At 46.0% G+C, this 60,948-nt stretch overlaps 2 protein-coding genes across 2 annotated transcripts; both read right to left on the reverse strand.

Moving 5' to 3' along the window:
- Positions 1-30,897: 30,897 nt before the first annotated feature.
- olfm3a (olfactomedin 3a) lies at positions 30,898-58,548 on the reverse strand (the record flags this gene model as incomplete). Its single annotated transcript, XM_084443107.1, has 6 exons — positions 30,898-31,575; positions 31,956-32,062; positions 33,766-33,985; positions 44,006-44,161; positions 48,754-48,897; positions 58,480-58,548. The coding sequence occupies 6 exons, from the start codon at positions 58,546-58,548 to the stop codon at positions 30,898-30,900; spliced, it is 1,374 nt and encodes a 457-aa protein (XP_084299233.1).
- Positions 54,423-54,793, reverse strand: LOC311313345 (uncharacterized protein; the record flags this gene model as incomplete). Its single annotated transcript, XM_084443469.1, has 2 exons — positions 54,423-54,515; positions 54,743-54,793. 2 exons carry the CDS (start codon positions 54,791-54,793, stop codon positions 54,423-54,425), a joined length of 144 nt encoding a protein of 47 aa, XP_084299595.1.
- Positions 58,549-60,948: the final 2,400 nt, after the last annotated feature.

Here is a 60,948-nt window from a genome sequence, read left to right on the forward strand (position 1 = left end):
CTGAACTCACCCTACTAGCAAGTGCTGCAGCCATCTATTTTAGGAGATGCATGGGGCCATTTTGTGGAAGGGTGCATAAAAGAGTCACTTGTGGAGGACTACGAGTTTATATTTTCATTCTTATGTTTTCATTGCATTCTTTTACTGCCTCTCTTATTACTTTAATAAGCATTCCCTTCCAATGCCTTCTACTGAAAAAGGCTGAAGATGAACTCTGCACCACCCAAGTTTAGTGCTTGAGATTGCTCCAAATTACAGCACTCATTTCTCAAACAATGTATCACACAATGACAGTTCTTCAACCACAATCTACCACAAAGCTCACAGCGACTATCATCTCAGCTATATAGCATTGCATCTCTGTTTGCTTATTTTTTCAGCCATGATTTCTGGCTTACAGAAGTGCTTGATGATATTGCACCTGACCTTCCTAGCCCACCTCATCAACACATCTCTTGCATCAGGAGGCTTTCCCACTGCTTTCAAGACTGCCAGAGTCACCTCCTCCTGAAGAGACCATGTCATAGAATTTACAACTGGCCTCAAGACTTTTCAGATCTCAGCCTTTGTTCTTAAAACCTATTGATTACACCAGAGTTCACTGTTTTATGCAGAACAGGGAGACCACACCAGACCAGAGGACTCTCCTCTTGCTCTCCTGTTTTGTCTATGCTGTCTCTCTCATCTGTGGATTCACAGGTCTCTCCTCCCATGTCTATCAAAGACATTGCCGACCTGCAAGACTCTGCTCCCCGTATGAAATCCACACTAAGGGAAGGCGACCATTCCGGATGCCAGAGAGGGCTTCCTGCATCATCTCAAACCAGGCCATTGGGTCCTGATCTGCGACCTGGGGCCGTACCAGATTCAATGCACCACGCAGACGGCTGCCAGAGTAGCTGAGAGAACTTTGTGGGTCCATGAGAGCCGTTGCGTCCCAGACCAGGGAGCAGACGAGCAGCCTGAGAAGAAGAGGCCAGAAGACATGGAAGAGAAGTAGAAGTAGAAGGGTGAACCTACCCGTCAAAGATGGAACAATCAGGACCATGGCATTCAGGCCTGTGTGGAATAGCTGTCAAAGTAGCTGAGAGGATTTTGTGGGTCCATGCCAGCCATTGTCGGCGAGTCCAAGCAGCAGAGGACGGTCCATGCAGCCGAACCAGAGATCTCAAGGGCAAAGCAATGGGCCGCCACACTGTCCTCTCCTCTGATGAGCAATCGGAGAGTGACCTTGCCGGTCACCTCCTTCTCGTGGTCGTTGTTATGACAACGTGAACAAGCTCAACAGCAATGACTGCACCACATACACACGCACACACTGGAACCTACATTGAACATTCAGAGACGCAAACATGGAAGCTGCGATCCAGAAGAGGAAATGACATTCGATTGTTCACAACAGGAGTGAATGAACTTTGAAGTTATCTTGAAGAAACATCATATTTGTTTTAGAAGAGTGAAACATGAGCTGATAAATGAGTTTGGAGGGTTATTTCTTTGGGTTTTTCCTCTAAATTGACCAAGAGGTTTTTTGCCTTTTTACACTGGTAACCATGTAATCTTTTTACCTTGTTTCTGTCAAACTTTAAATCAAGGTTTTTGGTGAATGGTTGTCCCCTTTTAGACTAGTAATCATGTCATCTTTTTTTACCTTGTTTCCTGTCAAATTTCTGAAACAAGGGAGTTTTGGTGTGTGATTTGCATGTGGAAAGAAAATAATCAAATTTTTGTTCACAATAAAATTCCTTTTTACTCTGCTCCACCTAGTGGAGAGATTGCTTCCTTTCCACATGTTTAGCGTAGAGTTGAGTTTTACAATTTTGTGTTTGGAATTGATCTTTGGTTATGCTTATTTTATATTTGATGTATATATTTTTATGTACAAACGGGGGAGATTGTCATAGAATTTACAACTGGCCTCTTTTTCTTTGTTCTTAAAACCTATTGATCCAGTCCCCTGTCTTTTGCTATTCCAAACACCTTTAAACCTTTGTCCTCTCTCTCTTTTGTAATTCCAAACACCTCCTGAACCTCTGTCTTCCCCACTTCTTTGTAAGGACAGACACCCCTGTCGTGATATCCTCACCATGACGGGAAGGCCTCACACCTCAGACTTCCCGTCCTGGCCTAGACCATTGTTCCCACTGTTTGATGTCCGTCACCTTATTATGACGTGTATAGATGGGTTAGCCAATCACATCCTGGAAGCGCCGTACCTGTGTTTTGCTTGAATATAAGGCAGCGCAAGATCAGGGGGCGGCACTTCTTTGGATCAACCACTCATGTGCGTTGTCCGGAAGTCCTTGCGCTCGTATGTTTTCTCAATAAACCAGACTTAACCTGTTTGAGCGAATCTTGGTAAATCCTTTTTGACTAGATCAGTTAAAATCCATCACAACCATCACTTGACCCCTTTGACGGCAAAAACTACAGACCGTTTTCCCTTCTATCCTTTTTATCCAAAACACTTGAATGTGCTGTCTCCACCAAAACAACCTCCTGGACCCCCACCGGTCCAGGGTCAAGGTGGGGTCACTCGACAGAGCAGTAACAGAGTCGCTTCACACTCTCCCCTCTGTCCTGATGCTCTTGGATCTGTCAGCAGAGTTTGACACGCTAGACTAGCCTACCAGATCCTCCTCTCCACCCTCGGGGGGGGAGGGGGGGGACAGGCATCTCAGGCTCCACACTCTCCCTGTTTGCATCCTACCTGATGGGTCGTTCCTACCAGGTGACATGGAGAGGATCCGTGCGGGAACCCGTGCAGACCCTGGAAAGACACCGCCCTGGGCGGCGGTTGCCCATGTCGCCTATGCCTAAAATCCGCTATTGGATCTGAGTCACCTAAGTTTTCTAGTCAGAGTTGTCCCTCCCATGTGTGATGCCCTCCCATTACAGCCTGGGGGCAACTCTCTGCCAGAGGGAAATGGGATTTGATTAAACGCCGCCGTCCCTGACAGAAAAAGTGTCAATGCAGCTAGATTCTCCATGGTTTATTCAGCAAGCTGCGTGCTCAAAGCACTGACACTGTGTAGTTTTTTTTGCATGAGAAGATGAAAGGCCAATTGTATCACGCCGAGATCGAGAGTTTATCGGACTGGGCCCTTGTAGCCTACTTGACACCCTGTCAGTGTGTTTGACACTCATCTCGCTGGCAGGATAATGGCCGTGAATATTAAAAACTGTGGATCAGAGCAAAAGTGTTCCATAAAACGAAAGGGAAGACCCGGCTGCTCAGAGGAAGGTTCTGTTGAAACAAATGTTGCTCAAAAGCCTAAAGGTGTCTGCACATGGCCCCGACAAACGCCACCCAACTCCCAACACCCAGCATTCTAAAGTTGGCAGTTGTTGTTAGACAGTTGGAAGTTTAAAATTCAGCTGCAAAATCCATCCAACTGACACCAACAAACATGGCACACCAATCCAACGTTGGTGTTGGTTGTGGCAATATGAAGGCACTTTAAGACGTGCCGGCTAAAAACCTTGGTTCTGGTGTGAGAAATGGTGAGCCTTGCATATCCCAGGGATCTTTGGAGATCGTCACACACACTGTAGACTAGGCTACTGTGTACAACCAGTCAGGGTTGAGGTTGGATGGGATGCTGGTGTGTCATTGCGGCGTCCTTGTGAAGTCTACGCCAGTTTGAAATATCCAGCTGGGACTGCACCATACTCCGATGTGCTGAGCTGCTTGGTGCTTTGTTCTATCCATGCCTTATTGCAGGCAGGAATCATCTGCTATTTTATTTTCACACAGCACCTCACCTCACTATCTCTGCATGTGTGTGTGTGTGTGTGTGTGTGTGTGTGTGTGTTTGTGTGTTTGAGTGAGAGACAGTGTTACCATGGCAGTGCGTTATAACTTTAATCTCCTTCACTGTTTTGTGCAACCCTGAGGACCGCCAAATGAGAGAACATATGAGACATAGTGAACATAGCTAAAAGGTAGAGGCTGCCTTACAAAAGAGAATAACATCCGTTTCTTCCCCCTTCATTTTTTCAAGATGCAAGCAAGCACTCTCCTCTCCAGATAGCAACAGGCTGGTCTTTGTGTGCTTTGTAATCCAAGTCAGTGGACCGTGTTGTTGAATAGTGCACTCACATGTAGGCTATGTTCACCACATGCCCAATGGCCTCGTACAGTAACTTGGGGTAAATGTATTCATTTACTATGCTTTCAGAGGAAATTAATTGCTGTGAGATGAACACAACTCGTTTGTTCTAGCCTGAAGACTCCCTTTACTAATAAAACAATGGGCAGCAGTGTGTTGATTGATTCCAGTAGGCTACAGAGTGAAGTAGCAATGTGCTTATTTCAATGTCCCTATTTTACAACTGAGCTTATTGTATCAAGGGTGGTAATTTAATTGAGTTGTAACTTGAAATAGGTATTATTTTCCTGGAGGGGAATGTAATTACGTACATTTGAGGGTTTTTGGTAATGAAATGTAATATACGGATACTTTAATCAAACACAAACAAATATGATCACACGCACACGCGCACACACACACAAACACACACACAAAACTGTTGGTCAAAGATACATGTAAGCTTGAGCAAACAATGTCGATAATGAACTTTTTCCATCTTAGCTCTTCCCCTCGGTCCAGACTGTGGCCCCTAAAAATGTCACGGCGAAGTAAACATCCTTCTTTCCTTTTTAGCAGGTTGCCTTCACCAAAGGCGGAGTACTGTAGCTCTGCAAACCCTCTGAGCTAAAGTATTCAAGTCATATTGAGCACACCCTCAGCTTTCTCAGTTGCACAGTCAGGGCCTGACGGAGAGTAGCCTAATTATATTAGTCGGAGGACGCTGGATTGAGCAAACATGATTACAGCTCCAGATTCGTAGATAAGCGGCCTGAAGTCATCTCCGCGCTTCAGGCCGGGGGGCATATTGGCATACTGTATAAATAGTTGTGCAATTTCCCTGAGCATCTGTGTTAATTTAGTTAGGATTATATGGTGTGATCCAAATATTTTGGATAATGGACACATATTAAAGCTCTCTCGCTTTCTCCCTCCCTCCCTCTCTCTTCATCTCTCCGTCTCTCCTTCTCTCTCTCTCTCTCTCTCTCTCTCTCTCTCTCTCGCACACACACACACACACACACACACACACACACACACACACACACATACACACACACGACTTGGCAAACTCTAATTCCAGCCAGACTTTCAGCGGGTTTTTTTTTTTAGTGACTTTTTCAAGAGCCCATTACTGCCTTCGAGCAATTACTAAAGGCGGGATTATGGAGTAGTGTTCTGGAAAGGCAAGATGGGCAGGCTGGCATTCAGACACACACGCGCGCACACACACACACACACACACACAACGCACACGCGTGCGCACACACACACACACACACACACACACACACGCACACAACGCACACACGCGCACACACACACACACGCACGCACACAACGCACACGCACACCTGCACTCAGATGCCATTTTATCTTTCCTTTCTCTCATCCAGAGACAGATTACGGACCGGGCCGATGGGGCCGGTGCCCTGGGCGTTCGCGAAGCCCATCAACAATCTTTTTTTTTAATTGTATGCCCATTCTATAGGGCCCTCTGACTACCAGGGCCCCTGGCCCTCTATAGAGCCCTCTGACTACTAGAACCCCCATCCCTTCAACTACCCGGCCTATTATAGTCAGAGGGCCTGACACGGTGGCCCTGGTAGTAAGAGGATCCAGTAGAGGGCCAGGTGCCCTGGTAGTCAGAGGGCTTTATAGGAGGGCTGGGGGCCCTGGTAGTCAGAGGGCTTTATAGGAGGGCTGGGGGCCCTGGTAGTCAGAAGGCTTTATAGGAGGGCTGGTGGCCCTGGTAGTCAGAGGGCTTTATAGGAGGGCTGGGGGCCCTGGTAGTCAGAAGGCTTTATAGGAGGGCTGGGGGCCCTGGTAGTCAGAGGATCCAGTAGAGGGCCAGGTGCCCTGGTAGTCAGAGGGCTTTATAGGAGGGCTGGGGGCCCTGGTAGTCAGAAGGCTTTATAGGAGGGCTGGTGGCCCTGGTAGTCAGAAGGCTTTATAGGAGGTCTGGCGGCCCTGATAGTCAGAGGGCTTTATAGGAGGTCTGGGGGTGTTGGTAGTCAGAGGGCTCTAGTGCCCCTAGTCCTCCTAAAAAGCCCTCTCTCAGTTGTGCATAATGTCTCCAAGCTGTCTACAGCGTTGACGGCAACTAAATTCAGGGAATGCGCTGCGCACGGAACATAATGGATCAGTGGATTTTTTGTTTAAGATGTGCTTGGACCCCATTGTACTTTCCAGACATGTTACTCACATTATCGTATGACTAGCCCCTACAGTTGGACAGGTCCAGCCCCAGACTGTCCACCACAGCAATAAGGTGTTCAGCTAAGAATGGATCAAACTTTGCCAATAGCTCTAGGATGCCCAGAAAATGTCCATTGTGAGATGACCCCAGTAGCTCATCATCCCCCCTGAAAGCAAGCCCTCTCTCGCCTAAAAATTGTATCATGGCCACAACTCTTCTTAAAACCTCCCTCCAGTACTGCCTGTCTCCATCAATTTGTTTGGAGTCAATTGTTGCTGTGCCTCTGGAGCGCTGGTGTAAGGCCAGCATACAAGCGCTATGTTCCACGTTTCTTTTGTTGATGGATTTTTCCAATCACAAAATCCATCAACAAAAGTATTGTGCTTGTTGGAAAAAGGTTTGCATGTAAAACAATAAACGCAGCCTGTTGACGGGGAGTAGAGCAGCCACTGTCTAGACACAGTTGAGTCTGTCCGTTCGGTAAAGAACAGCTGAGAAATTAATTAGTAAAACTTCTACTGTTACCCCCAATAGCTCTATCCCTGACCGAGGCTGGGTACTTGGCACTTTGGTTTTGGAATGGAGCTGCTACTCTTGCAACAAGAATGGACTTGGCTTGGTCACTGATAGTATTTTGCCATAATGCAGGGTCGGTGATTGTGTGGCACCACAAATTGGGGTCCTCCTCCTTCTTGGATTAGCCTATGATGTGTTTGCTTGATGAAGACCTGGAGTTGGGCCTACTTGTAACTCAGATAGGCCATGACTGGCACATTCACTGCAAGGTTATGCCTTTTAATTTTGGTGACATATTATTTGTAATTTTGGCCAGAGAAGCAGCATATTTGCTTGATTTTATTTTAACACTGTCTGGCGCTGTCCATACTGCAACTTTCTGTCTGTTGTATAGCTAGTGCTAATTGTTTTAGCTTGGCTTAGCCAGCCTGAGCGCAGTTGTTCGGCGATATGACAATATCAAGTTTGAATTGTCAGTTGTAGGAGACCTGATTGCCTTGTTACCATTATGTCAAGCCAAGAGGCAACGCTTATTCAGTATCTTGCCAGCGAACAAAAATATTGTAAAACAGTAAAGCGCATCCTCCTTTTTGTCTAGGTATTGTATAATAGGCAATTACACGCAAATATTAATACCAAATATGCTGTAAATATATAATGTAAGTCCTGCATGAAACAATGTCTACAGGTGCTTTCTGGACGCAAAGGCTGCATACTGAAGCTGATTTATTATTTATGTTTACGTGACACAAGCAGTTGATTTTCTTGCAGTCACAGGGCTGTTACCTTCTTGTGTTGTGTAGCGATAGTGTTGTTACTTAAATAAAAAGAAATAAAGAAGTGCAATGATTGTGATGCCGTAGCCTAAATCCTGGTGGGAAATAATAATAATAATTTTAAAGAAAAATGCTGTGACCATAGCGGGGGCGGGGGGCTGTCGCGGGGAGGAGGGAATGGGGGGCCCTCCACGGACGCCTGGCCCAGCAGACCACACACCTCATAATCCGTCCATGCTCACATCCCATCCTCTTCTCGTCTCCGCCCGTCTCAGTAGTCGATAGCTGGAATAAGATGACGTGGAATAGCTGGAATGGGGTGACGTAGGATAGCTGGAATGGGGTGACGTGGGATAGCTGTGGAGTGACGTGGGATAGCTGTGGGGTGACATAGGATAGCTGGACTGGGTTGACATGGGATAGCTGGAGGTCCAGCCCAGGGGCTGCCTGGTAAAGAGAGGACCAATAGAGGATTCAAGATTCACGTTTTTTTTTATTAAACAAACGCTCCTCCATGCGCACGTGATAGGCATTCGATAGTCGTGAGAGTCAGTCTGTCGAGTATGGGTGTGTTCGAAATGGCATACTAACATACTATTCATACTATGCATGACGTCAATTTGAGTATGTAGTGCGTTCCCACTACATAGTATGTGAAATTTGTGTATGTGAGAAATGCCCGGATGTATACTAGATTCGCCAGAATACCTGAGTATGGTGCGTGAGGTCTTCTCCGCTGCCGTCATGGGTGGTGCGCTGTGATTGGATGGCAAAAGTAATTCTATATTATAGTAATTATAGTGATGCTTTAAAAGATTGTAATTTAAGAAGATTCTCACTTTCTCTCATCACCTTGCTAAACTAATTGCCTAGTCAGCTCCACCTCTGGTAAAACTGCCACATCATACATTGAAAAGATCAAGCTGTTTTTACCACAGTACTATAATGGCCGAAATCAAAAAAGGGAGTGACTTAAGCCGTTTCATTATTCTGTCTCCTGAAACACTTGAAAATAATATGACTTAGGCAATTATTTTAGAGAGCTAGATAAGTTGGAACAAGTTTGTTTTTTAAATCCTGTTCTTTTTGCTAAGTAAGTAAGTAAAGTAAGTAAGTAAAACTTTATTTATAGAGCGCTCTTCTCAGCACGAGTGCACAGTGCTTTACAGTGGAGAATTAAACATTCAGTTCACATAGGCAAAAATCATGACAACATGGGGGTGGTCAATAGTTGGGATACAGATCGCCAAAAGCCTGTGAACAGTTGGGTCTTCAAGAGTTTTTTAAAAGAGTTCTCAGAAGTTGAGGGTCTCAGGTCCTGGGGTAGGGCATTCCAGAGCCTAGGGGCTGTCACCCCAAAGGCTCGGTCACCCTTAGTCTTTAGCCTGGTCCGAGGCACCACCAGGAGCCCCTGGTCGGACGACCTCAGGGACTGGCTGGAGGAGTAGGGGTTGATGAGGTCGCAGATGTAGGTGGGGGCTCTGGAGAGCTCTGTAAGTGGAGAGCTCTGTAAGTGAACACCAGGACCTTGAAGTGGATCCTGAGGTGCACAGGGAGCCAGTGCAGGGAGGCCAGGATGGGGGTGATGTGGCACAATTTTTTGGCCCTGGTGAGCAACCTGGCCGCGGCATTCTGGACCAGTTGCAACTGGTCCACAGATGCTTTGTTTAAGCAGGTGAACAAAGAGTTGCAATAGTCCAACCTGGAGGATATAAAAGCATGGACAGACATTTCCAGCTCACCATGAGCAACAATGGACCGAAGTTTTGCGATATTCCTCAGATGGAAAAAGCAGGTGCAAGTTAACGACTTAACATGTTTGTCTAGATGCATAGACTGATCAAAAATCACACCAAGGTTCCTCAGGTTGAGGGGACCCCATGTGATCTGCCACCCTAGTGGCAACACTGTCTGACGCCAAGATCAAGACATCGGTCTTAGCCACATTCAGTTGAAGGTAGTTGCTCGCTGTCCACTCCTTAATGGCAGCTAGACACTCATGCAGTACAAGTGCTAAGACAACATATAGTAAGATAGTTACTTTCACTGCATAGCTAGCTAAAGATTTGGCCCCCAAATCATTTTATAACTTGTTTAGCTATTTGTTCCGACGTTTCTGTAGAGCCCCGCAGTAAAAGGTGATGAAAATGTCTGTTTTCAGAGAAATGTTGTGGTTTAACCTGATCCTGTTAGCTGTTTCTAATTATGATGTTGACCCAAGTGTGGCTGTCGGCCACAGTTTCTGTAAGAAACTGCGTCTCCCTTCGCATAGACAAACATCCCATATGAGATAAAGATGACATTCCATGGTTGGTACATTCTGTGGACAACAGCAATAGTTGTGGTTAGAGATAAAGACCTGGGCGCCGAGGCGGCGTAGGTTATCTTGACCACACAAGGCCATAAGCTGCAGGAGAGACCAGACCAGTCCAGACCAGTCTGATCGGTGGAGGGCGGGTGGGGGGGGTTGTAACGCCCCCGAACCATAAGAACCTTGCTCGAGCTCAGATGATTTGATTTGGGACAGACAGCCATACAGACAGGCCAGCTGAACATTAGACTAGATGCCATCGTCTTTTGTATGCTATAACCTTCTGTAATTAAACAGCTTTTGATTGTCGCTAAAATCCCGTGTTGGAGAGATTCATTTGGAATACACTTGGAAAAGGGACACTGGACTGTGTGGTATTGTGAGAGACTGGGTGCTGTCTTTTATCGAAATCAAAACACAATGCAGAACTGAATAAGGACAATAATAAAGTACAACGAAAGTCAACAATTGGTGCCGTGACAACCCGGATCGGACATCGAACCCTGACAAGCCCAAGAACGGTTGTGCAGCCAGCTCCGCAACCCGGGGGAAGCATTGCAAGCAGCTGTGACCTGATCGACCCCAGACATAAAATCAGACTGGGTGAGTGGGTTCGATATCCCGATCATGAAAACGAATCAGTAAATCTCAGTATACCACACATAGTCTCTTAACACATAAAATAACCAGTGCTGGATGTGAATGTATGTAGCTACATGTCCTATGTTTGTAATGCCAAGGTATCTGCCAAGGTACCGGCATTGTTTTGTCTTGGGAAGTAGGCCACTGCTCCACTTCTCTATATGTATGTTTTGTGGCATCTGGGGGCCATAGTATTCCCTAGAGTAGGCCCGTGTGAGACCGGGAGGTTGACATCTGGGGACCATAGTTTTCCCTAGAGAAGACCTATGTACATGTATATACAGTAGGACCCCACTTATCCAAACCCAACGGGACCGAAGGTCGTTCGTATCTCTGAAATGTCCGGATGACTGAAACATATGTTAAAATGCACCAAATTCAATAAGTGGTATGTATACTTGTTTCATATAGAATCATAATAGACCGATAAATACCTTTAATTACTTGTGAAAATGCATCAAAATTGCAATCAAATAGCCAACTAAACTCATACAACCTAGCCTATAATAGGCCTACAGTAGCCTAGAATAAAATAAACAAATTTCCACTTGAGTGCATGCTTTGATCAAATACAGTACTTTATTCTCAAATGAGGCCTACGCTGCATCGATAGGCTACTGTATTCGCAGAACAAAATGGTATAGCTGAAAAACAACCCAACATTAGAACAATTAGAGCAAATGATAATCAATAAATAAATAAATGAAATGACAGACAAGTTGTCGTGTCTTAGGCTATTGCAGCCTAAAGGAAAGTCTCTAAAACAACGATGTAGGCTAACAGCTATAGGCTGTAGGCTATTATTTAACAAATACAGTAGGCCTAGTAGGCTAATCTACATGCTTACAACACGTCTGTGTTCCTGAAGTCCATTAACTGGGAACGAAAAATGACTTGATACTCCTCTGCTTCAGGTTGCTGACGCGCTTTCTGGCTACCAAGGCTACACTCTAACTAAAGCAATCACCACCAAGGTTAGGAGAGTAGAGGAGAAAGCCAGAGCTCCACAGATCCCATTCAGAGCTAGGGATGACAAACGAGAGCGCTGTCATTTTTGTGGGAGCAGAGGCCATTGGAGAAAGAACTGTAAGCTGAGGCCATTGGAGAAAGAACTGTAAGCTGAGGCCATTGGAGAAAGAACTGTAAGCAGAGGCCATTGGAGAAAGAACTGTAAGCAGAGGCCATTGGAGAAAGAACTGTAAGCTGAGGCCATTGGAGAAAGAACTGTAAGCAGAGGCCATTGGAGAAAGAACTGTAAGCAGAGGCCATTGGAGAACAGCTGTTCCAACTTCATACACGGCTCCCCATTATCAGTAGCTGCCACCGCTCCACGTCCTAGGCCACCCTGTTACAAAAGCCAGAAGGCCTACATGTAACAACCACCTTGAGCGGACGCCAACACATAGAGTTCCTCCTTGATACGGGGGGTGGGGGGGGGGGGGCTCCTCATCGCTGTCTGGAGGGAACAGACATCAAAATGAGAGAGCGAAAGCAAGGCATGCATGGTGCAGGGGGGGCTATTTGGGTGAGAAAAAAAACAGGCCATTCCTGCTGGAATTGGGACCTGTGTCTCTCCCGACCTCTGTGTGGGTGGGACCGGTAGGATAACCCCTACTGGGTCTTGATATTTTGACAAAAATCAATTCATCCCTTCATTTCCAACAAGGGAAAGTCAAATGGAATTTGAGTCGGGTAAACAAACCTGACCTTGCAGAGTTGCCAATCTGGGCAAAAGACAAAAATGATTATGGGCTTCTGAAAATGGAATCGGTCACCTTCACAGGCAGGCCTCCTCCATGTACTCGTCAGTATCCACTCTTCTCATACGCGGTCGAGGGGACAAGCCCCTCCTCAAAATCTTTGAGGAGGGAGAGGGTTTCTGAACAAAACTCACAGGGCCTCCAACAGCCCAGCATGGCCTGTGTTGAAACCTTCAGGTGAATGTGAACTACAGAGTGGCCAATGGGTATGTGGATAAGATAGCGCCCCTGGTGGCAGACCCGTCCACCATTTTCAGTGCCCTGAAACCTGAACACCAGCGGTTTTCAGTCATCGACATGATGCAAGGCGGTCGTGACACCTGACACAGATTAAGATGAGTACGTCTCAAAGTAAACGTACCCTCATAGATTGGATAATTTGTAGAGCCAAACACTCCAGACTAACAACATTGTGACATCATAGCTTCAGGCCTAGCACCCCAAATTTCCTGTATCCTACTGACATTATGAAAATGATTTTTTTTTAAAGCACACAGCAACAGGATTTATATTGTTAAATAATTTTTGCCTAGTATATATCAGTATCATACGGAAGAGCATTAGGGCCAACAGCGGAATTTTTTTTTTTTTAAGCTTCTGAGTTTAAAGTCAGAAATTCAGACTTTTTTCTCAGAAGTTATTTCTGACTTTTTTCTCAGAAATTCTGACTTTAAAGTCAGAAATTCTGAGTTTTTTCAATTTTTGGCATGACACATTTCTACGCAAGGATGCTTCAACGTCACCTTGCGTAGACGTTGCACCATTGACTAATCACCATCAGGTAGGTGACAGTCTCACATTACGGCCAGGGTTAGGATGCACGGTGAATGGAGCAGGCACTGTCAATATCCAATATTACACGTTAGATTCATGAGAACAAATGCACGGGACAACTCTTTGATGTGTGGAATGTAACAGCTGGAATGATTAATTTAGTCCGAAAAATGAGACAACTCCAGAATGTGTGCAGAATGCCAAGCGGTGCCTGTGAATATATTGAGTCAGATTTCATTATTAATGATATTACTCTCCTCTTTGTTGTTAGGGAGCGATGAGGCCCAGCTACAAGGTGTCTGAACTCATCAAATAACCTAATCTACATGGTCATACTTTTCTAATCAGATAGAACAATCACATTATTGCTTGGCTTACAGTATGTCACGGTGTACTACAGAGCTCCATACAGCAGCAGCAGAACATAGCCTTTTTTTCATTGTAATATCATTATCTTCAATGACAAAACTATGTGGAAGAATATTTTTGGAAAATGTTCAGAAGAATACAACAAAAGCCACTGTCTCTAACTAGGAGGGGTTGCCTGTGCCAATGTAACCCATACGTTAAGCATGCCCTGGGTGGGATTCGAACCCCCGTCTCCTGCGGGACAGACACCGTTTTAACCAGCTACACCGATGAAAAGCCAGCTCTTCATCGTCTCGGGTGGATGGTATTTATACTGAGGGAATGAGTTTAACGAACCACTTGCTACCTACTCAGGACTCACGAGGACTGTTTCACTCGGTTACACCACTACGGGCTGTACAATAACCTTAGCTACAGCTTTAGCAGCCAACACTGACCTCGGGTGACTCGCTATCGACTGTCCCTTTGGCTGACAACCTGCTGGTTCTCCATAGACCTCTGGACTACAATGCCGTCAACACACTCTGACATCACCATCGAGGTTGGCCCCCTGCCAGTGGCTTACCAGCAAGCCCTCCAGACAATGTTGTTACACCGCAGAAGAAAAACTAACCAATGGAGAGGCTCTTTAATCTAATGGATGTTTATCCTCATCCATATGTGTCTCCATCTATTTATCTATCTATCTATCTATCTATCTATCTATCTATCTATCTATCTATCTATCTATCTATCTATCTATCTATCTATCTATCTATCTGTCTATCTGTCTGTCTGTCTGTCTGTCTGTCTGTCTGTCTGTCTGTATACATGTATGTATGTCAAATGTCTTCTTAAACTATGCCCTATGTTGTTCTGTTATAAACCTAAAGATCCAAATCTGTACAGGCTAAGCCGTCTCTTTGAGACATTTTCATTTCGGACAGGCTGTCTCTACTGTGTATTCAAAGTGATTTGTAGCTGCTCTGTCATTTTCATTAATTCCTCCATCTTGCACTGCACAATTGGAAATCCTCTCACCTGTCCCTAGCCCCATACACTGGCTTGACACAGGCCACATTCATCTTCCAGTCATATCGCCTACACACACTCAAGGAAACTCAAGAAGGCGGACAATGGTCATTATTCACAAAATGAAGAACAGGCCAGAGGGAGCAACCCCAGCGATTAAAGCTAATTTTGAAAATCATTCAGAATATTTGACATAACAGAGAATGTTTAATTCAAGGTTTGGCCCAGCTCTCCAAAGCTTATTTCAGCTTAGACAGGATGTTTCAGTTCCCAGTGCCTGCTTATCTTTCTATTCCAGTAAAAACATCACTTGATATGTGGAGTCTACGCTAAAGGTGCCATGAGAAAGGTAGAGTTATCAAGGAGTATTCAAATAGTAATATGGAACAGGCTTCACAGACAGGAAAATAACTACTGTAAGTCCCGTGATTGGTATGGAAATCAGAAACGAGTTTTCAGACAACTTTCCATCCCAAAATGAAACGCCAGCCTAGTTGCTGATGTAGGTTTGAATTATTTTTGCTCAGGTTGGTCAGTGTGATTGAATTGCTGAGCAGGTATTCATTACACAGGTGCAGAAGGGTTGGAGGAGATGAAACAGAGAGGCAGGTTACCATGTCTGATTGGACGGTTTTGGCTGAATAGAACCAGACAGTTGTCTGTCAGCAAACTGAGTCCACAGAAAACATAGACACTACCAGAAATGGTGCTTGGAGAGCTCAAACCTCCGGTCATGAATGCATTTTGTGGCTCTGTATGCGCACATGCGTGCGAACAAGACATGTTTGGTATTGTTGCATTGGTTGGGTCGAGAGCTTTGTGCCCTGTGTCTCTGTGACCTTCTCATTTGGCGGTATGGCAGTTTCAATTCCCCCCATTGACAATGAATGGATGGAAGGATTTTTTCTCCCCTGAGCCTAAGTCAAAAAAATGAATGGAAATGAATGGCCGGACGTGTTCGGGCAGCCTGTGGACCCACTCTGTGCTACATCCCTTCACCGAGTTATGAAAATCGGTTTGGTAGTTTTGCGTAATCCTGACCCGTGGACCAGCCCCGTGATTCGCATCCTCTCCAAAATGTAATAGGTTTCAGTCTGAGATGGACCATGCTACACCCCTCCACCAAGTTTTGTGAAAATCGGTCTGGTAGTTTTTGCGTAATCCTTTTAGGACATACGTACTGTACAAACACACACCACCGAAAACATTACCTCTTATGCTGTTGCTAGGGCAGAGGTAATAACTGATATGGTCTTTCATAACAGATTACTCTTGTCTGGAGTGACACTAAACATTTCTCATTTCCCCATCATGCTGTTGTACCACTCAGAACTAAATTAAATTATTACACTTACGTCAAAGAAATACAAAACCCAAATTTGAAACCGACCCAATTTGGATCTAATATATTTGATCTTCGGAATGCTAACATAATCGGTTGACTCATTCCTAGACCTTTCTCTCTCTCTCTCTCTCTCTCCCAGTCTCTCTATCTCCCTCCCTCTCTCTCTCTCTCTCTCTCTCTCCCAGTCTCTCTATCTCCCTCCCTCTCTCTCTCTCTCTCTCCCAGTCTCTCTCTCTCTCTCTCCCAGTCTATCTCTCTCTCTCTCTCTCTGTCTCTCTCCTTCTCTCTGAGGCCTGTGCAAACTCTTCTTACATCCCATGAGATACAGTATATGCTCTAGTCTCAAAGGGTTTTAGACCTGGTGTAACCTACACTTACTGCTCTGTAGGCAGGCCCTGTCAAGCTTAATAAGCCTGTTACAAACGGATCTCCAGGCAAGCTGCGGGAATACGTGTTATGACTGGGTTGGATTTGGACCCAAACGCACGACACAGGAGGCAGAGAAAAAATGCAAAGCCCAAAGGGCGGTTTAATAATAAATGAATAAGTCCAGCAGGCAAGGTCAAAAACGATAAACAGGCAGGGGTCAGGCGATCAACAAACAATGTCCAATATCCGTAATCCGTAATCAAAGTCCATATCCAGAAGGGGGGTCAGGGAATCCGTGTTTCAGTCCAGGGGTGGTGATAGCAGGCAAGCCGAGCACTGCACACTGGGTCACAGGTATTCTATGGGAAGATCTGGCGATGAGCATGGAGAAAACCAGGGTTCTTGTAGGCAGGCGATGATGATGATTGGGACCCGGTGCGCAGCACTCAGCCGTAAGCGCGTTCACTAATCACCACGATTGCCTTCACCTGTGGCGTTGGAGCGCGCGCCGTGCGTGTGCTGAGGTGCTGGGCGTCTCAGGATTACTCTCCGGGGATGAGGAGCGCGAATGCGCCCCATCTCCGGAGTCAGGAGGCGGGAATTCGGGAGACCCCGAACGCCGCGGGGTAGAGCCGGACCGACGCACGTTGCGTCGGGCCACCGGCAAGCTCGGAGGAGCGGAGGGGAATGCGCGCGGAGGTGCCGCCGTAACAGGACCCCCCCCCAAGCGGGAGCCACCTGGCGACCGACCGGGGGCATCAGGATGGGCCCGGTAGAAGTCGCGGAGGAGAACAGGGGTCATGATCTGGGACCGAGGAACCCAGCTCCGTTCCTCTGGGCCATACCCCACCCAGTCGACCAGGTATTGGAACCCGCGGCACCGGCGGAGATGAGCCTGGACTGACGGCACCGACGCCTCGGCCTCCTGGAGCAGGAAGAGGGGTGGCTGGTACCCCAGGGAGCACTCGAAGGGTGACTTGCCGGTGGAATTGCTGACCATGGCGTTCAGTGAGTACTCGACCCAGGGCAGGTCCTGACTCCAGGAGGATGTGTGAAGGGAGGACATGCACCGGAGGGCTGACTCCAGGCTCTGGTTGGCTCTCTCCGCCTGGCCGTTGGTCTGTGGATGGTAACCAGAAGAGAGACTGACCGTGGCCCCAATCCCCGCACAGAATGCCCTCCATACCTGAGACGTGAACTGGGGTCCACGGTCAGACACCACATCCTGGGGCAGACCGTAGAGCCGAAAGACGTGCTCAGTCAGCAGCTCCGCCTTCTCCATCGAGGTGGGGAGCTTGGGTAGGGCCACGAGGCGCACAGACTTCGAAAACCGGTCCACAATGGTCAGGATGGTGGTGTTTCCCCGGGAGGGAGGGAGACCGGTCACGAAGTCCAGTGCGATGTGTGACCACGGACGACTGGGCACAGGAAGGGGTCGCAACAGGCCAGCCAGCGGGTGGTGGGATGCCTTGCTGCGGACGCAGGTGGTGCAGGCGGAGACGAACTCTCTGACGTCCGCTACCATGGTGGGCCACCAGAACCGCCGGCGTAGGAATGACAGCATACGGTGGGAACCCGGGTGGCAGGCAAACCGGCTCGCATGTCCCCACTGGAGTACTCGGGTCCGGACGGCAGCCGGGACGAACAGCCGGTTAGGCGGACCAGTCCGGGGGTCGGGTTGGGTGCGCTGGGCCCTCCTGACCACTGCCTCGACGTTCATGGTGACCACTCCGATCACCCGGGAGGCGGGAAGAATAGTGTCCGGAGTGGTTAGATCCTCCCCTGCCGCATAAAGCCGAGACAGTGCGTCAGCCTTGGTGTTCTTGGACCCCGGACGGTAAGTGATGTGGAAATTAAACCGTCCGAGGTACAGGGCCCAGCGCGCCTGACGGGAGGTCAGCCGCCTGGCCGACCTGAGTTGGTCAGGTTCTTGTGGTCCGACCAGACGGTGACGGGGTGCTCTGCGCCCTCTAGCCAGTGCCGCCACTCCTGGAAGGCCTCCACAACAGCCAGCAGCTCCCTGTTGCCGATGTCGTAGTTCTCCTCTGCAGGTGTGAAGCGGCGGGAGAAGAAGGTGCAGGGATGCATCTTCTGGTCGGCCGCAGACTGTTGTGAGAGAACCCCGCCGAGACCCGTGTCTGAAGCGTCCACCTCCACGGTGAAGGGCCTCGAGGGGTCGGGATGAAGCAGGACCGGCGCGGAGGTGAACCGCCTCTTGAGGTCGGTGAAGGCGGCACTGGCTGCAGGTGTCCAGGTAAAAGGACGCAGAGAGGAGGTGAGGGCAGTGAGGGGAGCGGCCACCCGGCTGTAGTCCCGTATGAATCGCCGGTAGAAGTTGGCGAAGCCAAGGAAGGACTGCAGCTGCTTACGGGTGGTGGGTTGGCTCCACTCGACGACAGCCTGGATCTTCTTGGGATCAGGCCGAGTTTGTCCACCTTCCACAATAAGTCCCAGGAACTCCACAGAGGGAGTGTGGAAGGTGCACTTCTCGGCCTTGATGAAGAGGCGGTTCTCCAGGAGACGCTGGATGACAAGGCGGACGTGCTGGACGTGTTCCTCAGCGCTCCTGGAGAACACCAGGATGTCGTCGAGGTAGAGCACAACAAAGATACAGATGTGAGAACATAAGAATGTAACTTGACCCGCGGTATTCTAACAGGCGCTTTACGACATTCCGCACCACCGCTCGCATGCCAATAGGGGCGCAGTAATACTACTCATTGACCCATTGCTGTAGCTCATCTCGCACATTAGATGAGCCTACCGTTCTCAAACTCCTTGTTCTCTGTCTGGTTGTAATTTAATTATTACGAACAAAGCCTATCTATTTATAGTTTCTATCTCTGTAACTGTCGCCGGGTCTATATCTGTTAACTGTCGGGACAAGTAGAAGTTTAATACATTAGGCTGAGTGTTCTCATATGGAACATGGCATCAGGACGAGTAAGATGGCTAACGGAGATGACCAGAGATGTGTTTGAAATGGTTCACTCACTCCCTCCCTATTACCATGGATGTATTGAGTGCGACTCATAGTGAACTACATGGGGAATGATTTAACAGTTTTGGGACACATGGAATGTAACTGCGTAAGATATTCATCACTCAAACAAGCAGACGCGCCGATCACTGATGGCAGCAGGTTGAAATATCAGGTAGTATTCAGGTTCCATGTTTAGTTGAATGATAAATCCCATATAAATGGTTGGAATTCTAATGATGTGCAAGTGTGATTTTGTCAACTTTAGTGCTGTCTGCTAATAGCAGCCTGTGAAGCTGCACGATAAGACCGTGATAGCAAGTTAGCTCACGACAGCAGCTTCCATAATATTAACGGTAGCTGTCGGTGGCTAAAAAGCAGATAGCTAACTTTACAACGTTGATTCCTGTAGCTATTTTGATTTTGATGCTATTAGTTCAACTTCTGTTTCTCGGGCAGGAACGGAGACGAACTCGCATTAGCAGCAAAGCAGCTAGAGGAATGATCTTAACATTAGCTAACTGCTTTAGCTACTGCTAGCTACCGTCTTCTTCACTTCTCCTTCGGTAAAACATGACACCGTTGTGTTGTGGTATTGTGGAGGGCTTAGGCAGAAGCAGGAAGAGAAACCACTTTTGCCCCATATAAGTAAAATAATGGTCTCATAAGCATTTTCGATTGTAAAATTGTGTTCACTTGTTTTTGTTTGCAAACATATGCAATTTTCTTAGCATTCCCAGCTTTGTATGTAGTTTTAATGTGAAAGATACATCTTGAATGCAGTCAAGACAAATTATTTTGCCTCATAACTTTTGTCAAACCCCCTGGTTCCAGTCAATTGGATTATAGGCTATAGGCTACTTTCGTTTACAATGACGTTACCTTATGAACACAAATAGCTTAACCTATAGGCCTACATAAAAACAATAGCCTAAAACCATGTTTATTTACAATGTATTTTCTTTCATTGATAGCATGCCAAGAGTTAGGGTGAGGAACGACGCGCGGTCTCTTTAGCCCTGAGACCATCAGGCAGGCAGCTCAGGAGGCTTTATATATTATTATGATATTATGTCTAATAATACATTCGTTGAAAGTACACAGGCTGATCTACTATACGGAATTGGACCGAGGAGTGTTCTCATATGGAACTATGCTGCACACGCCCGCCCGCGACAAGAGCTGAATTGTAGTCAGCTTTCCCCGCTGCGCGCAGGACGCGTGCGTCCCCCGCTGATCCGAGCGAGAACGCAGGCGGAATGTCGCTCCCTGTCTGAAACGGCCTTGACTCCTGGAATCCCAAGGTCTTTCATATTGAAATTCTCTTGATGGTCTGGGGATGCGAGACGTGTTAAGGGAGTGCATCAGTCGTGAGCCTTGACAGTAGGCTACCAGCCTGCGCTGCGCTCAGAACAAAGTTGGATGAATGGATGGACTTATTGGAATCCTGGAAAATGTTGATTGCGCTCTAAAATCATGAAAGCATGAATGTAAAAATGCAGCAACAGAAGTAGTCTAGATGAGATGGTGGTTTAAATGAATGGCAACACATAAATTGAGACATAAATTGAGACTGGTGATAATGCTGATAATCTACAGTAGGGCCTATCTCTGGCTGAGTTCATGGTTACAGCCATTCATCTCTTACACATGGGCCTATACAATACTTGCACAGTCTACTTTGGACGTTAATCCATCCATCTATCAATCAAATTAGCGAATTCAATGGCCGGTCATGGCAAAGCACCCGCTAACGCAGGCTACCCCCCTCCCCACGATCCAGGGCTAGGAAACCGGTTCATCCAGTTTATTTGAATATAAAAGAATTTGGGGGGGGGGGTTACAATAGTCTAGTCCAGGTTCGCTGGCGAGTGACGAGCTAGTCAGATGGCGCATGCATGTGTGGACATTGTAGGCCGATTCTGTAAAACCTAAAGAATAAAAGTAGGCTACGTTCAACATTCATTGGAGTGGTCCAGTTGGATAGGCTAGTCTAATCTAAATAAATTGAGGACCTGTATTTTCAGTGTTTGCTGGTAGCGGACTGCCATCGATCAATGCAATGACTCCATGTTTTTCAGTTTTACCCTTTTCATCAATAAAACATCATTTTTACAACCATGTCTCATTGATTGGGAAGGCATTTAGAGCTGCCGGTCTATTAGCCTACATTCGGACTCAGAGGATGACATAACTGTTAATTGAGAAACAATTGGCTATATAAAGAAATACCACAATGCATGTAGTCTAGATATATTACATTATGGTTATACACTTTATGGTAGACTGCACTCTCGCTCGCTAAGCAGGCTACATTGTGGCTGTTTTGTTCATCGCAGAAGCCTATAGGCTACACATTAAAAAAATGTTTTTTTTATATAGACCTAGAAGGAATGAGAATATGTGGAAATTTAGTTTTAGCCTATTTTAATACAATTCAAATTCTGCTTAGAGGGAATTATTTTCAACGGACATTATGACCTGAGCATAATTAATAATTATCTAAGTTTATATAGGCCTATGAGAACGCAACGCTTTTTACGATAGGCTAGGCCTATGCGTCTTGTGATTGTACTGTAGCCTAGGCTACAACTTAAGGCTTGCCCTATTGAATTCATTTTATAGCCTACTAGGCTACTCATTATTATCGAATTATCTAGTTGATATGAATAAAACAATAAGCCGTTTTAATGGCTATGGGCTACTAGTTGTAGCTATATGATGCGCTCTGCTCTTATACGCACGGTTGAGGCGGCAGCTCAAATACACTTCGCACATATCCTCTGCTATAGCCTCTCACAGACAGCTAGGTGCACTTCATGCATTGGTAGACAGTGCTGTTCTTGCTGCAGCTTGTCTTCACCATGCAAGTATTTTTTGGGGGGTATTCTTCTGTGGACACTGCGAGGGGCGCCGCAGGTGGCTGTTTGGACGCCAGAGCGCGCAGCTCTTCAGCCAACTGGAGGATGTCGCGTCTGGGGAGGCTCTGTGTCTCTCCACCATTCCCCAGCGAGTCCAAGCTCCCCCAATGAATAATACTTATTTATAATAGCCTACATAGCGCGAAACTGTGCATATAATAGGCTGTAGCCAGCGCGAAACTACTATACTACAGCGCATTCCCTATAGCCGTTCATTGAACAGCTGGCGGCCGGTATAAATAAATAAAAACATACACGATATTTTGTTATTTGAATGATCTTGAATATATATATATATTCAAGATCATTCAAATAACAAAATATTGTGTATGTTTTTTTCATTTATAATTTAACAATAGGGGGTGCAACAGAACACAATTTTAGGGAAAGTCATTGACAGGCGGACTTCAATGTTTTATTAAAATATAGTTATGTGCAAATGAAAACCTACAATCGTCCTATGGACCTTACCCCGATTTTGGAAATCAGATAAAGGCGTTCACAAGACCATTTCAATAATCGCATTATTACAATTATCGGTTGATGTCTCACTGTCAAACCTGCCGCTATGCACAAGATAGTTAATGTCTATCTGATATGATTGGCAATGAGTGATCTTTACTCATGGCGACTATTTCAATTTTGTGTGGATCCACACCTCCGATCAAGATTATTTTTTCTTTGTATCGTGCTGAAGCCATATAGCCTACTGCGCTCAGACTTGGCTACATTAGCTGGTGCCCTGTCTTCAAATTTACTTCCGGGGTTTACGAGTAGCCTACCAGTTGAATGCGTTCCAGAAACAAAACGCAAAACCCTCACGTTCACCACATCTTTACTAACAAATATATTTACAATACTGTTATTTTGCGCATTTGACTTAACAGACACCACGTCTTGACCCGACGTCAGTTGCCGAGATAGATAGGCTACTGTAGGCCTAGATATATTATAGGTGTTCGTAATAATTAAATTACATCGAGATGGAGAAAACATGGGTTTGAGAACAAGGTAATAATAACAATTAAACGTTATTTGTATAGCCCCTTTCATACAGATAAATTCAGCTCAAAGTGCTTTACAACAGAGCATTTAAATTAAAGAATGTGAAATTTAATGATGCTTCATTCGTAGACTATAGGAGAAAAACACTGAGCCCAGCCTGCTAAATCTACTCAAAGACGCCACCTGGCGGTGGTGCATCACTAAAACGAAATAACACCCGTCTGAAATCCCACGAGATTTCCAACGGGATTTCCCTGCCAAATACCGCGAGGTGAAATTCTGCAGCATGTGACATTTCTAACTTCCCACATCTGTATCCAGCATGTCCCGGAGGATGTCATTCATCATAGCCTGGAACACGGAGGGGGCGTTGGTGAGGCCAAACGGCATGACTAGGTATTCGTAATGGCCTCGGGGAGTCTTGAACGCGGTCTTCCACTCATCCCCCTCACGGATTCGAACCAGGTGGTAGGCGTTCCGGAGGTCCAACTTCGTGAAGATGGTGGCCTCCAGGAGGGGTTCGAAGTTGGAACTCATGAGGGGGAGAGGGTACGTGTTCCTGATGGTGATGGCGTTCAGCTCCCGGTAGTCAATGCATGGCCTGAGGTCCCCACCCTTCTTCTTCACGAAGAAGAACCCCGCCGCCACCGGGGAGAGAGTGGGTCGGATGAGGCCCTCAGCCAGACACTCAGAGATGTAGCTGTCCATAGCCGCCTTCTCAGGGAGGGAGAGGTTGTACAGGCGACTGACTGGGAGCTGGGCGCCGGGGCGGAGCTCAATGGCGCAGTCGTAGGGCCGGTGCGGGGGAAGGGTGCGGGCGCGCTCCTTGCTGAAGGCCTCTCCCAGGTCGTGGTAAACCTCTGGCACGGTGGAGAGGTCGGGGGGAGCAGGCGGCGGCCGAGACGACAGGGAGGGAGTCTGAGCAGCACGGAGGCACCGCGCGTAACAGGCCGTGCTCCAGCTCAGAATGCGGCCGGGGCCGTAGCTGACATGCGGCACATGGAGCTCCAGCCATGGTCGGCCCAGAATGAGAGGAGCCCGGGGGGTCTCAAGAATGTAGAACCGGATCTCCTCCACGTGATTTCCGGAAATTGTCATGGTCAGAGGCTCGGTCCGGTGTGTGAGGGGACCTAGGTCGTGTCCATCCAAGGCCGAGACGGTGAGAGGGGTTTCCAGGGCGGCGAGGGGGAAAGCCGCTGAGGCAGCAAGGTGCGCATCAACAAAGTTGTCATCAGCCCCAGAGTCAATGAGCGCACCGATGGTAAGCGTCTGCCCGTGCCAGGCGAGGGTAACTTCGAACCGGGCAGGGCTGACAGATGGTGGGGAATGGGTAACACGGCTCACCAGAAATCCCCTCCTGGCTGGTGAGCCTACTCTTTTGGCAGAGTGGGACAGTTGTCCCTCAGATGGCCCTTAGCTCCACAGTAGAGACACAATCCCAGTGCCCTCCTTCGGTCCTTCTCAACAGCCGTGAGGCGAGCCCTACCCACTTGCATGGGCTCTTCGCCGGTGAGAGCAGGCATGGTCATGGTGAGTGGAACGGTGGAGGAGTTGGTACCGAACATGCCCGGAGAGTGACCAGAGGGGGCGGGATGACGCAGCGCTTTCTCACGCTTCCTCTCCTGGTTGCGTTCGTCGATCTCCATTGCGAGAAAGATGAGTTGGTTAAGGGAGGTGGGGCGGTCCCTGACCAGCGCGTCCTTGAGAGTCTCGCTCAGGCCTCGTCGGAACTCGCTGCGCAGACCGACGTCGTTCCACCCGCTACCCATAGCCAGGGTGCGGAACTCGGTAGCGTAGGCAGCCACGGAGCGGCCACCCTGCTGGATGGTGGTGAGACGGGCATTAACGTCCTGACCATCAGAAGCATGATCAAAAACTAGCCTAAACTCGGCCTCAAAAGCAGCATAGTCATCGCGGAGGTGACTGCCCGGACCCAGGGCTGCCTGGACCCACTTCAGAGCCTCCCCAGTGGTGAGTGTAGCGATGTAGCCCACCCGTGCAGCGTCAGACCAATACATGCTGGGTTGATGTTGAAAAATGTATCCACACTGCATGAGGAAGCCCCTACACTCAGAGAAAGTCCCATCGTATGGCTTGGGGTTAGCTAGGTGAGGTTCACGCTGGGGCTGGGGGCCCATAGGAACAGGCTGGGGCGTCGGCACGGGGACGGGAGCGGGAATGGGTGCTGATGCCACAGGAGCTGCCGGACTTGCCTGGGACACGATGGAGGTGAGGGCAGCGATCTGGGTGGACATCGCCTGAACCATGGCAACCAGGCCCTGGATCTGCTGAGACTGAGCCTGTTGTTGGGTGTTCTGAACCTCCATCCGTGTGTGTAGATCGATCATGGCGACAGAGGCCTCCCGCAGTAGTCGGGCATGATCAGCGATCACCCGTCCTTGGAGTTGGAGAGCCGAAGGTGTCTCCGGTTGCTCTCCAGTGCCGGTTGGGTCCATACTGGCCAGATCTTCTGTTATGACTGGGTTGGATTTGGACCCAAACGCACGACACCGGAGGCAGAGAAAAAATGCAAAGCCCAAAGGGCGGTTTAATAATAAATGAATAAGTCCAGCAGGCAAGGTCAAAAACGATAAAGGCAGGGGTCAGGCGATCAACAAACAATGTCCAATATCCGTAATCCGTAATCAAAGTCCATATCCAGAAGGGGGGTCAGGGAATCCGTGTTTCAGTCCAGGGGTGGTGATAGCAGGCAAGCCGAGCACTGCACACTGGGTCACAGGTATTCTATGGGAAGATCTGGCGATGAGCATGGAGAAAACCAGGGTTCTTGTAGGCAGGCGATGATGATGATTGGGACCCGGTGCGCAGCACTCAGCCGTAAGCGCGTTCACTAATCACCACGATTGCCTTCACCTGTGGCGTTGGAGCGCGCGCCGTGCGCGTGCTGAGGTGCTGCGTGCTGAGGTGCTGGGCGTCTCAGGATTACTCTCCGGGGATGAGGAGCGCGAATGCGCCCCATCTCCGGAGTCAGGAGGCGGGAATTCGGGAGACCCCGAACGCCGCGGGGTAGAGCCGGACCGACGCACGTTGCGTCGGGCCACCGGCAAGCTCGGAGGAGCGGAGGGGAATGCGCGCGGAGGTGCCGCCGTAACAATACGTTCAAGACTCGTTTTGTAGATCTGAGGAGGAATTAAATGCAAAGTTGGCATAGTTTGTTAGAAGCTAGAAGCTTCAATCCTTCATGAAATGTTTTCTGAATAATATAAGTCGTTCAATATTTTGTGAATAATGACATGTTAATTGTTGTGATCATACTGTACAAAGAGCATGTAGTGATTACATTGATTAGAGAAAGCCCTTGAGAATTATTATAGACATGTCAATTGCAGGTCAACACACTTTGACAAACACACGTTATTGCGTCTGCCTGACACAAGCAAAGATAGAAGATATGTGGTGGTTCACCTGCTCATTCTGTGAGGTATGTTAATGTGCGTCACATGCAATTAGTGATAATACACTATTACCCGCCCTCTGCTCTGTCATTACCTCACTTTTCTCCTCTCTGTCAGATGTGGATGGTAACGACACCACCAGCTCCCCCCCCCCCCCCACACACACACACAACATCCATTAAATCAGATGGTAAATACACAGTACAAAGGCCTGCAATGTATTAAGGTCATTTCTCGCAGCGTGGATAATATTCTAGCGTGTTCTCTGAGACGGTGATGTGAGGCAGAGACTTGAGGCTTGAGGTTTTGAAAAGGGAGGTGAACCTGTGGGTGTGTCTCTCAGCGTTGACCCTACAGTAATAAAACGTTAATTACATCAGGGCTTTTGGGGATGAGTAGAGGGCCTCCAAAATGTTATTACTCTTTATCAGAGAAATCATGGATGCTACCTTTCTGTTGATTCACTCCAGGTGCCACTCAGGGAACAGGTCAATCAAAGTAAAGAAACCTTACTTATTTACTGACGGCCACAGCCTCTCTACTGGCTCAAGAAAATGACAGTTTCATGAAATTGCACTGCACCACCGATCCACTATAGTTCTCTTGAAGTAATCGGTATCAGAGGCCCTAAAGTGATTGAATGTGGCCGTGCTTTGCTGAGAACTAAACGGTGTCGAATAGATTCCAAAGAGCTCTTCAGAGAAAGCCCTTTTGAGGGGTTTGTTGGGTCGTTTTAAAGTCTGAGATGCACTTATGCGTGGGTGCCTGTAACTGAATAAAATGTTTTCAAGGTGAAATATGAAACTGGTATGACAATCTGATAGATATTCATTAACTGCTGATGAAAAGAATGACTTGTTCCCCAGGAACCTCAATTAATCTATAGTAGCACTGAGGGAAGACTGCACCATGCTCCAAAAAGACACCTCTAAGCCACAAAATGAAACATAAATATTGATATTCTCCTCAAAACTGGCCACACCAGGCGCTATCATAGCAGTATGTGTGGGTACATTATAATCCTAGAACACTTTGTAAGCCCTGGATGTTCATTCCCTGTGATAATAAAGGACTAACTTTTAACAGCTATCTAATTGCAAAACAAGACCCAGCATGTAATGGTATCCCCTAGTGTGCAATTGCATACATGGTAAACGGGAAAAGGGAAATATTAACTAGTACAGTAAACTATGGATAGCTTGTTTTTCTTTTGCATAATCATGTGGTATTGCTCCTAGCTGTGCATGTCTGTGTGTGTGTGTGTGTGTGTGTGTGGGTGTGTGTGTGTGTGCGTGTGTGTGTATGTGGCTCGAGCCTTACCTCCATGGTGAGGTCTTAATTATTTTAAACATGTAAGCCTCCATCCAATCCATCCTGATATCCATCTCTCTCTAACATAATTGGTTGACTCATTCCTAGACCGCCTTATATATATCTCTCTCCCACTCTATTTATCTGTCTTTCCCTCCCTCTCTCTTTCTCTCCCTATCTCTCTTTCTCTCCCTCTCTCTCTCTCTCTCCCTCTCTCTCTCTCTCCCTCCCTCCCTCCCTCCCTCCCTCTCTCTCTCTCTCTCTCTCTCTCTCAAACCTGAATCGATATCTCCTCTTCATACCACCCCCCCAACAGTGCTGTCCAAGTTCCCATGGTGCATCTGGAGGACACGTGACCTGTTAAAGACACACCAGTGTGGAGGCTATAGCTGAATCCCAAATCGCGCACTTAGGCGAAAGTGAGGAGCACTTGCGGCCTTGTGGCCTTACATGCGTGTTCCCGCTAAGTCCACAAGGGCTCAGGGTAGTCCCAAAACGGAATTGCTAGGTCCACAAGTGCGCCACTGCCGCCATTTTGCACACTTTAACCGCACTTACTGAAAGTCCGCAATTTTGCGGACTTAGGAGCAGAAAATACCCACAGTCCACCACGTCTCATGTGACACAGTGCTTGAGTGCATCCGAGTCATGATCCGAGTGCATCACACATAAATTATGACATTTGCCGATCAGTTGGTCAATTTGCAGAGCCGAGCGGAGAGCTGAGGAGCGCATCAGAGCAGCCTCTGCCTCGGAGGGACGCAGCAGCCAATGAAAACAAAGTGGGAGGGGCATTGAGCTAAACTGGCTTGAGAATCGTTGGCGCGCAGCTGGAAGTGCTGTCCCATTTAATTCACGGCCCTGCACCCTCTGGCCCTTCCAGTTGACGTCATTTAAGTGCTCAGGCCTCAGGCCGCAAGTGCGAGGGGCCGCAAGGGTGGTTTGCACACTCAGATTGGGATTCAGCTTAAGATCCTAACTCCAGCAGGGACCGCTCTCCTCCCCCCGAGCAGTCAGTCAGCCAGCCAGCCAGCCAGCCAGCCAGCCAGTCAGTCAGTCAGTCAGTCAGTCAGTCAGTCAGTCAGCCAGTCAGTCAGTCAGTCAGTCAGCCAGCCAGCCAGCCAGCCAGCCAGCCAGTCAGTCAGTCAGCCAGCCAGTCAGTCAGCCAGTCAGCCAGCCAGCCAGTCAGTCAGCCAGTCAGTCAGCCAGTCAGTCAGTCAGTCAGCCAGTCAGTCAGTCAGTCAGCCAGCCACGTGTTGGGCGAGGCAGGAAAGGGTGGGAAAATCAATGCTAATCACGTTCTCTGGAAGAGCCATTTCTGATTTAAGGCCGCCTTGCTGATGAGTAGGGATTTTTTTCTTGTTCTTTGTGGAGGAGAGTAGGGTAGCACGCTGGTCAGGGTGTGGCCAGGGCTCAGACTAGGTGACACTTGTAGCGGGTGGGGACTCAAGATAGAAAATCCATAAAGATTTATGGTTGTGAGAGGCACTTTATGTATTTTTTCATTTTTTTTCTTTTAACAGAAGGGGAGGGATAGGGTGTGGTGAACTATCCTGTTGCATGGCCAGGTGCTGTGAAATCCAGAGGATTTGAGATGTTAACTGCATATGGTGTGTGTGTGTGTGTGTGTACACATGTGCATGCATGCGTATGCTGGAGTGAGTCGATTTATATTTCAATGACAAAGACACATTAGAAAGTCACAGTGTCATCCCTGAGGATGGATGGGGAGGCAGGGTGTGGAGACGGGAGGGCGTGGACTCATCCCAGCGCTGATTGAAATGCCAAAGGACAGCCCCCGAGCCATCAGATGAGAGACGCTCACAACCGCTGCATGACAATTCCAATCTCTTCAGGCAATCATCATTATCATCACCATCATCCTTAAATGGGATCTCATAGTCTTCCCAATCAGACAGCTACTGTATCTTATCATAGTTGTGGTGAATCAGTATGTGTATTATGCAAGGGTTTGAGCAAGACCAAGTACCAGCCAGCTAATTATTTTATATTTTATATTTTATAATATATTTTATATAAAGGTCATATAGACACGATTTGTATGTAGACAAATAAAAATAAAAAAGCTTCCATAGAGCTTTTAGGTGCAGAATGAAAGTAGACCTATTGCTTCCCCCCCAAAAAAATGAGTCTGAATTTATTATTTTAAGAAATGTTGACGGGTTTGACAAGAATGTCCTGTTTACCTCTGCTGGTTTGGTGCGCCTCTAACAAGGCTTGTGAGCCGACAGTACTATGACGTTATAACGTTGGTACCACACGGTATGTCGGGAGGCGGGAGCGATCAGGAGTCCTACATACTATTGGCTCACAAGCCTTGCTTGCTTTTTTTTTTTTATTACTAGTTCGAAATCTTGACTATTGCACTTTTAAATGAACATCAAATATCTAACACCCCCCCTCAAATAATAATAATAATAATAATAATAATAATAAAGAACACAGACAGCCTCTCATGGTCATGTGTTTTATAAAAAATATGGACTTAATTCTTACATAAAGACATACAGTGTTACTTAAATATTTTACATACTGTTCTCTTTTCTGAAATAATATGCATTATGCTTTTTTGTAATAAACTAGCTTTACATGGCAGCAAATACTTTTTTCCTTTCAAGGTTTAAATACTCTTAAATAGACATCACTTACAAACACTATGAGAGGAACATGTTTGCAACATAAACAGCAATTTCGTAGTAAATTACAGTAGACAAAATTAGTTTGACAATCATGCACAAAAGCTATTAAAAAGCCTTTGGCTATTAAAAAGCCTTACAAAACCAAAATATAGCAAATAAGGCATACCTTTGTCCTTTTAGCAGCAATGGAAAAGAAAAAAATAATTAACGGAATGACAACTTTTCCATCCAATTACTTCAAGTAATTGGTTGTCATGCTCAAGTCACAAGTGTCCTGATCATTTCCCAAAAATACAAAAAGGCAATTTCTTCAAGTAATGTTAATGTGAAGACAGCACAGTTCACTGTAGAAAAGAAAGTGAAGTACATGGTCCTTTCTATCACAAATGATGGTGCTTTGTTGTTGATGTTATTTTTGGTGTCATGTCCTCCATTAAAGTCTAAGAGTCGTCATCGGTTTTGACGACGTGATAGAGGGTGACGTTGAACAGCACCTGGTGTCCATTATTCCAAGCATAGAGTGCCCTTTCCCTGGCATTGTAGTCGAGCATGGAGATATGAAAGTACTGATTATGGAAGGGGATGTCTGTGTACTCGTACGTCGACGTCTTGGTGGAGTACGAGTAGTAGACCTTGGCGCCGGTAACGTGGGAGTTGGTCATGTAGAGCGTTCCGCAGATCATAAACGACTCGCCCGCGTTCCTTTTGGAATATTCTGTATTCCAAGTCTTCAGGATTTCCAGAGTGTCCGGATCTATCTGGGAGATGACGATATTCCCGGCGTTCTGATTGGTCGCGTACACTACCCATAAACCCAGTTCGTCTGCCATGATGTCGATGTCAGAGTAGCCCCCCCACGTGTACGGGTACATGTTATGGAAGCCGGCGTAATCCAGCGCCCGCTGCACCAACACCTGGCCTGTCTCGAAGTTGTACTTGACAATGATGTTGCTCTGGTACTTGTTGTAATACAGGGATCCGTTGTAGACCACGTGGTTGGTCCCGTCCCACTTGGACGGGAGGTTGTAGGTTCGAGACACCACGCTGGAGACAAAGTCGTCCATCGTCTTGTACTCGCGCACGATTCTGCTGTTGGTGTAGCTGTCCATATACCAAACCTACGTCCAGACAGACGTGGTGGGGGTAAGTGGAAACCGCAAACTTACCAGCAGAAAGCAAACACAATCACAGACCTACTTCTTACAAGGTCACCTTTTTCACCAGCGGCTTTAAGAATATTACATGGACTATTTCCCAGGCTTTATAAATCAGAACATTATACTGGGCAAGAGAAAAGCAATCAGACCCCATCTTGGAAAACGATCTATGAAAACCCAACAGCATGATATTGGTCATAGGCAACCTTTTGATTATCATAATAAATTATCCTTACTACTCTGAAAACATAACAAAGATGTTATACACCAGGTAGCACAAACCCTTCACACCACTACCACACAAATACATGCACGCACGCACATACAGTACGCAAACTCACCCTGTTGTTTCTCTGGGATGCTTGTGGATCAGTCATCCAGGCTCCATAGCGGGTTCCAGATGTCTTTATTGTCACAGGTCCACTGATTTTCATTAATTTCCCACACGCTGTTAATAAGGAAACGCAGCGATAAGATGTACGTTTCCTCGCCCCCCCCATTTCTAACTAGATTTCTCAAGCCAATTTCATGCCTCTGCCAGCGGAGAGTTCGGCCTATGCGGTGCATATTTAAATACTACTGGCTGAAATATTACCTTGCCTAAAGTATACCGCTGGGCCTCAATCATGCCAATGTAGCAGCAACTGCACGTCCCACTAATGCATTTTGGTAATCTGTATTTCAGATTTCATCACTTTAATATGCAAACAGTGAAACGGTGTAGGCTAAATTAGCCATGGTGCACACAGTGTTTAAGTGTTACGTGTGTATTATCCCCAAATACCTACAGAGAAGGCATTAATGGATCCTGCAGTGTAATTTTTTAAGATTATATGCTTACAATAACACACGAGAGGGAGTGGCTTTATCGCGGTTACTGGCACGGCTGTGCTGCGGCATAGATACGACGAGAAGCAGAGCCAATAATCAAGATGAAGCACGACCTCGAATGCTTTTATACAACAGCACTGCACTGTTGTTAAATATTTCTTTGAAAAAGATGGATAAGTAGAGTTCAATTTTGCTAAATTCACGTTGCTTTCAGCACTCCTCAAATCCAAAATAATTCTCCATTGTTTACAGTTTCTAGAGGTGAATGGACTGGTCCTCAACGTAAGCAGAGCGAGCTAGCAAGCTAGCGGCTAATATAAACTCTTTTAAAGTGTCTCCGAAAGTGTCAGTCCGCTTTCAATAAAAAAAAAAAACACTTTTACCAATGACTTTTGCCTACCTGTTGGTATATTCGCCTTATTCACCTCAGCTGCCATATTGGTCAGTCTGATGTAATGAGGGGTGTGGATGCGGAAGTGCCCATTGCCTTCAATGTTAAAAGTTCGCTGTAAAAACACCACTTCAAGAACCGAAATAGTCAAAATAACAGGCTGAATACACTATCGCGGTTACAAACTCATCATAACCAAACTCCGATTGTTTTTCACTGCTGTTGTTTTCGCGTTTGGAAATACATCGGAGTGAATGCAGATGACGGCTAACTATGGCTCATTCACCTCCATGTATTTCCAAACGCGAAAACAACGGCAGTGAAAAACAATCAGAGTCTAGTAATAATGAGTTTGTAACCCCGATAGTATATTCAGCCTCTTATTTTGACTATTTCGGTTCTTGAAGTGGTGTTTCTACAGCGAACTTTTAACATTGAAGTCAACGGGCACTTCCGCATCCGCACCCCAGACTGACCAATATGGCTGCCAGGTGAATAAAGAAAATTGTGGTTATTAGTACGGCTTAAAATGCTTCTTGGGCAATCACAATGCATGGTTGGAACTCGCTGTTGTATAATTTCTTGCGACTCAAAGTTAGACTTATGGTTGACATACGTATACACATAACATGAAAAACATACCAGCACATGACAAGCTATTGCACAGCCATTGCCTCTCACACAGACTGCCCCTCATGGTCAAAATCCTATTTGAAATCCTTTTAAATACTTTAATTGTTTTTCTTGAGTCTGCCTTCAGTGTCAGGTAGGCATGGTTAGCGTTTTTCTATTTATTTATTTTTATTTAAATTTTTTTTTGGGGGGGGGGGGGGGGTGGGGCAGCCCAGTGCTTCCTTTGTGCCAGACAAGAACGGATCGAGTGCATATAAGTAATTGAAATGATTTCAGATGGAGTGTCTCTCACTTACTGAGCTTCCCCATGCAGTTGCGGAGCTGGCTGTCCAGACGCAGGACCCTCTGGTAGAGCTCGTCGTAGTCGTAGGCCCCCATCTCCTCCTGGAGGCCCATCAGCACGGCCGACAGGTTCCTGATCTCCTCCTTGAACTGGGAGATGACAGCTGCATCCGTCTTGTACTGCTCCAACACGGGGATCAGAGGCTTCAGCTCGTCCATCTTCTCCTTAAGCTCCTGGGGGAGGGAGGGAGAGAGGGAGGGGGAAACAGTGTGTGTGTGTGCGCGTTTGTGTGTGTGCGTGTTTGTGTATGTGTGTGTGTGTATGTATGCGTATTTGTGTGTTTGTGTGTGTGCGTGTTTGTGTGTGTGCGTGTTTGTGTGTGTGTGTGTGCGTTTGTGTGTGTGTGTGCGTGTTAGTATGTGTGTGTGTGTTTGTGTGAGAGAGAGACAACGCGAGGCAGAGCGACAGGGAGGGAGGGAGAGAATGTGGTCTGGATTAGAGTAACGGCCGAGCGGAGAAACATTTAAGACACTTTCTGTGAGATGAGAAAAAGTTGTGTAGACGGAGTTGGAGAGAGTGAGGCTGTCTCAGCTCTGGCTGTCCATTAATTACAACGGACACGTCTGGTTTGGAGAGGGACAGCTGAATTGTCTTTAAAGGCTTAAACTATCGACTACCACACTGAGCAAAATGGTGAAACATATCAATGATGCTAGACCCATGAGAGTTCTTACACTGGTACATTATGTACAGTAAGCTATACTAACTACGTTACTGCATGCTGCAGATCTCTCTACGGGTCTGGGACACTCATGCTAAAAGCTTTTCGAACCCCGGCCAGTGATTGGTACCCCTGAATTCTCGGGGGTGGGGGGAGGGGGCACCAATCAGTAGCGATTTTCGCTTTCTTTGCACTCCCACCCAACCTGGCACTGCCCATCTTACCAGGCCCCACCCATCTTACCTGACTCAGACTCAGTAAATATCACTTTGAATCGCTGCACTCCGCATATCAACTTTACTACATTAAGGCCTTAACATTAACACTAACTTAACTTCACTTATTTATGATCATATACAACGGCCAATATTAAAGTTTCGTCAAACGGTGCACTCTCGAGACATAGGCTGCGTTCCGAATCGCATACTACCCTACTATACAGTATGCTAATACAGAATGTAGTATGTCCCAATACATAGTATGCCACATGCAGTATGGCAAAAATGCCAGGATGTGATACTACATCCGGTCGTATTTTGCAGTATGCAAGCCAGCAGGCTTCTCTGCCTATTCTGACCCACAATCCTGTGCGCAGCGGAAATTACGTCACGTGCGAGTCGCGCTGGAGGCTTTATTATGAATCCTGCGGCGCGCAGACAGATGTGCAATGATGGCGGACGCAAGCGGCAGCGGCAGCGGCAGCGCATTCAAGTGTAAGTACAGTAACGTCACTACATATTTGTAGCGACTCGTGTTGTGTGTATAATTGAAACATTAAAAGATACTATTGCTGCACGAAGCTAAGTGGATAAATGAGCGCAAATGTAAACCTATAACCTCAGCCAGTGGCCTAGTGGTATCTATAGTGGTAGCTACTAGCGTAACTTACTTCTGTAACATCAACTAGCCAGCTAGTTAGCTAGCTAGCTATGTGGTGCACTGAAGTTAACAACGTTACCTCTCACTCTTCTCATCATTCGTCAAATTTGCCAAAAAGTAGAATGCAAGCCAAGTCAGTATAGCTAGCTATGTAAGGTACGACCATGGATGTATTAATAGAACGTTTGACATACCAATTCAGCTCACCAGAAAATAGTTTGCTGATAATGCACGAGCCTATCCAGGACGTCAGATAGCTAACGTTAACTAGGTAGTTGAAGTACTAGTCAGTCAACTGCTTTGTCTCACTGGAAAACATCATTAATTTGTTAGGGACAGATGAACATACTGAGAAACTCATCCAGTGGAGGATGGAGAAGGAGGAGCTGTTCACTGAGAAGAGAAATGCAGCAATAAAGGGGTTTGAGTGAGTAACACCTGACCCTATTTTACGAAATGTGATGAAAGGAGCATTTGTCATTGCTGGGCATGTTCCTTGTCCCCTTAGGATGTTTGTGGTCGAGCATGGCTTGGAGGGGAAGGTGACACCAGCCACCATAAAAAAGAAATGGGAGAACCTCAAACAAAAATACAAAGTCAGTCACCAGTGTTGTGTGTATGCCTTCGATTAGCCATTTACTATGCTTTAGTGTCATTAACTAATCCTGTCATCTAATTTGCAGGATTTGAAGTGTCCTAAAACAGGGGTCAGCACAGAGGGAGGGGAGGCAACAGCAGCCTCCTGGAAATGGTATGGGGTGATGGATGCTGCATTGGGCAGTAAGCCATCCATCACCCCACCATTGCTAATTTCATCAGCAAGCCAGGAGGCTGTTGATGTCTCAACTCCCTCTGTGTCTGATCCCATTCCTGTGGAGGACGAGTGTCCTGCTATACCACCACGAAAGAGAAGGAGGGAGGGAGGTCAGTCCAGTAGCAGGAGCAGGAGGAGAGAGGAGAGAAGAGAAGAGGAGGCCAGGAGGAGAGAGGAGGAGGCCAGGGCTAGGGAGGAGGAGAGGTACCAGGAGAGCAGGAGGAGAGAGGAGAGAAGAGAAGAGGAGGAGAGAGAGGAGGCAGCCAGAACAAGGTATGACAAATACAAGATGGTGTGGACTACTCCAGTCTCCCTCAGTGTAACAAGATTGTGCTGTATTTTTACTCTATTTTAAATTTTTAGTGTCTTTTACTTAATTACTTCTATTTTTTACTGTACTATGCACATTTGGGAGCTAGCAATTGCATTCCAGTGCATATGATACCTGTATGATGTGCACCTGACTAATACAACTTACAAGGGAGGAGAGAAGAGACGAGGAGGCCAGTAGGAGAGAGGATGAGTCTCGGTCAAGAGAGGAGAGGCGGGAGGACCGCTTTTTGGCACTACTGGAGGCACTCGCCAAGAAATGATCATTTAGCTTTGTTTGTTTTGTTTGTCTTGTGTTGCAGCATGTTTAATTTAATTAGCTTCATTTGTTTGCTGAAAATGCCTCATTAAATGTTTCGACCAACTAACCTGTGCTTACTTAGAGCTCAATCAGTCAAATATACTGTATCCTGAGTGTTGAATAATTGTTGACTGACAGGGGTAGCTTGGCCTCCACTGGACTTGAAATGGTCTTTCAAAGCATACACACTTTTTCCTTCAAAGTTACAGGTGAAACTGGGACAAAGTGATGTGTGGATTACACAGTACACAAGTCATGATTGATCATTAGATGTAGTTATGATTGATCATTGGATTTATACATCACACGTGTTAAACAAAACATAATGCATAATGGTAGCTTGGGAAAATGAGGGTGACAATACAAAATGAAGAACAAATTAACAGGCATCAAGCTTGGTTTTGGTGAAGAAACAATGAGGTGTGATGCTGTGTATCCTAATGTTGGATCGTGTAGTCGTGTTCTTGGAGAGCTGGAACACAGTCAAGTGGTGCAGACACTGCTGCAGCCAGGAGATCTCTGACACCTTCACCTGCTTCCACATCCCTGTTTCCAGGTTCTGGGCCATCGCCATTCTCTCCTGCCTCATCATCATCTTCCTCAGGCTCCACAATGTCGCCGTTGTCTAGGCAGAGGTTGTGAAGGATGGTGCAGCAGGTGACGACAACAGGTGCAAAGGTGTGGCTCACTTCTAGGGACTTGAAGAAGATGGAACGCCAACGGGTCTTCATCATTCCGAAACAGCGCTCTATGATGCCCCTGGCTCTGGACAGCTTCTTGTTGTACCTGGCCTGCACAGCGTTCTGGACAGGCTCACGGTAGGGCGTCATCAGACGGATCGGGGCAGTCAGGCAGGGGTAGCCACCATCACCCAGGATGCATCTTCCCTCTGGTGGGTAGAGCTGCTGGGAATAGACAGGACTGTTCTTCAGCACACGGGCATCGTGGACAGACCCAGGGAAACCACAGAACACATCTATGAACCTGCCACGATGGTCACAGATAGCCTGGAGCTGGATGGAGGCGAACAGCTTCCTGTTGAAGTAGCAGTTTGCATCCTCTGCAGGGGGCTTGATTCGTATGTGGCAGCCGTCGATGGCACCGACTGCCACGCGAAATTCTGGAGAGCCCGCTAGCCGGGCAAAGCCAGCACCCACTTCCTCAATGTGGTCTGGTTGAGGGAAGCGGACGATCCTCTTCAGGAGCCCAACCACTGCCCGGCTGACCTTGTGTATGGTCCTGTGGACTGTAGTCTTGAGGATGCCGAAAGCCCTAGAGACTACCCTGTAGGAGGCTGCATGGGCAAGCCAGTACAGGAACATGAGGACTTTCAGCTCTTTTTCCCAGCCATGTTCAGCTTCCAGGGTAAGGGCACCTGTGAGTGCTGCTATGGATGCTCTTGACAAGCGGAGGTCAGGGCAGAGGTTGGACACGCCATCAAAGTAGAGCTGCAGGATGGGTGCATTGGGGTTCAACTGGCAATATGTTGTAGGGTGGACATCCTATGAATATTAGTATGGTGATTGCATGTGAAATGAATGGGAAATAAAAAGTTAACTTAATTGCATGAATGGTTTATTTCCAGTTTGAGATACAAGGACACTACATTACGACTGCAATGATCTGATTATATACTGTCACATATCAAAGTTTGTAAAATGTAGGTTCAGTCAACTAAGTTACACAACAGAATTGCCAAGAATGTTTACACTAACGTTACTAAGTTAAATGTGAGGCTGCTTCACATGCAGACAGGACATAGAATGACAATGACTGAAATGCATTATGTAATTTTACTGACGTGGATAAATACCTTGATCAGGTTAAAATGTACAATTCAGTTCAAACTACATACATTGCAAAGGAACAACAGGAGAGCTCTTGTCCTCCGACGGTATTGGCGTCTCTGGCTAGCTCGACGAATGGCGTTCTCGTGCATCTGCAAGGGATTTGCTGCGCCAACCATTTCGAATCTTGCGCGTCTCTGCGGACAGCTGTGGGCGAATGTCGCTTTATGGACTGCGACGGATGTCGTCAGATTTCAGGGCGCAATGTCATGACAGAGTAGTATGTCCCAATTGGATGTCTACTGCTTGCAAAGTACGTACTTTCTAAGGGCAGCTGTAGTAGGTACTGGTAGTAAGAAGTAGAAGTATGCGATTCGGAACGCAGCCATACTGTAGCCCATTGCCTCTAACACACTCAATGGATCCATAGGTACATAGACAAAATCCCTCAAATATACCATAAACTCTCGTTTTCCAAGACAGGAAACTCACAGAGTGGTCTCTGGTGTCCGTTGATGTTCTGACCAAAAAATTGCCACAAAGTATGCTTCAAATTGGATTTTATTTATCATTTAGCAGAACTATTTTCACTCTCAGTACTGTACATACGTTTGTAAACTTCCGCTTGAAAATTGGGGGTCTTGACTGAGTTTGGAGGCTACCGTTGAAGAAGAAGAGCCGCATCCGAGCCACACGTCTACAGAACAACAGCAACAACAAAACCAAGTTGAGAAGCCTAAGATTACTTTGCAGCTGGTATTTCATTGATAGTGTTAGGTAGAAGTGTTTGTTGATTAAAACAAATATGGGCCGTGGATGAATCTAAACATCTCTGGCTTTGTTATGTTTGTCAATCAAAACCAATGTATATATTACGATCAATAAAACCCGATCAGAAGCACGCTTTGTTTCGATCAACGGACACCAGTGACCACGCGGTGAGTTTCCCGTCTTTGAAAACGAGAATTTCTGGTACTTTTGAGGGATTTTGGCTATGCACCTATGTATTCATTGAGTGCGTTAGTGGTGACCGGCTATGTCAAGACATCTTGAGAGTGCACCGTTTGACGAAACTTTGATATTGGCCGTTGTACTGTATATGATTGTAAATAACCCTACTGTATAACATGGCTTATAATGCTAAATTCAGAACCTGTCCTTTAACATTACATCAAGTGGAAGATATTTTGGACTGTGCACAGCTAGACGTTTGCCGTTTGCATTCTTTCAACAAAGTGAAAGATTCTATCGACAATCTGTGTTTGAAATACTTGTTTCTCATTGCTGCTACAAACTGCCACACTTTCAATTTTGACCCCTACTGTAGATTCGCTCTCGGAAAATACGCTGGGATGGCGATGTGGTACAGATACAGTACCCGAGGGGGGGGGGGTCTTAATTCAGCCTCACAGTGACACACCATTGTACACACTAAACACTTTATACACTGTGCATGTATAAAAACGTGTGCAAATGCCTTAATACCCGCAAATAAATTTACAAGATGATCCATGAATGGTGTGCATGGAGGATTGCGTCCTTCAAGTGCGCAAATTTGCACGCTCTATCCAATTAGTACTTTTGGTCGAAATGAATATGCTATAATAACCCTAGCGTGCAAAATATAGGGGGGGGGAATGCAAATACATAATTGCAGCATATGCTCAGTGACTGATCAACCCTGAAAGCAGTTTCAGTGATGATATTTGCATTTGCCATTTAATACCTTTGAAGGGCAGGTACTAATTCCTTCACTGTGCTCTCATTTCCAAGTTGCTACATGGCAACTTTGGAGATGGCTGCTTTATAGGTAACTCAATTAGGAAAATATTTGAGGTTACAAAGTCTACTATCTGCCATTTTTGTATTCATTCATTTAAAAAAAATAAAAATAATTCACACACAAGGGTTATTTCCAGTGTCTTGTGGTTCTATAACGTTACCACCGTGCCACGGTCTCATGCTAGAGGGAATAATTTAATTGGGGGCCAAGCAGCAAAGCTGCATTGGCCACCATTGAGTTTGTACCTTTTCTTATTGGAGACAAAGCAGCGAAGTTGCGAAGGCCTCCATTGTTCTTGTACCTTTTCTTATTATTTATTTCGTTCTTTCTTCTTTATTCTTCTGCCATTGGAGTCTATGGCAGCCCATAGAACCATATGGTAAAAAGTTGTGAAAATTGCCACACTCATTCATGACAGTCCGCTGAGTGTTTTCACCAAGACCCATGTCCACAGCTCGAACGCTCTAGTGCCACCAACGTGTCAAAGTGCACGCAACTTTTGACCTGTAAGCCCGATTTTCAAAAATGAGGCACCGTTGGATTCCTTGGCTCAAGCCGAGTTCAACGCACCCTATGACATCATTTTCCACCATATTGGATTTCCCGCCATTTTGTACTTTGTGAAAATGTATTTCCTCCTAGGTTTTTTCACCAATCTGCACGAAACGCAGTATGCACAATCTATAGACCGATGTCCACAAAAGTCTTACAGGGATTTTTGATTGTCCATTGCGTTCGCTCGTGACAGCCAATCAAAATTGGCAGAAAAACAGAAAAACAGGAACTGGGGTCATATCTCAGTAATGTTTTAATCTATCAAAACCACATTTGGCACAGTCATCCGGGAAACACAACCATGACATCTGTCACCAAGCCTCATGTTGACATCTCGTGCACTCTAGCGCCACCAGCGTGTCAAAGTTGGAGTTGCGTTTATGCCAGTAACTTTTGAACTGTATGTCCAATCTTCAAAATTATGGTAGCAATGGATTCCCTGGCTCATGCTGAGTTCAAAACACCCCATTTTCATTTCATTTTCATTTTCATTATTACTTCATTTGTTTGATTGCAGAATGCAAGGAACACTTTTGGTCTTCTGCACAATTTCACCGGTTTCAGAGTGGTGAAAGGCGCATTTTGGAAAAAGTCACATTTTCTAAACTGCCATCCCTCTTCCAATTCTCACAGCTCATACACATATTATATATCAAAACGTTCACACGGCTCTTGGGATTCATAAAATCAAAAAAGCTAAGCTCTCCAATGTATATTTGATGACCTCCGTTCATCCAAAAGGCATTCTTATAATTATTGTAATTATGCTGCCATGGAAGTCAATGGCAGACAACAGAATCATTGAACTTGTTGTCTTTGATGCGCTGGTGACACGTCCTGCTTGGCCCCCACATTGCTGCTTGCAGCTATATTTATTCTTTCTTCTGCCATGGGAGACTATGGCAGCCCCTAGAACTGTATGGTAAAAAGCTGCGAAACTTGGCACGCTGATCGACCCAGTCCCATGTCACCAAGACTCATGTCCACACCTCAAACCCTCTAGCACCACCAATGTGTCAAGGTTGGAGGTGCGTTTAGGCATGCAACTTTTGACCCATATGTCTGATTTTCAAAAACAAGGTACCCTTGGAATCCTTGGCTCAAGCCGAGTTCAACGCACCCTGTGCTGTCATTTTCTGACATATTGGATTTCCCGTCATTTTGTATTTTGTGCAAAACACTTAAAATGTATCTCATCCTAGGAATTTTGACCAATCTGCATGAAACTGGGTACACACAATCTCTAGACCAATGTCTACAAAAATGTTACAGGGACTTTTGTTTTCCGAAAGCGTACGCTCGCTACAGCCAATTGAAATTGGCATCAAAGCCGCCAAACAGGAGGTGGTATCGTATCTCAGCAACGTTTTGAGGTATCAAAACTTCATTTGGCAGACTCATCGAGGACATTCCCCTGTCCCCTGTCAGCAATTCTTATGTCGACACCTTGAACACTCTAGCGCCACCAACGTGTAACATTTGAAGGTGCGTTCATACTTCAAAATTTCAAAATTCAGGTGTCGTTGTATTCCTTGGATCAGGCCGAGTTCATCGCAGCCCATAAGGTCATTTCCGCCATACTGGATTGTCCGCCATATTGGATTTTATGAAAAAGTCTAAAAATATTTCACAGGGGACAAATTTCTTCGAATATTCACCATAATAAGCACAGATGATCTTCAGACCAAGTCTCACAAAAGCTGTCAGATGGATTTTTGAATTTCTAAAGCGTTTGCCCGTCACAGCCAATCAAAATCGGCGGCAAAGTCGCCTAACAGGAAGTGTGGTCTTCTCAGTAACGTTTTGATGTATCAAAACAACATTAGGCACATTCATTGGGGACATTCCCCTGTCCCCTGTCACCAAGTCTATGTCAACATCTTGAACTCTCTAGCGCCACCAATGTGTCAAAGCTGAGCTGAGCAGTATGCCTGATTTTCAGAACTGCGGTATGGATTAGAATGCGGCTATGGTGCGTTTCACTTGTTGCCTTTGATGCGATGGTCGCACTTCCTGCTTGGCCCCCATGTCGCTGCCTGCAGCTATATTTATTATTTTTATTTTTGTGCGCTGCAGTAGGCTTAACTATTATTTCATTTTGCTAAACTTTTTGTTCATCAATCAGGCTTCGCATAAGCAACGGTAGGCCTGTTTAACTTTTATAGACTGTCAAATAATCCTGTATGCAATGCTTTTTTCCCCAGGTGTGGGTCGGGATAAATTAATGGTTGTGTGTGAGTCGAGGGAGGGGGAATCCAGTCTCATCATAGGCCAATGTAATCCTGATAAGTGTTTCGTTTTAGGTTTGGTTAATGTTTAATTGGTTAACCTTGCCCATCCTTAAACAGAACCAAAGAATCATCTCTGTTCATATCTCATGTTCCTTTTTAGGTGATCTTAGGTGGCGCGTATCCCCTACAGCCCTTCCTCATGATTCCAGTTCTGTAGCCTGCCCAAATACTCCCGGGGAGCGCAGATACCCATATCCGCACGAGTGTCCCTTTGGCATGTTGCAAAACAAAATAATAGTTAAACCTACTGCTTTTGCATGTTCGCCCCTATTCCATGGTGCAATTGTGGGATACAACACGCAACACCCCTCATTTAAATAGGGCTGTCTTCACACTTTTGCACCTGTTGTCATTCATGCAATTATCCTCGATAGATCACCTGCAAAATGCATTCCAACTAAATGTGCAATCTGAAGGACTGCCAACACAATGTTGCACTCTTTATTTGGGATCTTACTCTAGTAGATAAGGGCCACAGCGCGCGGCGACACGGCACACAGCGCACGCACATGCAATTTTCGTTGGTTGCCGGTGGAAATTGTTCCCTGCATTTCTCCCTTCCAAGCTGTCCTCCTCCAGGGGCAGCCAAGTGCTCAGTCAGGGACCGGACTAAAGAGCATTTGTTTTTCTGCATGTTTTTCGTATTGGGTTCTTTTGGAGGAAACCCTTGCGAACACGGGGAGAACATGCAAACACAGAAAGGCCCAGAGACCTTGCTGTGAGGTGACAGTACTAGGTACCACACCACTGTGCCAGAGAGACTAGTATAGTGATTGGGGTTTGCATTCTCACCTGGAAGTTTCGAGTCATGAGGGTCTTCCTGTTGTCTTCCACCTGTCTGAACTTGGTCCTGAGGCCTTTCATTTGGCTCTCCATCTTCATGACGTACTGGAAGTCTCTCTGCGTCCGCAGGTTCAGCACCTCGATGGACTGGGACATGTTCTGGACCTGAACACAATCACACGGAAGAAAGTAACACGATGGTGAAAAGAATATTAACATTTAAAGATTAGAGAAAGTAAAATTATTCACCTCTAAAAAAAGTATACAGTATACAAAAAGATTAGAGAAAGTAAAAGTATACACCAACATCAAAGGTGTAGAAAGGTCACACGCCTCAAGGTAGTCATTGCTGAATGAATATTTTGACATGTGGAACTAATACTGAGGTAAATGTGAAGTGCACAATCTGGTGCTTCAGGACACAGGTAGCCTGACACACAGACTGACTTGCCATTTCGTTTCACGGCACTATTCTGTCTGAACAGGCTCCCATTGCAGCCGTTTTCCCAGATGGGTGTTGCTGAAGAGGAAGTCCTCAGCGATTAGTTCATTCCCCTAACAACCAATCACAACATTTGACATCGCATTCAAAGGGCGCTGATTGGCCTGGTTGGAATTTCAACTGACAAAATCACTCTGGACGAGAGCTTTTCCAGACCCTGAATCGCATTTCAAAAATTAAAGTGGGCATGCGATTCAGTGGCTGGTGCCAGGCAAGGGCACATGGATATCTGTTGCTTTCTTATGTACGTATGTGGCTTGCAGGATAGAACCCTTTACCTCGGAAAACGACTGAAAAACATGAACGATCAAGCCTGACTAATCTGAGTCTTTAACAGGCCATTACAAATAGCGGTGCTATGCACACAGTATATTTGTGTATTGATACAGGCGAAAGCGTTTCATTAACAGCTGAGCTATTAATCAGGAGTACAGATATTAATGGCTTCCTAAATCAATTATTGCTTTGGGATTGAAATTACTTCTTCTTTGTCGTGCGGGTTAGATGTTGTGTCTTCTCCCCAGGCTCGGGGCCGAGGGGCTATGGCCATGCATTCCATTGGGTGTCTGGTATATCGGACAGTCCTGGATGACATGTTTGCGGTTTGTTCCTCGGCGCCACACTCGCACGCCGCATGGGATACCAAGCCCCATCTGAAGCGTCCAACGCCGGTCCAGAGGCGATTAAGAATCACCCACGCCGGTCTAGGTAAGTCCATCCTGGGAGGGGAAGGACTGGCGGCTGGGATGAAATCACAGAGTCTGGAGGTGTTTGCCTCAGATGTAATCCGCCCATCCTGCCTCGCTGATGTTAAGATCTCTGCATTGCTGCAGGAGATCCCGTGCTGCAGGCACAAAAGGGTGTCTCGACTTGAGATGCTGGGGAGGCTTTGCTGTTGCAGTGAGCCTGTCGTGGAGCAGGTAGTTAAGCTCCACGGCCCGGCAGGTGAGACGTGCTGTGGTTCCTGTGCGGCGGAGGCCAGCGGGCTGGAAGCCTGTGAGGATGTCCACAAGAGTAGGATGCAGGCATCCTGTCACGATGTGCAAGGCTTCGTTGATAGGCAGGTCGATGAGGCAGGTGTAAGCGCTGCGACACCAGACCGGTGCGCAATATTCACTGGTCGAGTAGACCAGCGCTAGGGCTGCCGTACGCAGTGTTGTTCCCGAGGTATATCGCTAATGTCTGCAGGTCCTGGCTCAAGGTCTCCTCCATGGCCTGCCAGTCTCCAGCTGAGTACACCAGCGCAAGGTCGTCTGCATAGGCATACTTCCTGGAGACTGTGGTCGGCAGGTCGTAGGTGTAGATGTTATAAAGGAGGGGGGCGAGGGCAGATCCCAGGGGGACGCCATTCTTAAAGTCGCACCGAAATGGATGTTAGGAATCATCTAGCTTCCGTAGTTTGACGTATTTCCACCTGAAACAGGCTGCAAGGGCGGGACATTCCATTGGACGAATTCCATTGGAACTGTAGTGAAAATAAATCTGATCGAAAGTAAAGGATTTGCCAAGGTTCGCTCAAAGAGGTTAAGTCTGATTTATTAAGAAAACATACGAGTGCAAGGACTTCAGGATAACGCACATGAGTGGTTCATCCGACAGAAGTGCAACAGAAAGGTGTTGCGTGGTCTTATATTCAAGCAATACACAGGTATGACGCTTCATACATGTCATAATAAATGGCAGACGTCATCAACAATGGTCAAGAGTTCAGACACGTGATATTAGAAAGGGCGGTAAATCTTGAATTGGTTTCAGGTAGGGACAATAGAACAATGGAAGGTTACAAAGTCTGGAGTGTGTCGACCTCCTGGAGATGCCTTCCTGTTGTAATGATAAAACCACGGCAGGGGTGTTCATCATTATAAAAAGTAGAGGACAGGAGTGATTGGAATGGCAAAAGGTAGTGGACTGTGAACCAATAGGTTTAAGAACAAAAGGCTGAAATCTGAAAGGGCTGAGGCCAGTTGTCTCTAAAGATTCCATGACAGAATGTAGTCAAGCGGGCGGGATATTCAACTCTTGAGGCGGGACATAACGTTTAGAGGAATTTATTTGTTTTTGATTGACAGGGTGGATGTCGTGAGATTATTGGCCTAAAATCTAAGGTACCTGGTGTCGTAATGGCACGTGACCTACCATTTTCCAGGAAGTAAGAAATTATATACTTTGATATAAGATTACAGTAAAAGTAGAATTTTGTAAAAAATGTTGGCATACATCGTTGAATAGGTGAACACTATGACCAAGTATGTGACCCAAAATGGGACAGAATGCATTTGCCATTTCGGTGTGACTTTAAGGTGTCGCAACCTGCTTCGCTGTCCGCTTCCGGTTGTGAGGGTGAAGCTGCGGTTTCGGACAAGATCCATTCCATGATCATGCTGACCATGTGCCTGTCCGGCAGCAGGCAGAGCAGCTTGCAGGTGAGGCCGCAGTGCCATACGGTGTCGTAGGCAGCTGTCAGGTCTACAAAGACGGCTCCGGCCTTCTTTTCAGCCGAAAAGCTGTTCCCGATGTCATCAAAGTGACTTGATCTATGGGCGATCTCTCGCGTCGGAACCCGGCCTGCTCCTGTGGGAGCAGCGGATCGATGATTGGTTTGACGCGGCGTAGATGAGACGCTCGAGAATCTTGAAGGGGATACATAATAGAGAGATGGGGCGGTGACTCTTGGGGTCCCCTTCACGCTTGTTGGGCTTAGGGATGGCTAGGGCTCTTCTCCAGATTTTGGGGATCTTGAGTTGGCGCAGGCAAGAAGAGAGGAAGGCTCTTAGCCAGGACTTCAAGGCAGGCGCGGCATAGAGTATAAGCTCCGGGCAGATAGTATCTTGGCCTTGGAGCTTTCCCTGGCTTTACATGCTGGAGGGCAGCAGCGAACTCCTCCGGTGTGAATTACGTGTCAAACAACTACAAGTCGTGTACTTTACTTAAGGGAAACTATAGCCTACAATGGTTAACATAACGGGGCAGTTTTCCGGAAAAAGATTATGCCATGGAAGTCATCTTTACATTTAGTCCAGGATGAGGTTTTAATCGAAGTCCTGGAAAGCAGAGTACTCTGACCATCTATGATAAGGTGTCTAGGTGACCTTGGCTGTAAGTCAAGGGGGGGACGCTGTTTAGATGTGCCGCTCCGTTCTGCGCGGCATGTTGGATGAAGTCATGAAGGTCACAAGATTCCATTGAAATTAGTGAGTAGCGGCGTCTTTGCTTGCTGTCCATTTTCATAGATTTATTCTAATAATTAAGAATAGAGTAGTCGAGAATGCCAAGGTTCATCTTTGTAAGTCAAAGCTGGCTACTTCTATTCCAGATAGTTCACGAGTTTGCAAAGTCGGGCTCTCAGAGGGAGAAAATCCACAGATTTTTCAAATTTTATTTTTTATTTAACCTTTATTTAACCAGGCAGGCATTTAAGAACAAGTTCTTATTTACAAAGGCGGCCTGGCAAAAAGCAAAAGCCTCTTGAGGGAAAGGCCAATAGTTACCCTCAAACACACCATTATAAACACTGTGGGTACAACCCATACATGCATATGCAAAACTTCACTAACCAATTATCAGTGAATAGGCTACAGTAGGTCTGACGGTCAACAGCTGAACTGTACATTTACAGAGATGAAAGACAATTGGGAGGACGGGACCCCTGGCGGGTCTCCTGCCAGAAAACTTAGGCAAACAGGAGACAGCTGTTCTATTGTACCAAAGGAAGATTTCTTATGACAATGTCTTCAACAGAGAATACACGTATTTGTATGTATCTATTACACCCTCAATCCACTCCACCAATTCCTAAATCTTTTGTGTGTGTATGTGTGTGTGTGTTTACGGGTGTGTAAGTGTTTTACTACCTTGGGGCGGTTGGTTGCCCCGTCACTCCAAGGCCCCTGCGGTCGATCGACGCGGTCACGGCTCTTCTCTGTCCCTGGCAGTTCATTCCACCACTGACCACTGATGTCAGGACAGCAGAGTCACTGCCCATCTTTCGGCGCAGGCTCAAAACTCACCTCTTCAAGAAGTACTACCAGGATCCTCCCTCTTAAGCACCTATTGTATTTATATTTTGCTACTCTTGCACTTTCACTTTAGCACTAGATTATGCTCTTAGTCACTTGTTTAGAAAGGAGATGCACTTGTGAGTTCTGGCGAGTAGTAGTACAATGGCAACCTACGTTAAATGTAACTATTATAAGTCGCTTTGGATAAAAGCGTCTGCTAAATGACTGTAATGTACCGTGAGGTGATGTTTAGCTACCTTCTCCAGCAGCTGGCGGAGCTGCCGGCTCTTGGCGTCGCGGGAACACAGGCTTTGTTCTGGCGCCACCACAGTGCAGATACAACGACCGTCAGCATCCTGGGCAGAGCTGTACACCTGCCAACCCTCTTTAGGCCCGATAGTCTGCAAGACACACACACGCGCACACACACATACACATACACACAGACGCACACACAGTCACACACACACACATACATACACACACGCAGGCAAGCACAGACACACACACACACAGAGGCACGCACAGGCACAGAGGCACACACAGACACAAGTAGACACGCACACATGCGCGCCACACACGCGCACACACACACACAGAGGCACGCACACAGAGACACAAGCAGAGACACGCACATGCACACGCACATGCACACACACACACGCATGAGATACCATTTCATCTTACAAATGTGTTATATTTACAGTACAAAATAAGGGTACCATGTACAGTGAAATGCTTAGCTGGCCTACGACCTACTATACGACCCTGAAACCAATTGAACTAGCTGCTACTACAGTACAGTAGGTCATACCCTCCGCCACCAATGATGGGCGAGGGCCATGTACTGTAGGTCTATCCTGACACTCGGACTGAATTGCCATTTTGTTTCACTTCATTATTCAGTCTGAACAAGCTCCCATTGCAGCCATTTTTTCTGAGATGGCTGTTGTTGAAGGAGTCCTCAGTGATTAGTTCATCCCCCTAACCAATCACATCGCACAGTTTAATTCTGTCATTGCACGCTGATTGGCCTGGTGGAAATTCCTACTGAGAAATCAGTGTGACGAGAGCCATTCCAGACCCTGAATCGCATTTCGAAAAAGAGGGCGTGCGATTCAGGGTCTAGAGCCAGGCTAGGTCTGATTCTACCATGTTTTTTTGTTTGTTTTTTTAAACAGGTAAAGAACTTGTGGAGATGTAAAGTCTCTTTTTCAAGAGAGACCTGGCCAAGGACAGGACAGCATAAAAAAACACACATTTTTAAATCGCTGGACATATTTCCGACTGGTGTCAGACAATAAATAATAGCGACGCAAGACGCTGATCACAACTTCCTTACACCGCTCTGCTGCCTTCTGGAGCTGCCCGGTTCTATCTCACAGTAGAGCACACAAACAAACTGAACCGTAATGCTATGATGTGATATTGGTATGGCTGAACGCTGCTTCCCCACTCATTTCAAATTGGCTGGCTTGCTAGAAGACAAGCATTCAATTCAGGTCTGAACTCTTAACCTCAGCTGTCCATCCCATCTTCTTAATGCTGTTTCAGCTCACACAGAGAGAGAGATAGAGAGAGAGAGAGAGAGAGAGAGAGAGAGAGAGAGAGAGAGACAGGCAGGCAGAGAGAAGACAGAGATTGCTTTTCATGTCATACCGTATCAGGATGGATTGGATGGTGGCTTAAATGTACAACATAATTAAGTCCTTGCTGTGGAGGTAAGGCTCGAGCCACACACACACGCACACACGCACACACACACACAGACACACACACACACACACACACACACACACACACACACACACACACACACACACACACACACACAGCTAGGAGCTTATTTTACAATTAGATAGCTGATAGAGTCAATGCTTTATTATCACAGGTAATGAACATCCAGGGCTTCCAAAGTGTTCTTAAGAAACAGATTATAATGTACCCACACATCCTGCTTTGATAGCGCCTGGTGTGGCGTGTTTTGAGGAGAATATCAATATTGTATTTATCTGTTTCATTTGATCTGGTTTTAGACGCCCCTCTTCAGTGAGAAATACACAACCTCGGATGCTTGTGCGGATAGTAAAAAAGTGCTGGTCCACTGGGGACTGCTTCACTGGACAATATTTTGTGAGAATGATTAATGGCCATGCTGTGGTGTGCATCTCTGTGAAGCCAGAGTAGCCTTGGAGCAGGTCCTCCTCTATCTAACTTAGAGGCAGCTGGAAATATTGGACTGTCTGCAAGGTTGAAAAGGCAAGGCAGTTCCTTTTTAAGCAACATGTTTGAAATAAGCTCTACAGATGTAATCTTGATTTTTTTTAAATCACGATCTACAGTAAGCAGAGGTGAAATAAAATTATTATCCAGTAAATGATTTAGTCTACATGATAAGTCTACAGGATTATCTTGTGCTGATGTACAGTACAATTTGTCACATAATTTGTGATATGCTCGTCTGATTCACCCGATGTAGGTATTGGGGATAAGCCTTGTCATTTGTTTATTACTGCACAATCAGTGGCGACGGAAGATTTTCACGGCCCAATCAGATTCAATCCAGAATACGTGAAACAACAACAACCTAGCAACCGCTCCGCCAAAGACGATTGTGATTGGTTTAAATAAATATAACGTTATTTCCCCCCTATCTCCGAAAGGTAATGAATGCATCCAGACCTTTCTCCAGCGCTGGCACAGCGTATACGAAGTGTGGAGATCAGTCTGGCTATGTGAGACTAGTGAAATACTAATTGTGGTTTAGTATGAAAGGCATGTAGCCTACGATAGCAGAGCTAACACCAGCACCTACCTGTCTTCAATACTGTACACATAACAGACATCGTGGAATAGTTCAGCTCTGCATTGAACCGACAGATGAAATTAGAAAGAAACCCTTTAATAAATGCAGGAACACAAGAAGAGCATTCCTGCACATGGACATCAACACATGCACACCCTATGCAGGCACACACACACACACACACACACACACACACATGCATAAACACTGTCTGAAAGATAAACCCATAGATATCAGTCTTATCCAAACTCCAGTTCCTACGGGTGTATAGAGTACCAGGCGAACCATAAAGAACAAACAAGGCAGCCCAGACTCCACTCTTCCATTCTCATGATGAACATCATTATTCATTTGTACTCATCGATCAAACTGTCTAAACAAAAGCAGCTTAGGTACTGGAAGCAGCTGGAGTGGAATGAACATGTCCCCTGCTGTAATTGATGATCATGCTCCTTAAATGAGTTAACATTTGTGCTCTATCGGTGGTGGACAAGATGAAGTTGTGTGTGTGCACGACGTCCCTGAAACCAAATTTATACAGGCGTTTCAGTCAGCCGTGTCCCGTCTCCACATGACAAACGGTGACCTCCAAAACACATTGGTGTAGAACTGTAAGAAAACAAAACAGCGACCGTAATGACAACAGCTCCTCGCCTCAGAGCCAGGGGGTTGAGTGTGACGATGGGAAGTGTGTGAGGGATTAATTTCCTATAGGCGTGTCCTGTCCCTGCCTCTCTCTGACCCTGCAGAAAGATGGAATAGATAGTTCAGCAGCAGCAGCAGCACTGCTCTTCTATGGACGCACGATTTCTCATCCACATCATTACTTCAAACCCTCCTGTCCTCCCAACGTGTTTTCTTGCCGAACGAGCTGACATGTCTGCTATGTGGACATAATGAAAGAACCAACGACAAATTGGCGATCAACCGTTATCTTGCTCTAGGCCATAGTTAATGGCATAATGGTGGACTGTCTAGAATACTAAGTAGTGACCCCAAAGAGAGTTACATCATTATATTGACTGTATAAGGGCTGGTTAAATACTAAACATCAAATCATGATCTGCCCTCTTGTATGGGGTTTTAGCCTACAGGGTGCACTTCTTGTATACTATGCCCACACGTAGCAATCATCAGCCAATTATTGACAAGGTTAGCGCATTATTAACGGTCGATCCATTGTGGCAGTAATTTGATTGAAACGGCAGCAGGTCTAATCCATTTCTCAGAGTTTAGTGTGTGACGATGATATGTCTGTCTGGTACCGTACGGAGGCTGTGTCGTCAATTACCCTCGTTAAAGCAGGAAGAGAGGAGAGAAACAAGAGCTACGCCCCCAGGTGGTTCCAACACGCCATCACTCTGGAATTACTGTCAGAATGCCATTTGTTAGTAGACTCATAATCACCCAGGAGAATGAGGAAATAAAGTTGTTTGGCCCTCTCTACGGTGATATCAGGTGTTATCTATCAACGTTAAATCATTTCAGTTGACTGTGGACTCATGATGGATAGGGCGAACATAGGACAACTGACGCTAAAGTGTTTCACTTCACTACCTCCGCCCCAGCAACAGTGCAGGGCGAGAGGTAATGTTTTTTGTGGCATCTGTACGTCCATACTGTACGTACTCAAAAACTACAGCACTGATTTTCATGAAACTTGGTGGAAGGGTGTAGCATGGGTTAACCTAGAACCAATTACATTTTGGAGCGGATCCAAATTACGGGCCGGGTCCATGAGCCACCCAAACACAGCTGGCTATTCACCCCCCTTCATTTTTTGGACCATGTTTAAAGGTGTCCTAGTATGCTAATTTTCATCAATTTTCAAAGTCTTTGGGGTCCCCAAAACATGTGAGTATTTTTGCTGAAAATACCACTCAGAATAAGCGTTCTAGCATGCCTCTATACCCCTCAGTTGACCATGAGATCAGATTGAGTGGCTGCAGAGACTCAAATGTACATGCAAAAACAATGAAAAAGTTAGTTTTGCAAATGTGGACCCCATTAAAAAAAAACTACCAGACCGATTTTCATGAAACTCGGTGGACAGATGTAGCATGGGCCAACTTAGAACCCATTACATTTTGGAGCAGGGGGCGGGGTCCACAAGCTGTTTCTTTGTTTGCTTGTTTGTTAGCAGGATTACATAAAAACTATCAGACCGCTTTTCATGAAACTCGGTGGACGGGTGTATAGCATGGACCAATTTAGAACCCATTCAATTCTGGCGTGCACAGAGACACAACATTCATTCAGGGGCGGAGATGCGCTTCACGTGTGCTCTCTGAGCACTATTTCTAGTTTTGATCCTGTGCTGCTTTATCCAACTCCATCCTGCAGTAAAAAAAACATATATTCAAGTGTGTGCTTCCGTATCTGCACCACTTGTCACATGGCAACAACACAGCAGAGATAAAGACACGTAATCCAAGAGAAGCTGACATATTCCTCCTTACAGTACATTATATACAGTGCTTAATTGCAGTGTGAGTTATGTACTTTATACCTCTGAGCTTTAATGTCAACTCCACCACCTAGTGAAACCTGGCATGAGTACACTGCGCATTATAAGTAACGACTTTAAACCGTTGCCCCTGCATTGTTTATTTTGGTTAAGTTGGTACATCATTAGGCCTGTCCTTCTTTACTCTGCTCAGAGGGGAATAGCCGGCCCGAAATGTTCTTAAGTACTGACAGAGATAGAGACAGACAGAGTGGGAGCATGAGTGAGAGGCAGAGAGAGAGCGAGAGCGAGAAAGACAGACAGACTGAGTGGGAGAAAGAGTGAAAGGCAGAGAGGCAGAGAGAGAGAGAGAGAGAGAGAGAGAGGGGGGGGGGGTAGTGAAAAAAAATGGTGCGGGGGAGGTATAAAAACAACAGTGTGATGATGTCAGAGTGGAATGATGAGAATACGACATCTGAAGACATACAGGCTAAACCAACATGGAGGCTCAACAGTGCTGTATGGAGCACGACAGACAGAAGAAGATTTCACCCCTCACATCTCAGCTTTCTCAGTTGAAGTCGTCACACTTTAGGGGGTTTGTCCCCAGCATCCTCCCTAAATTCTACGCCCATGGGTGAGCCTGTGGGAATTGTGGCCTCCGTTTCCTGTTCTTAGCTGACAGGAGTGGCACCAGGTGTGGTCTTCTGCTGCCGGTAGCCCATCTGCTTCAAGTTTCGACGTGTTGTGCTTTCAGAGATTATATTCTGCATACCTTGGTTGTAACAAGTTATTTGAGTTACTGTTGCCTTTCTATTGTCTCGAACCAGTCTGCCCATTCTCCTCTGACATCAACAAGGCATTTTCATCCACACAACTGCCGATCACTGGATATTTTCTCTTTTTCTGACAATTCTCTGTAAAGCCTAGAGATGGTTGTGTGTGAAAATCCCAGTAAGCAGTTTCTGAAATACTCAAGACCAGTCCGTCTGACACCAACAACCATGCCACGTTCAAAGTCACTTAAATCCCCTTTCTTCCCCATTGTGATGCTCGGTTTGAACTTCAGCAAGTCATCAGCTGAATCCCAAATCGCGCACTTAGGCGAAAGTGCAGAGCACTCGCGGCCTTGTGGCCTTACATGCGCGTTCCCGCTAAGTCCACAAGGGCTCAGGGTAGTTCCAAAACGGAATCGCTAGGTCCACAAGTGCGCCACGCCGCCATTTTGCGCACTGTAACCGCACTTACCGAAAGTCCGCAATTTCACGGACTTAGGAGCAGAAAATACCCACAGCCCACCGCGTCTCATGTGACAGTGCTTGAGTGCATCCGAGTCATGATCCGAGTGCATCACACATAAATGATGACATTTGCAGATAACACAACATTTATCTTGAAATCCACATGCTGCAAAACATATCCCACCCAACCAATTTTTTTTATTATTATTAAATTAAAACAGACGTCAATCGGTCAATTTGCAGAGCTGAAGGGAGCGTCAGAGCAGCCTCTGCGTCAGAGGAACGCGGCAGCCAATGAAAACGAAGTGGGAGGGGCATTGAGCGAAACTGGGAGTGCTGTCCCATTTAATTCACGGCCCTGCACCCTCTGGCCCTTCCAGCTGACGTCAATTAAGTGCTCAGGCCTCAGGCCACAAGTGCGAGGGGCCGCAAGTGCGGTTTGCGCACTCAGATTGGGATTCAGCTATCTTCACCATGTCTACATGCCTAAATGCAATGAGTTGCTGCCATGTGATTGGCTGATTAGCTATTTGTATTAACAAGCAATTGAACAGGTGTACCTAATAAAGTGGGCTTGGGAAAATGTAGTCCCAGACACGACCATATTGTTTCTACACAGGTGTATCTATTCGTCTGATTGCATAGGATTCTATGCAGTAGAGCCAATCAAACAAATATATACACCTGTGTAGAAACAAGATGGTCGTGTCTGGGACTACATTTTCCCAAGCCCTATAGCCTAAGTGTTCACTTGAGTGGAAACATGCAATGTGCATGTTGTGTATGTTTGCTTGTGTACTGGTGTGCCTGTATTGCTATGCACAACATCCCCTTCTATTACTAATCAAGCCTTTCCAGCAATGGATAATGGACATCCAGGTGTGTATTGTCGTTTGAGATCATAAGACTCCAATTCCCATCCTTTTATAATCATGATGAATCAGTCAGCTGCCTGGCAGACAGCCAAGTGGTAGTGTTTCAGGCCATGCATATTTCATTCATTGCACTTAGACTTTTTGAACACATTTTTCCTCTCAGTTAAAAAAAATCCCGTCTGCAGCAACAGTGTTTTAGAAAATCTGTCCACACAACACAAAAATGATTTAAAATTTAAGCATGTAAGCATGCCAGGCCAGTTTGTAGTGATAACGTTGAATGTCGAACATCACAGAAGAACATGGTGAGCATGTGTATAGTGTCTCCTTGAGCGAGTAGTGATTTCAGTCTCGGCAAACTATAGGCTACGGAAACGATCATGATGTCAGTGTTTTCCATACGCTCCGTTTCACCCGCCCACAGTCACATACAGTGCAGTACATAAAATGTTTTTTTAATCATATCCAGCCTGGAAGGCGTTTTTCAAAGGTCCTGTTTTCAGTGCCCTGAGACTCTGTTTTCTGCCGTTTTCATGTGGGGCCTTAGGAAACTAGCCTACAAGCGAGAATAGCTGCAACAACGACGTGCACAGACTGAGATGGGTGCAAAAATACATCAAAATGTATCTTGTTACAAAATACAAAATACCCCTCAAATGAATGTAGCAAAATGAAATACAAACTACTGGTGCCAGGTAATGTATGAAGATAAAATACTCTTTTTTTTTGGACCAATATGGACAGTTGGATATTATTCTTTGAATAATTTAAACCATGAGAGGCTGGATGTGAAGCGGATCCGGGTGTCCTGTGATGTTACCCACTGTTCTAGACAGCTACATTGCGGCAACAGTGCAGCTAGCTTACTGGCTCACCTACTTCTTTAGCCAACTGCCACATGCATCGATAGTTTTTATCTTTAGCATTTACCTATGTCATTCAACATGTATAGCTACACCCCCCCTCCCCCCATAAAAGAAAAAAATCTATATATTTTTTTCATATATATATATATTTCTATATTTATAATGTAATTATTGCTGTTCAGATAAAGTGTGTGCATTCACTGCCTTGGTCAAGCCTAAAAAAACATGCAAGCTTGTTTTTCTTTTCATGCTTTGTGAATCATGGAGAAAGTATTGAGTATTTTGAAAATACAAAAATTACTCCACTCCAAAAATATTGTTACAAATTCCTTGATTGCATGTCAAATACAAATTAAAAAATACTCAAAAGTAATTGAAATACGTATTTCAAATACAAGTAATAGAAATACTGCTGATCTCTGGACGTACGCGCATGGCTGGTGCATGCATAGGGTCCATGCATGTGTAAGATGGGGACATTTCTGTGGACACTGAGGACCGACCGACAGAGCGAGCTACCGACTAAAAAACCTGTTGGAAGAGCTGTGTGGGAGAAAAAATCATCAGTATCCTGGATTCTTTGAAGATTACTAGAGCCAAAAACAACCCAAAACTGAGGCCGAATGTGTTGCTGAAATGGTGGGCTTGCACTAACACATGCTCCATTATTTCACCTTCATTATTTCATTATTCTTTACAAGTATTATTCAGCCACACGTTTTTGTCTGTAGTTTTCAGCCAGACCGTACACTGCGCCCCCTGTTGGTCAAAGTAGGTTTTCAGCAGCAGATGAGTGGACAGCTCCACAGCGCGCCACTTACCGCTGTAGATGTGGGCGGCGGCGCCAGCCCAAGTTCAGACGCGCATGTTACCGATTTATCAGTGACTGTGCACTACAGTAGTAGCCTACTGTACACCACTTAGCCACCTTGTTAATTTCCATCTATAGCTATGGACTTATTAGGCTTACGCGATGACATTGTGAATATAGTCAATAGAAAACATGACTAAACTGTATTGTTGAAATGCGGATTGCAGCATAGGCTAAGTTTCTCTCCACAACCTGATGCCACCATCTTTCTTGACATTATATCACACTTTTACATTTTATATTGTACACAAGAAGGCATTGTTCACCAAGACAGGATTTCTGCTACAGTCTGTTACCAATCTAAAAAAAAAGAAAAAAGAAGAATTTAAGAGGGGAAAGCATTAACTCAGAGATGTGCACTGACTGCGTCAAAACAGTCCAACAGTGGGCTAGGCAATAATCTGGCAATAATCTGCATGTCTGTGGGCTCAGGTTGAGGTGCGCGAATCCCTGACAAGTTTACGATGTTCAGTTGCAAGCCGAGCTCCAAGTCATAAAATGCAATTTAGGGGCAAAATATCTTACTGATCATATATATACCTGTTTATAATAAGCCAAGTGTTTACTGACAACACAATGCATGCACCAACGTTCATTCTAAATGATGTGATTTGAGTAGGTGCTCTGCTCTTATAGCCTATATATATAGCCTATTATTTAGAAATCTCGTCGACAGTCACGGTGAACACTGTTTGGATAGTTATTGCATGCAACGCGCTCAGATCAGTCTAGCCTATAATGAGGTATAATTGAAGAAGGGCAATATTAAGGTATTACTTTGGGGAGGGGGGTGCACCTTGCAAATAAAAGTAAAGCCACCCATAGCCCGTAGGTTACGCCGCGCATGCCATGGCAAGATATGACCGGCCAGGACTCACCAGTGACGGGTATAATCCGAAGACGGTGAGCAAAACCACGGGATACAGGACGGTCAACAAGACCCGCATACTGTCGGACAGCTGGTTGCACTTCTCACGCTTTATTCACGCGCAGCTCTCACTACACGGGACCGTGGTTGCGTCGCTGCTGCCGGTGTACCCGCCGTTCAGAGCTCTCCAAAGGAACCGGCCGGGTAGATCCACATTCATCACACCGCTGTGGGGGTCTCTGGCGTGAGGACAATGCAGAACACGTCGCTGCAGATCGGACACAAAAAAATCCCACAGACGGAAAACTTTCTGTCGGAGAGAAGACAGATCTACGAGGATGCATTGAAGGCGCACAGCGGATATGACATCATTTGGTGGGTCCTTGGGTTTTTGAGGAATATTTTTTCATGATGTTGATCAGTTCCAATACCTGCCACTCCCCTCGCGCACGCAGCCTGAACTTGACACGCGCGCACACACACGCATGCCCGTTTGGGTATTGTTCTGTATGTGTGGGTGTGTTTGCATATTTTATTTGGACGAAAAACTGCTTCTATACTGTGAACAAACATAAAACCTCAACAAGTCAGACAGGTGTGTGTGTGTGTGTGTGTGTGTGTGTGTGTGTGTGTGTGTGTGTGTGTGTGTGTGTGTGAGAGAGAGAGAGACAGATAGAGAGACAGAGAGACAGACAGAGAAAGACAGTGATAGAGAGGCAGACTGAGAGAGACAGAGAAAGAGAGATGGAGAAAGAGACAGAGAAAGAGAGACAGACAGAGAGAGAGTCATACAAACAAACAGACAGACAGAGAGAGAGAGATAGATAGACAGACAGACAGACAAAGATCGACAGACAGAGACAAACAGACAGAGAGAGAGAGAGAGAAAGGAGAACAGAGATGCGCATCATAGATATAGAACAGCATTCTTCATCAGAGCCATTAGCGACATCTGTTAAATTGTCTGCAATGGACCAGTGCATGACCAAGCAATGTCTGAGCAGCAGATCACAGCACACATGGTAAGGCTTGACAATTACTTTCAGCAGAGAATAGCGAAAATGCTTTTAATTGCCTTGATTAAAAACCACCAAAACCCATTACTCTGTATTATGACATTTCAAACAAGCTTCTTTTAATGGGCTTACTTTCTGTTAGTGGACTTCCTGTGAACATTTTGTCCTCACTCACTAAAATAAAATAAAAAAATATTTTTGGCTAATTGATGGATAAATAATAGTGAGCTGAAATGTATTGTATAGTGAGAACTGAATCTCTAGAATCACCTTAAGGTAAAAGCTTCTACAGTAAGACTGAGGAACAATAGAAAGCCAAGATGGCCGACCATGGCTCACAATAATCAGAATGTCTAAAAAGGATGTCTGACAGGTTCTCTGGAGCTAGACTTTGTTGTGACCACTTCCTGTGTGGCTTATTGGTAAACTGAGGTGAAGTGCCGGCATTTCTAAAAAAAAAGTTTTAGTCAAGGCAAGTCATTAAGAACAAATTCTTATTTACAATGGCAGCCTGGGAAGTGACAAGAGCCACTTATGCATGATGTCTCTCAGATTATGTGAGAAGGTGGAAAGGGAGAGAGAGAAATGAGTGTGTGTGCGCGGGGGGGGGGGGGGGGGGGTTGCATGTGTGTGTATGAGTAGAGAGCGAGATTTTATATTCCTCTGCTCATCCTCTTTTGCATATATACTGTACAACATAAAATACTGGTACTTTTCTCCAACACACACAAATGCACACACACACACGGCCATGCATCACTGGCTGTGGCTCGACAAAGGCTGTCATTAAACAAGGCCAGCACCACTCTGCCTGTCACGCCCCACGCTAGCTGTAAAATGTGGTCGCCACTGGTAGTCGAGCCCGCGACCCCCCCCCCCCCTCCCCGCACGCCGCTGCCGTCACACAGAGACAGGCGTGCCTCCTCCCTCTATACAACCACTCTACTGTACCACCTCCAAGACTAAAGGACAGATGAAGACACCGGGCGTGGGGGGATTTGGAGGGCCGGGGGGGATGGGGGTTATTGGCAGATCTGTGTGTGTGTGTGTGCGCATGTATGTATGTATGTATGTATGTATGTATGTATGTACATTGCATCCGGAAAGTACACAGACACCTTCACTTTTTCCCCATTTTATGTTACAGCCTTATTCCAAAATAGATGAAATTCTTTTTCCCCTCATAAATCAACACACAATACCCCTTTTTACTTTTATTTTATATTAATGTATGTTACCATTATTTAACCAGGTAAGTCAATTGAGAACAAATTCTCATTTACAATGACGACCTAGCCAAGAGGCAGAGGTTAAACAGGTCGGAGCACATAAAATCCTAAACAAATTAAAAGACATACATAAATGAACAATGAATGAACAATAAGAATCAGTACAAAAATAAACATACATACACAACATTACGGAAATAAATTAAAAGCATTCAAGACTCAATGCAAACAGAC

The sequence above is a fragment of the Borostomias antarcticus genome (assembly GCF_949987555.1).
Source record: "Borostomias antarcticus genome assembly, chromosome: 9".
NCBI lineage: Eukaryota > Metazoa > Chordata > Actinopteri > Stomiiformes > Stomiidae > Borostomias > Borostomias antarcticus.